The sequence below is a fragment of the Vulpes lagopus genome, chromosome 12, assembly GCF_018345385.1.
Source record: "Vulpes lagopus strain Blue_001 chromosome 12, ASM1834538v1, whole genome shotgun sequence".
In the NCBI taxonomy this organism is placed as follows: Eukaryota; Metazoa; Chordata; class Mammalia; order Carnivora; family Canidae; genus Vulpes; species Vulpes lagopus.
This window is the reverse complement of record NC_054835.1, coordinates 39,704,945-39,777,033: the sequence shown is the minus strand read 5'-3', so window position 1 is coordinate 39,777,033 and position 72,089 is coordinate 39,704,945. Positions and strand designations below refer to the sequence as shown.

The following is a 72,089-nucleotide window of genomic DNA, read 5'->3' as shown; positions in this document are numbered from 1 at the left end:
AATGAGCAGACTGTTTTGTTTCTTTACTTTAAGTAAATTGAATTTCAAGAATAAATAAATCACTTTATAATATAAACAAAAATAACTATGTGAATACATTTTGAAGCTTATAATCCAGAGCAAAAATTATATTCAACAAAGACAATAAAAAGCACATATTTTTGTCATGATCTGTCATTAGAAAAACTATCAACAAATTTTACCAATACCATTTTCTCAACTATCTTAGCCTATAATTAGCACGATGCTAACACTGTTAAATGTTTTATTTTAAAGATTATTTATTTATTTATTCATGAGAGACAGACAGAGAGAGAGAGAGAGGCAGAGACATAGGCAGAAGGAGAAGCAGGCTCCATGCAGGGAGTGCAATGTGGGACTCGATCCCAGGTCTCCAGGATCACACCCCAGGCTGAAGGTAGCACTAAACCACCGAGCCACCCAGGCTGCCCTGTTAAATGTTTTCTATAGTAATCCTTAAATGCTTTAAATTTCATTTTAATTCAGAAGAATAATATTATTTTATAAAGAGAGAGAAATTTAAGAAAAACAAAGTATTTCCAGAAATAAAACCTTTCATTTATGCAATAGCATGTAATAACCACTTTAGAAAGTTTTCTTGTAATTTTACTTTTTGATAATCTTAAGCAAAACAATGATTTTTATCACCACTTTATTTTGTAGCTCCTGTGCATTTACCCTAATGATACTTTTATCCACTGAAATAGATTGGCTTGGATTATAAAATGTTATCCCTATGATGTGGGAAACACTAAAGGAAGTCCTTTTGGCTTAAAACAGCAATTTTACCAGATGGAATCTCAGACCACAAGAAGCATGAAAGAACATTAGAAATGGTAAATTTATAGGGACAGTAGAGAATGTGTTGCCAAGGGGCATATACTTTCTCTTGGATAAAAAGACCAAGAAAAATAGGCAAAAGACTTGAATAGTTGCTTTACAAAAGAAGATATTGAAATGGCTAATAAATGCATGAAAAGTTGCTCAACATCAGTCACCAGAGAGATGTAAAAAACTATGAGAGAACACTTTACACTGACTAAACTGTTTATATTAAAATATCTGACAACACCAAATGTTGGTGAGTTAAATCTCAAATGTAGAAGTTAAATCTCTCCTACATTATTGGTACGATATAAGGTAAGGTATAGTCACTTCAGGAAAAGGTCTGGTGATTTCTTATAAAAGGAAACATATACCTACTCTATGACACAATCATTCTACTCCTAAATATTTACCTAAAAGAAATTAAATACATATCCACAAAAATATTTGTACAAGAATATCTATGGGAATTTTATTCATAACAGCCTCAAATAAGAAATACTCCAAGTGTTCATTCAAAGGAGAATGGACACACTGTAGTATATTCATACAATGAAATACTCTTCAGAGAAAGAAAGAAGAAAGAAAGAAAGAAAGAAAGAAAGAAAAAGAAAGAAAGAAAGAAAGAGAGGAAAGGAAAGAAGGAAAGGAGAAGGAAGGGAAGGAGAGAAAGAAAGAGAGTGGGAGGGAGAAAAGGAAAGAAGGAGAAAAAGAAAAAGAAAGAAAGAAAGAAAGAAGAAAGAAAGAAAGAGAAAAAGAAAAAAAGAAAAAGAAAAAGGAAGGAGGGAAGAAAGAGAAGGAGAGAAGGAAGAAAGAAAGGAGGGGGGAAGGAAGGAAAGAGAGAGGGAGGGCGAGGAGGAAGGAAGGAGAAAGAAAGAAAAAAGAAAGAAAGAGGAAGTAAGAAAGAAAATGCTACTGGTACAATTGACAACATGGATGAAATAAAAACTATGATGTTGAGTCAAATCAGATACAAAAGTATGTATACTGTGTGATTTTACTTATGAAACTCATAGATAGGGAATATCAATCTCTGGTAACCAGAATCAGAGTAGTGCTTACCTTTGGGAGGTGGGGGCTGAGTGAAAAAGGGTACACAGGAACATTCTAGTATCATGGAAATGTTAGATATCTTGACTGGGGTAAGGGTTACATAGGTAATGCAGTCAAAACTGCATTTCAATATATGTAAATTTCATCTCAAACTTTTTAAGTTTGGAAGAAAAAAAAAGAATATGTACCTGGCAATAAGGGAGTTATTGGGAAGCAAGATGAGAGCTATCCATATTGTTTATGCCTTGACAACTTGATGTAGAAGTGACAGGTTATTATTTTTCCCTACAGCAAGGACTATTTAAGTCCCAAAGGAGTTGCATGACTAGATGAAGACAATATAGTGAGTTAGTAACAGCACTGGAATGAAAACGTAAACATTATGACATGAGGACATTGCTCTTTGTCCTCTGCCAATCTTCCTTGTCCGGCAATGTTCAATTTCTTTCATTGGCAATTATATGTCATATGTCGACTAAGCCAAGCAGTTATATTTTTAGCAAGCATTTATTAAGGGCCTATGTCCCAAGTGCTAAGGATAAGAAAAATATGTCCATCTTAAAAGAGACATTTTCCAAACAAGAAAAAGACCAATAAAGATAAAAATACTAAAAATTTAAAGAGCTGTGACAACCGCTGTAGTGGAGGTGTATGCAGAGTGCAAGGAAAAGCCTCCATCTCAGCATGAGGCTGCTGAATGCCATTCTAGCTGTCTTAACAAGTAGGATCATGCCGGGTGGCAGAAGAGCAATGGATCAAGGCAACGCCACCTACAAAGCTTGAAGGATGACTACAGTCAAGGATGTACAGTCAAGGATGACTACAGGGTTTGTGAGACAAAGTATCAGGAAATTAGCCTAGAAAAGTAAACTGGCACCAGATTGGAAAAGGTTGTATTTGCCAAGCCAGAAAGTCTGGATTTCATAGGTGGAAAGTGACCAAAAAATAGATTTGTATTTTACTAAAGTGAGTCTAGCAGCGGTAAGTGGATTTTCTGAGGTAAGGGCATATTACAAGAAGAAACTATGATGGCATCTTCTCATGACCTTTAATGGCATCTATTCATTTTCTTTATTCCCAGTGTTCCCTCCTTTTGAGGATAATATGTGATAAAAAGGAATTCTGGACAATTTCAATATTCTTTTCTTTGTTGTTTTTATAAAGTAGGCTCCACACCCAGCATGGAGCCCAACATGGACCTGAACTCACAACCCTGTGAGTTCAAGACCTGAGTTGAGATTAAGAGTCAGAACACTTAACCAGTTGAGCTACTCAGGTGCCCCAGTAATTTCAATATTCTAAGATGAGAACTAAAGCTATATATTGTCATACAATACTATCTAATTAATCAAGCCCAAAATAAATAGTCCTGTGTGTTTGTTCTCTCACTACTTTTCTCTCTCTTTCTTTCTCTCTCTCCATATGTCAACATTTTACAAATAGAAATTAGCTCAAGATAAAAGAAAATATTTCTTATTTTTACCTGCAGTTACTTTAAAATAATAACACAATGCTTCATTTTAATTAGCTGGAACCTATGACAGACAACCAAGACATGGATTCTCATTCAGTTACTGTAGAAATTAGATTTTTTTTCAGAGATTTGTAACTTTCCATTTTCAAATATGTTTTTGATTCCTTGAACTCCCGTCTATTGCAGAACAGCATTAATATACCATCAGTACTCCAAGAATGTGAAATGGGCAGAAGACATGAACAGGCATTTCTCTAAAGAAGACATACAAATGGCTAACAGACACATTAAAAAATCTTCAACATCCAGCAGCCCGATGGCTCAGCACCTTAGCGCCACCTTCAGCCCAGGGCATGATCCTGGAGACCTGGGATGGAGTTGTCGGGCTCCGTGCATGGAGCCTGCTTCTCCCTCTGCCTGTGTCTCTGCCTCTCTCTCTCTCTCTCTCTCTCTCTCTCTCTCTCTCTCTCCTCTGTGTGTGTGTGTGTGTGTGTCTCATGAATAAATAGATAAAATCTTTAAAAAAAATCTTCAACATCATGCATCATCAGGGAGCTACAAATCAAAACCACAATGAGAAAATAAAATTATATTAAAAAAACCCACAATGACATACCAGCTCACACTGGTCAGAATGGCTAAAATTAACAACTTGGAAACAACAGATGTTGGTGAGGATGCAGAGAAAGGGAAACCCTCACACACTGTTGGTGGATATGCAAGCTGGTGCAGCCACTCTGGGAAACAGTATAGAGGTTCCTCAAAAAGTTAAAAATAGAACTGCCTTACTACCCAACAGTTGCACTACTAGATATTTACCCAAAGGATACAAAAATAGTGATTCGAAGGGGCACATGCACCCCAATGTTTACAGCAGCACAATCCACAATAGCTAAAACATAGAAAGAGCCCCAATGTCCAACAACTGATGAATGGATAAAGAAGATGTGATATATATATCACATATATATATATATATTACATTATATGTAATGGAATATTAATCAGCCATCAGAAAGAATGAAATCTTGCCATTTGCAACAATGGCATGGGTGGTGTTATGCTAAGCAAAGTAAGTCAGTCAGAGAAAGACAAATACCATATGATTTCACTCTTATATGGAATTTAAGAGACAAAACAGATGAACATAGGGGAAGGGAGAGGGAAAATAAAATAAGACAAAGACATAGAGGGAGGCAAGAGACTCTTAAACATAGGGAACAAACTGGGGGTTGCTGGAGGGGAAGTGGGTGGGGGGATGAGGTAACTGGGTGATGGGTATTAAGGAGGGCAAGTGATGGTATGAGCACTGGTTTTTGTATGCAACTGATGAATCACTAAATTCTAAATTCTACCCCTGAAACTAATACTACACTATATGTAAACTAACTTGAATTTAAATAAAATCTTGAAAGATAAAAAAAGAACATTTAGCATTAAGTGTTGAAATGTAAAGAGAATCACTAAAATCAAACCCAAGAGTCTACAACCATACCACCCTGAAAGTGTTCCAATCCTATCTGATCTTGGAAGCTAAGCAAGGTCAGGCCCGGTTAGTATTTAGATGGGAGAGTAATACATACTAAGAGACTATTTAAGTCCATCTATTTAAGACCTCTTGGTTTGTTTTTGGTTGGTTTTTCCATCATCAGCTACCTAGGAAGTAGTGTTCAGAGTTAGAAAAAATTTTTTAGTTTTTTCTGGATCATGAAAATTTTAACTTTGTCAGAATAGTGGGCCTTTTTCCAGTAAAAATCTTAAAGATTCTAGAGGCAATCTGTTCTGCCCACCTTTGAAAATGAAATACATACCACAATTATAGAGATGAAATTCAAAACAAAATCCAAAAAAGTTATGTCTCAAATCGCTATCCATTTGGTACTGCACCAGGGATTTCATCCAATGGAACTGCTGGTCTGGAACTCACATTATAAAATTTTATTCCCCAACCCCAGTATTTCACATTTTTATGAAATTGTGACCTTAAAAAAATAAGTAAATAAGAGAAAACAGATTCTATCTCAGAAAAAAAGTCTTTTATAGCTTCCTTGCCCCTATTCTGAACTGTATCCAATGAGGGTTTAGTTTCCCAAGAAACTAAAAGATTGTAACTTGGAAATTGTATTTCACTCTTATTATTAATACAGGTGAAAATAGTATACATAATCTAAAAATGAGGTATAGGTAACATGGAGAAAGCAAGTTTCAGGAAATCAAAGATCACAACTCCAGATCTTGATAACCAATTTGTATTTTGGCCTGGAGGCAACAGATTATGCCCATCAGTTATTTGTAAAGTGACTTTTCAATTTGCACACAGGTAGACATAGTTCATACACACACACACACACATACATGTGCATGTGCACACACACTTTAAACCCAGTACACACCTCACTCCTCTACCATGTGAGCACAACAAGACCATAAAAAGCATTGCAAAGATGGTTAACTACATGGAACATTTTATGATGGTACACAAACAAATAAATGGCATTTAATGAGATGTAATATGAATTTTAAAAGGATAGATAAACAATTTCCAATACAGGAGCAAAATCTGTGATAATATTATTTTTATTATTTGTAATCAGTTGTATCTGCAATTACTGAGTGGCCAAATGTCCTCTGCCTTTCCGTATTCTACCAAAAAGATAATGCGTCTTATGAAGATTTTCTGAACCAAGCGTCTTATCCTACTGGCAGATGGAAATATTGCCCTTACTTAGTAACCTGAAGCTATGCCTCTTTTATGAGACATAAAACTTCCTCAGAAAACAAACAACACTAATGAATGTTCATATGAAAACTGGCACCAACAGTGATAAACAGAACATCCGGTATGTTCTGTAAATACCCATTTGCAGGCTGTATAAAAGTCTCAGGAGGAATGGAGACTCTGGGAACCAGTCAATTGGAGTTTTGCAGCTAGTCTTTGTTCTTCACTTCTAATAGGATGACTTCTGACTGTTTCCCCACGTGCTGCTCCTCTGAATCCTGTGCCCAGGCTTCCGACTGTGCTCTTGCTTCAACCAGTTCCATGGAGGCCACCTGCCTCCCCAGTGCCCCTGCTACATCCAGATGCCAGACCCCTAGCTTCCTATCCAGGTCTCGCTTGCCAACTAGTTGCCTCACACCATGCTACTTTGCTGGGAATTATAATATTCCTTGCTTGGTGGGGAACTGTGCTTGGTGTGAGGATGGGGTGTTCAACAGCAATGAGAAGGAGACGATGCAGTTCCTGAATGACAGACTTGCCAACTATCTAGAGAAGGTGCGTGGCCTGGAAGAGATGAACGCAGAGCTCGAACGCAGAATTCGAGAGCAATGTGAAGAGGATATCCCACTGGTGTGCCCTGATTATCAGTGTTACTTTGACACCATTGAAGAGCTTCAGCAAAAGGTCTGGTGTTTCATTGCCCTAATGCTTCACCCTCCCAATCTGTGATTTGCTTTATCTTTATACTAAAAAAAGGCTGTTCTATGGAAGTTCTCCCCCTCCTCAGGGAAAGGGGTTCCCCAGGAGGAAAGGGTGGTGGGCTGAAATTCAGCAAAAATCAGCATGAGCCGTGGGGCTGCCAGTAATCATTGAATGGCCAAAATAAACTCACTCACAACTACCTATGGAGAAAAGTCCAAGTTCAACTGCCAAGGAATATTGCAAAATGTTTTAGGCCACTGAAAAACGGGCCCTTTTTATTTCTATATTTATTTTATGAATGGTCCTGCTTTTTTCTTCATTGAAGCAACATGCTTAATAAGAAAAATAGGCTTCAAGCTATTTTATACTTTCTTATAAAGACTTTTAAAAGATAGATAATGGTATAGTTGTTAAATGAATAAATATTTAAGTTTCTTTCAAAGAGCCCTCTATTATATATAACTAACTTACTTAGCAGATCTTATGCACGAAGGCAGAGAATTCCAGACTTGCTGTGCAACTTGACAACTGCAAACTGGCTGCTGATGACTTTAGGTCAAAGTAAGTTAAATTTGAATTTGAAAATAATTCATGGCTCTCTCTCTCTCTCTCTCTCTCTCTCTCTCACACACACACACACACACACACACACACATACACACACATGCACACTACAAATATTCTCTACATAAGCTTTTTTTAAGCTAAGAATGCTCACAAAGCTCACATTATTTGGGATATGGCTTCCTTGAGTAGTGTCATTCATCAGCATGCCCAGCATCTTGCACAGTGTCTAGCAAAATAAGCACTATCTGTATCTCTTTTGCTGTGAAAGGTATGAGTCTGAACTGTCTCTTCGCCAGCTGGTAGAGACGGACATTGGTGGCCTGCGTGGGATCCTGGATGAGCTGACTCTGTGCAAAGCTGATCTGGAGGCCCATGTGGAGTCTCTGAAGGAAGATCTCCTTTGCCTTAAGAAAAACCACAAAAAGGTAAGGAAAGTGTAAAATTGCTGAATGAATGTGGAGGTGACAAAGTCAAACTGATAGATTTCGTTTTGTGTATATAAATCAAACTCGGGCAGATATTGCTAAAGCTGGAACAAAATTACTCGAGGCACTAATGTCCAGCCTGATGACTCTGGCATAGCTCTGGGTGTATATGTGAAATGGGCCCTGGCCAGTACCACTTGAAAGACCAAATTGTTCACCTGCCATTGCTTTTGTGAAGGAGGTAACTTTACAAATGGCTTTCCTTGGAGGCTTTATGCCACATAACTCTAATCCATAAGGTACAAAAATCAGGCTGATAAACACAGGGCATGAAGGCCACTTCAGAAAGGGGATAACATCTTATGCAATATTTGGACCAATATTTTAAAATATTCTACATCTATAAACTTTTTAAATCATAATATATGAAGTATATGACTATCTCATGTTGATAAAGCTAAAAAGTGAAAAACTTAATGATGTAACATGGTATATTTTCCCTTTGAGCATATGTTGATGATAACAGCATTTACTGAGACCTTCCTATGTGACAAGGACTTTCATAAGTGCTTTATATGAACATCAACTCATATCTCTCACAATAACTCTCTAGGAAAGGTAAAATTATTATACACATTTTGTGGATGCAGAAACTGAATGATGAAAAGAGAGTCAACCTAAGCAATCTGAATCTAAATCCCATACTTTTACTTACTTCCCCAGAAATGGGATGCCCTTGGGATGTCAAGGTGAATTCTTCTTCCCCACCACTCTGTGACTTTCTTTACTCCATTTCCTCTTTCAGGAGGTTGACTTGCTTCGTGAACAGCTGGGTGACCGACTCAGTGTAGAGCTGGACACTGCCCCCACCATCGACCTCAACAGGGTCCTGGATGAGATGCGTTGTCAGTATGAAACCGTGCTGGCCAACAACCGTAGAGACGTGGAAGAATGGTTCACTGTTCAGGTCAGTACCCGGAGCAAGAAAATGACAAGCTTCCAGACTTCTACCTTATTTGCATCCTCTAATCATACCTGGTTTACAGACAGAGGAGCTGAATCAGCAGCAGCTGTGCAGCGCAGAGCAGCTGCAGGACTGCCAGACAGAGATCCTGGAACTGAAACGCACAGCCAATGCTCTGGAAATTGAGCTCCAAGCACAGCAAAGCCTGGTATGTAAGGGAAAGACAGCTCTGTTTTTGTCACTGAAGAATTAAGCCCTGAGATGCTATTCCCTCTTCCATGACCCCAAGGACCCACAGTTCATGTGGCAGAAAGTCTGAATTTCCAATATTCAAGGAATGTATTCCTTGACTTACCCAACCAAATACTGCTGTTTACTGAGCTAGAAGCAGAAGTGATAGGTCAACAGTCTGTACTGTCCCAACAGGATTCCCTGACCTTCCCTCCTGGGCTTAAGCATGATCCTGCAGCACTTCCAGAGACAGAAAAAGAACAGGAGGGCAGGAGCAGAATGAGAGTGGAACCTCTGAGCTGAAGGCACTGAAGCATTCCAGTGGGTTTTAACTGGCCTTTGATTTGGGCCAACTTCTCAAACTCAGCATCATATAAAAGAATAATATTCAAACTTTGCATTCTTCCACTACCCTAAGCTTTTCCAGGATCCAGACCTCAACTGGACCCTTCACTCCACCCCATTTCACCCAGCAATGAAAATACTATGCACTGGGGAGCCTGGCTGGCTCAGTCAGAGGAGCATGTGACTCTTGATCTCAGGATCATGAGTTCAAGCCCCATGCTGGGCATAGAGGTTATTTATTTTTTTTAAAGGATACCATGCATTGAAGATCACACTAGCGAGTTCCAGTCAGACACCACTGTCTGTGCCACACTGGGGCCTATAGAGACTATCTGGGTGAATAATAGCTACATATTTATCTTGTGAGAGGCTTAAAAGCTTCATAATAACTTTATGGGATAAATCCTTTTACTAAACCCATTATCAGATGAGGAAGACTGAGACTCAGATTAAGTAGCAGGGGTCATGCAGTTGTTAAGAGGCAAAAGTGGAAGCTAGATCCAGCTGGTTCAATTCCAGAGCCTCTTCTCTGAACCACTCTATATGGCTCTTTCCTGCCTCAAGCCCATACTCAACTTCTCCCCTCATATGCTGTTGATCTTCTTTAATATATATTGCAGGTTGTGATGGGCAAGTGGTGATAGTAATAACTAACCCTTGCACAGTTTTGAAATTTTTTCCAGGCACTGTTCACAGTGTTTTACACATATTAATTCATTCAATCCACACAACCATCCTATGAAATAGGTACTTTGCATCGGTCATTTTTTATAAAATAAAACAGCCTCAGAGAAGCTAAGTAATTTTCCCAAAGTCACATAGATGCGCTAGGGTAGATCAAGGATTTGAAAACCAGCACTCTGGCCCCAAGGACTATGCTACACAGCCCTTCTGAATATACTCTTTTCCTTCTACAGACAGAGTCTCTGGAATGCACTGTGGCAGAGACGGAGGCCCAGTATAGCACCCAGCTGGCCCAGATGCAGTGCCTGATTGATAACGTGGAGAACCAGCTGGCTGAGATCCGCTGTGACCTGGAGCGGCAGAACCAGGAGTATGAGGTGCTGCTGGACACAAAGGCTCGGCTGGAGGGTGAGATCAACACATACCGAGGTCTCCTTGAGAGTGAAGACAGCAGGCAAGTTCCACACGATTATTCTCAAAATCCCCCAAGTCACAAAGAAGCTCATGCAAGAGAATCTTGCCTCCTCAAGATCTGCCCAAGGTGAAACCTCCCTCATGTGTTAAAGGATCTCCTTACAAGAGTAAAAAGACAAACAAAACAAAACAAAACAATAACAACAACAAAAAACAGCTGAGGCTAATCACATGACAGTAGAAGTATTCAAAAGTATTCCAAAGTTCTAAAGCAGAATAAGTATCACATGCAAAATTTCATGCTGGGGGTCCCCCTTTGTTCCTGACTTCCACCAAAGAGAAATCAGGAACATGCATAAGATGACATTTGCAAAGTGAAATAAATACACAAAACTGTGTATTCAACTGACACAGGGGCAGTGAGCATTCCTAGTGGCAATGCTGGATCTAGGCCTGAAATAGGCTTAGGTCAAATGCTAAGAGTGTTCAGAACATCATTTGCAGGGCAAATTTTGGCACGATCTTTTCTAAGTTGAAATTTTACCCAGCTTTCCCTTGTTAATCTTACTTCAAAATTTCCACAGGCTTCCCTGTAACCCGTGTTCTACAATAAGCACATCAAGCAACACTTGTGAGGCATGCTCAGCGTATCTGATTTGCACGGTCGAAAACTACTGTGCATGAATGTTCAACCCTCGGCGCAGTGGATAGAGGAGTCAAAGCCAGCAGTGTCCTGGAAAGGAGATGGGACTTCAATCAGATGCATCCAAACCTAAAAGTCAAGAAGGGGTTTCTACCCTAAATTTGTCCTCTAAACATCCTCATTATATTTCTGCTTTGTCATTTCCTCTCCTGCCTGCTTATTTGTGATATTCTAGGAGTCTATAAAGCTTTCTTGCTAATCTCCAAATAAAATATGTCTCATTCCTTTAGCATGGTAAATATAGCTTTGTGGCTTATAACTGTGGATATAAGAACCATGTGATGCCTAAACCCATGTCAATAGTTTGATTTTGCACAAACCGAGGTTGAAAATAGTTTTTAACTCCTCAAATACAAAAGTTAACTAATCCATGCAAAATGTCATACATCTTGGAAGACAGTTGTATGTATCTTTCTGAGAGGAAATTTAAGAATAAATGTCTTATTTGTAATTATAAAAGTACAGGATTCCATTTTTTTCTCAATTTGGCACATGAAAGGGGAAAAAATTAGTTACAATTCCACCCCTAAACACCCGTTATCAGTATTTTGGGAGCTTCCAGCTTTCTTTCATATAATAGGTTTTTCCACATAATGGAAATCATATTTACATATGCACATAGTTGAGTAAACTACCTTTTTCACTATGTCATGTAAGCATTTTCAATCCAAATAAACCTATGATTGTCCTGTGACTGTTATTTTAGTGGCTACATAAAATACCATAAGGTTATTGGCCTGTTATTGGACATTTGGGGTATAAGAATAATTATTCATACACATTTAAAAAGCAAAGTGGAGAACTCCACCACCAAAAAAATGAAATGGATGTACATTTCCTCATTCCTCTTCCTAAGTCTGGCTGAAAACCCGGGAAATTACATATAAAAGAAATATAAGCAGATTCTGAAAGGTGGAAGAAGCCAAACCAACTAGAATCATATTCAAGGAACAGCAAGTGAGTTCCTTGGGTTTTCTTTTGGCCTCATATATCCCATGTTGGGAGCTGAAGAAACCAACAACCCATAAATACCAGCAGGGGCAGACAGAAAAACAAAATCTCCAAGAGGAGAGTCAAGGGACATGAAGAGAGGTAAGGTTTCTATACTTCATCTGCAGTGATAAGATGTCAACACAAATAAGCATAATAAGGTTTATGTATATATACAAAACCTTGAGCAACTACTTAAGAAACTATGCAAAGAAATACACTTAGAACTTTGATTTATCTATAACTCATAGAATGAGTTTGGAAGTTTTCTTTCCCTTTTCATTTTTTAAAACAGCTTCAGAAGAACAGGTATTAGATCTTATTTAAATGTTTTGTAGAATTCTCTTGGGAGGCCATCTGACCCTGGACTCTTGTTGGGAAATTTTTGATTACTGCTTTAATTTCATTGCTGGTTATGGGTCTGTTTAGATTTTCTATTTCTTTCCGTTTCAGTTTTCGTAGTTTATAAGTTTCCAGGAATGCAACCATTTCTTCCAGATTGCCTCATTTGTTGGCATAATATTGCTCATAATATGTTCCTCTTTAAAAAGAAAAAAGATTTTATTTATTTATTTGATGAGAGAGAGAGCACAAGCAGGCAGAGCTGCATGCAGACTGAGAGGGAGAAGCAGGCTCCCCGATGAGCAGAGAACCTGATGCAGGGCTCTATCCCAGGACCCTGGGATCATAACCTGAGCCGAAGGCAGACACTCAACAATTTGTCCTTTCTCTTTTCTTTTTGATAAGACTGGCTAGGGGTTTATCAATCTTATTAAGTCTTTCAAAGAACCAGTTCTAGAATCATTGACCTGTTCTCCTGTTCTTTTGGTTTCTATTTTACTGATTTATGCTCTAATCTTTATTATTTCTCTTCTTTTGCTTGTTTTAGGCTCTATTCACTGTTCTTTCTCCAGCTCCTTTAGGTACAAGGTTAGCTTATATATTTGAGACTATGCTACCTAGAGCAATCTACACTTTCAATTCAATCCCCATCAAAATACCATTGATATTTTACACAGAGCTGGAACAAACAATCCTAAAATGTGTGGAACCAAAAGACTCTGAATAGCCAGAGGAATGTTGAAAAAGAAAACCAAAGCTGGGGGCATCACAATGCCAGACTTCAAGCTATATCACAAAGCTGTAATCATCAAGGCAGTATGGTACTTGCACAAAAACAGATGCACAGATCAATGGAACAGAACAGAGAACCCAGAAATGGACCCTCAACTCTGAGGCCAACTAATCTTCAACAAAGCAGGGAAGAATATCCAATGGAAAAAGGACAGTCTCTTCAATAAATGGTGCTGAGAAAATTGGACAGCCACATGCAGAAGAATGAAACTGGACCACTTTCTTACACCATTCGCAAAATGGATGAGAGACCTAAACATGAGATAGAAATGTAACAAAATCCTAGAGGAGAAAACAGGCAGCAACCTGTTTGACCTTGGCCACAGCAACTAGATAGATCTCCAAAGGCCAGGGAAACAAAAGCAAACTTGGGACTTATCACGATTAAAAGCTTTTGCATAGTGGAGGAAACAGTCAACTAAACTAAAAGGCAACCTACAGAATGGGAGAAGATATTTGCAAATGACATATCAGATAGAGGGCTAGTATCCAAAATCTATAAAGAGCTTATCAAACTCAACACCAATAAAACAAATAAGCCAGTCAAGAAATGGGAAGATGACATGAGCAGGTATTTCTCCAGAGAAGACATGCAAATGGGCAATAGACAAATAAAAAAATGCTCACATCACTCGGCATCAGGGAAATACAAATCAAAACCACAATGAGATACCACCTCACACCAGTCAGAATAGCTAAAATTAACAACTCAGGATACAATAAATGTTGGCGAGGATCCAAAGAAAGGGGAACCCTCGTACACTGTTGATGGAAATGCAAGCTGGTGCACCCACTCTGGAAAACAGTTGGGAGGTTTTTCAAGAAGTTAAAAATATATAGAATATCATGTCATCGGTGAAGAGGGAGAGTTTGACTTCTTCTTTGCTAATTTGAATGCCTTTTATTTCCTTTTGTTGTCTGATTGCTGAGGCTAGAACTTCTAGTACTATGTTGAATAGCAGTGGTGAGAGTGGCATCCCTGTCTTGTTCCTGATCTTAGGGGAAAGGCTCCCAGTGCTTCCCCATTGAGAATGATATTGGCTGTGGGCTTTTCGTAGATGGCTTTTAAGATGTTGAGGAAAGTTCCCTCTATCCCTACACTCTGAAGAGTTTTGATCAGGAATGGATGCTGTATTTTGTCAAATGCTTTCTCTGCATCTATTGAGAGGATAATATGGTTCTTGTTTTTTCTCTTGCTGATATGATGAATCACATTGATTGTTTTACAAGTGTTGAACCAGCCTTGCATCCCGGGGATAAATCCTACTTGGTCATGGTGAATAATCTTCTTAATGTGCTGTTGTATCCTATTGGCTAGTATCTTGTTGAGAATTTTTACATCCATGTTCATCAGAGGTATTGGTCTATAATTCTCCTTTTTGGTGGGGTCTTTGCCTGGTTTTGGAATTAAGGTGATGCTGGCCTCCTAGAATGAGTTTGGAAATATTCCATCTCTTTTTATCTTTTGGAACAGCTTTAGTAGAATAGGTATGGTTTCTTCTTTAAACGTTTGATAGAATTCCCCAAGGAAGCCATCTGGCCCTGGACTTTTACCCCAAAGATACAGATGCAATGAAACACCAGAACACCTGCACCCCGATGTTTATAGCAGCAATGTCCACAATAGCCAAACTGTGGAAGGAGCCTCGGTGTCCATCGAAAGATGGATGGATAAAGAAGATGTGGTCTATGTATACAATGGAATATTACTCAGCCATTAGAAATGACAAATACCCACCATTTGCTTCGACATGGATGGAACTGGAGGGTATTATGCTGAGTGAAATAAGTCAATCGGAGAAGGACAAACATTATATGGTCTTATTCATTTGGGGAATATAAAAAATAGTGAAAGGGAATAAAAGGGAAAGGAGAAAAAATGAGTGGGAAATATCAGAAAGGGAGACAGAACATGAGAGACTCCTAACTCTGGCATGAGGGTTGGCAAATAGATCAGTGAAAAAGAATATGAAAAAAAGAATATGGATTCTAGAAATAGACTCATGTACATGTGGTCAGTTGATTTTTTAAAATTTAGATTCAATTAGCCAACACATATGTCATTATTAGTTTTAGATGTAGTGTTCAATAATTCACCAGTTGCATATAACACCCAGTGCTTATCACATCATGTGGCTTCCTTAATGCCCATCACCAGATTGCCCCATCCCACCACCCCTCCTCTCCAGCAACCCTGTTTGTTTCCTATAGTTAAGAGTGTCTCATGGTTTTTCTCCCTCTCTGATGACTCCCCATTCAGTTTTCCCTCCCTCCCTCTATGATCTTCTGAGCTGTCTCTTATATTCCAGATATGAGTGAAACCATATGATAATTGCCTCTCTGATTGACTTATTTTGCTTAGCATAATACCTTCCAGTTCCATCCATGTTGATGTAAATGGTAAGTATTCATCCTTTCTAGTGGCTGGTTATTTATATATAAATATAAATAAATATATATATTTTTTTAGCCTTTCATGTGTCAGCAGACATCTGGGATCTTTCCATAGTTTGGCTATTGTGGTCATTGCTGCTATGAACATTGGGGTACAGGTGCCCTTTCGGATCACTACATTTGTATCTTTATCTTTAGGGTAAATACTTAGTAATGCAATTGCTGGGTCATAGACTAGCTCTATTTTTAACTTCTTTTTTTATTCACATTCTATCTTCATCATTTTTTTATAAATTTATTTTTTATTGGTGTTCAATTTGCCAACATATACAATAACACCCAGTGCTCATCCTATCAAGTGCCCCCCTCAGTGCCCATCACCCAGTCACCCCACCCCCACCCACCTCCCCTTCCCCCACCCCTAGTTCGTTTCCCAGAGTTAGGAGTCTCTCATGTTCTCTCTCCCTTTCTGATATTTCCCACTCATTTTTCTCCTTTCCCCTTTATTCCCTTTCACTATTTTTTATATTCCCCAAATAAATGAGACCATATAATGTTTGGTTTCTTTATTTTGGTCCTTTTTAGAAAGGCCTTCTGACTTCAAATTTATAAAAGAACTCTCATATTTATTAGTACAATTATGATTTCCTTTTTTCATATTTGAATCTTTGATCAATTTGTAATTTGTCCTACTGTAAGGCATGAAGTATGATTCCAATATTCCCTGCCCCACCTTCTACCTCAAGTGAAATAGAATTGTCCTCAAATTATATATGATAGTCTATCTTTTCCCCACTGATTTTAAATGTCACACTTATCATATAATAAATCCCAATCTGTTTGGAAGACTATTTTAGATTTCTTATTCTTTTTTAAAGGTTTTACTTATTTATTCATGAGAGACACAGAGAGAGAGAGGCAGAGATTTAGGCAGAGGGAGAAGCAGGCTCCCTGCAGGGAACCCAATGCAGAACTCGATCCCAGGACCCCAGAATCATGCCCTAAGCCAAAGGCAGACGCTCAACTGCTGAGCCACCCAGGCGCCCCTAGACTTCTTATTCTATTCTATTCTATTCTATTCTATTCTATTCTATTCATCTGTCTGGTTATTCAGGCATGGACAGTACAGTATTTTAATTATTGAGGCTTTAAAGTAGGAAGGACTAATATCTCTGGTTTTTCTTTTTTAGAATTTTCCTGGCTATTCAAATTTGATTAATTTTTTCTCATAAAACTTCAGAATTATCTTGTCTGGTTGAAAAATATCACATTTTCGAAGGGTCTCAATAAATTTATTGGAATCTCAGTTAATGTCAAGATAATTGACATTTTTATAGTGATGAATACAGTATTTCAGCCCAAGACCATGATATATCTTTCTATTTATCCTAGTTTTCTGTTCTTCAGTGTATTTTAATATTTTATTCATGTAGTCCACCTTCCTAAATTTATTCCTGTGTATTTTATGTTTGTTGGTGCTATTATAAATTATTATGTTTTTCCTTATATTATGTGATGTACAGAATAATGGGACCAAAAGATGTTGATGTCCTAATCCTACAGCCTTTGAATACAGTAGGCTACTTGACAAAGGTGAAATAAGACACTAATCAGCTAACCTTAAAATAGGAAGGTTATCCTACATGATATGCGCGAGCCCAATATAATCATAAGGTCCTTTAGTGTGGAAAAGGGAAGCAGAAGACTCAGTGTCAGAGTGATGCCATGTGAAAAAGATTTGCCACTGCTGGTTTTGAAGATGGAAGAGACCACAGGCTAAGTAGCATAAACAGCCTCTAGAAGCTGCAAAAGGCAAGGAAATTATTCTCTCCTAGAACCTCCATAAAGGATCAGAAACAAATAACTTTCTTTAAAAATGCTGAGAAAGTATTCCTGAGAAAGTAAACACATGCCTTTCAATAGATCATGTTTAAACAATAAATATAAGCCAACACCGTAACACATTTTTAGCTAATGTAATTCCACAAGCAAACACTGAGTGCTAAAAATGTCATAAAATGTGGGCTTTAGAAAACCAAAAGGTAACCAGCCTCTTTCCCAAGAAATTTCTTGTTAGTAACTAGACCCTACCTGGCAAACTGAAACAGGAAACTAGCAACTATATTTAAAAAGAGTCTTACTTAAAACTAACATTTTAACCCATACAATGTCTGAACAATGAAAATGGGAAAATCGGTTGGGCAGAACAAAATAAAACACTGGTCTAAGTTCACCAATAATTATTAGATATTAATAGTTTCCCTTTTCTAGAGAAGAAAGGAAAAGAAGGATGAACTCATTCCTGATCAAGCTTAATGCCAGTTGGAGAGGTCAACAAGGATTTAATGAACTTAATATACTCACACCTACTTAATAATGGATGCTGTTAGAACTGTGACGACAGTTCCTTTTGAAGACTTCGTGTGAAGCTCTGGGTCCAATGACAAGCAGTAGTGGTGATGGGTAATAACTTAGTAACAGTTTAAATGCACATTTTTATGAGACAAGTAACTCTTCTCAGGCAAGTAAAAAGCAGACTAATGAGATGTTCCTATGGGATTTGATATAAACATTAGAAAGGAAAACATCCTGCCAGCTGTGACTCCACCTAGAGCAAAGGCTATATAAGCACTTCAAAGAGGAAATAACCAAGAAGCTTGGAATTCAAACACAGTCACAGCTGCTTGAGCTTTCCATCAGGACCACAGACTGAAATAAACCCAAACTGGGTGCGCACTATGGATACTAAAGGCTGTACAACGATTTCTTGTTCAACGCCACAGCAACGCTGCTTTCGGATTACAAATTTTCAGACCATTTCTTCTAACGCTAACTGCCAACACAGTGGTCTTGAAGCCAACAGCCGCCAACCAACTGGCCGTGTTCTGCGGGCTGCCAGACCCACTCCTTGTTTTTATTTCACACCCATCTGCTTAATAAACAACGTCAATGCCTGTCTACCTCTGGATGACTGCGGCTGGTGTGGTGAAGGCATCAACAGTAATGAGAAAGAGACCATGCAAATCTTGAATGAGCGCCTTGCTAACTACCTGGAGAAGGTACGGACCTTGGAAAAAGAGAATGCTGACCTGGAATGCAAAATCCTGGAGGAGTGTAACAAAGAGTTCTGTGTTGTATGTCCTGACTACATGTCCTACTACGCTACCATTGAGGAGCTCCAGCAGAAGGTAAGATTCTTAAGAATGTGTATATCAGGTTGTGTCATGATATTCTCCAAGCAATAGACATTTGCTAAAACTTAATATATTTAGTTCATTTTATTTTGGAAAAGATATTTTGTAGAATAAGAAAATCTCTTGAATGAAATTATCATCTTGAGGCAATATTCAGAGTTTTATACTTATTTGTCTTCCAGGGATACATTCTGCTATGTCAGAAGTGTGTCAACATGTGTCAGAATGTGTCACCTATTGCTGCCATTTCTTTAACAAAAATAAGAAAACAAGGATCTGAGAAAGAGCATTTTGCTCTAATAAGTCCCTTAACAGTTTCGGTTTTATCCATTTTGCAATCATCACCACTCTTTCCCCCTTTTATGCTCATTTCATCATCTCCAAATTGTTTCAATGGTTTTTTTTTCCAACACCAAGCCTATCTCCTAATCATAGTGATGTGCTGTTGCTACTGCACATGCCAGATTTATCCCATCTTACTTGTTCAACAACTATTTACTGAACACCACCGACAACACACTAGACATTACTCTAGGCTCTGGGAAAATAGTAGTGAACTAAAAAGCCCCTGCCCTCATGACGATTACATTCCAGAGGATGCAAATCAAATGCAGATTTTATATTTTAACAGTAATACACATACAGAAGTTTTTATTGGAGTGGCTTTTGCTGATTTTTTTAGGAAAATAACAAAAACTCTGACTTTCCAAAGCTTCCCAAGCTTCCTAAGCATAGCTATGAAAAGCCTAACTGGCCCTTCCCTGTTAACCGCAACACACACAAGCCCTTGGTTTTTAAAGAAGGATATCCTGGTGTTTGTCTCATTTGTGTGTACAATTTCTTAATTCTAGATCTTGTGTACCAAGGCTGAGAATTCCAGACTGGTCTCACAAATTGACAACACCAAACTGGCTGCTGATGACTTGAGAGCCAAGTAAGCCCACCCAGCACTGGCATTCACAACAGATTTCACCCTGCCTCTGACTCTGCACACTGCCATGAAGATTATCCCTAAATCTGCTAAACCTCCTGCTCCATCCCATATTAGCACTAGCCCAGAAAAAAACTTTCACATTTGATAAATGATAAAGCTTATAACCACTCACATGTAAACAATCCTTGTAGTTTCTAACATACGAACCCATCTGATTACCTGCACAGTAATTCAGGAAAATAGGTAGGGCCAATCTGTAGTTACCTTGTTTAAGGTGAGAAAACTCTGGTTTAATGGGATTCAGCTATATCCAAAGACATACAACTAGGACAAGACACAGCTAAAACTTGGATGCAAATTTTCTAACTCCTAATCCACTGCTCTTTCTACTTCCACTGCATTGCCTTTGAGGGCAGGAGAAAGAGCATAAATTCCCTTATCTCAAAGACCAGCAATGTGGCCTCATGCTGGCAAACTGATTAAGGAATAAAAATTAAGTGGTTATTTTTATCAAATGATCTCACGTCTAAAGAGAATAAAACCCACAACAGAAATATAATAAATGAGAGGCCCAAAAGAAAATGTGGAAAGGAGTTCTGCTTGGCTTGATTTACACCATCTATATTTTTGTTTTGTTTAATTTAAATTCAATTAGCCAACATATAGTACATCGTTAGTTTCAGATGAAGTGTTCAACAATTCATCAGTTGCATATAACACCCAGTGCACCATTTACATTTTAATGCCTTCTTTTTATGTCTCATTTTTAAAGGTATGAAGCTGAGGTGTCTGTACGCCAGCTGGTGGAGGCTGATGCCAAAGGCCTACAGCAGATCCTGAATGCACTGACCCTGGCCAAGGCTGACCTGGAGGCACAAGTCCAGTCTCTGAGGGAGGAGCTCCTATTCCTCAAAAACAAGCATGAAGAGGTTAGAGAACCAAGAGTCATTACAAGCCTCTAAAAATAGCAACTATTCCTTTGGGTTGAATTTGGCAAAAGGTGTCTCCAAAAAGTTTTTCAGCCCTGACAGTACCTACTGCTATCACCACTGGCTCAATGTGTTTCAAATCCATCACCAAAACACAATATCTGAAGCCTCCTTTGCCCTCTCCAGCTTTTACAAAAGGAAACAACCCAATTTTCCTGTCCTCACAAATGTCCCATCTTTTTGTAGGCATCCCTACCCAGACTTCTACCACTATTGTTCTAAGTCCATATTGGCAAAAGCCCATATTTGTATCTTAGAGACTATGGTCTCTTACTATAAATTCCACTTCTCTGCTGCTTCACCATTACCCATCCCTGGAAATGGTCTAAATTCCTTACGACTCTGATCTTGCTAATTAATTCCTTTTAATGTTTCACGTATTTGAATAGAGTCATATCTGAAATAGCCTTAAGTCATTTTATAGCATCTCAATGGCACCTATAAATCATCTATTCCTTTATTGTGAGCTATATTTCAGATACGATTAAGCTAAATTATTGCTATTAGACAAACAAGAATACAAGAGTGTCATCTGTCCACTAAGTGACTTCACATTCTTTTTTTTTCAATAGGAAATCAACTCCTTACAGAGCCAGCTTGGGGACAGACTCAACATTGAAGTGACTGCTGCCCCTTCTGTTGATCTAAACAGGGTTCTACAAGAAATGAGATGTCAGTATGAGTCCATCATGGAGACAAATCGCAGAGAAGTGGAACAGTGGTTCAACACACAGGTGGGGAGGGTAAAAAAGCCCAAAACAAAAAGTTGACATTGCATTTCCAGGTGATCTTTAATCAAAGTCGTGTTTTCTTTCATAATATTCATGGTCTTTAACCATGTTTCAGATGGAGGCACTGAACCAGCAGGTGGTGACCAGCTCTCAACAGCAGCAGTGCTGCCTGAAGGAGATCACTGAACTGAGACGTACCATGAATGCTCTGGAGATTGAACTGCAGGCCCAGCACCGAATGGTACCCAGAATGCCAACACAGCTGTGATGTGTTGTGTCAATAGCCTTTGACAACTGCATGTTGCAATGCTTCCCAAATTGTGTGCCTCCGAAGTTCCTCTGTTTGCTGAAAGGTCTATGCCCAAAAAAGGCCCGTGGTCAAATAAGCCTGGGAAATGCTGGACTAAACATAGGTTAAATGGGGTACCTTCCAATAGGCCTTTAATAAGCTAATATACACTATGGATCTCCAAGAAGGAGATATATGGTATTCAGCATTCCAAACTTATTTGACTGTGGATCCCTTCCTTTAAAAGTATCTCATGGCAATAATGATCCATGGAGTACACTTTGGGAAACAGTAAGAGAGCTTTTTATTACATGCATAATAGTTTTACAAACTATCAAATTTATAAAAATAATCTTATAAAGGAGGTGGCATAATTATTAAGCAAATTTTACAGATGAGGCTCAGGGAGCAAATGTGACTTTCCTACACTAAATCCCAGGTGAGTTCCATCTTGCCTATTTTATAGCAATGGAGACACTGAGGTCCTGAGGCATTAAGTAACTTGTTAAAAGTCACAAAAGAAATGAATCTGAGCCAGAATTCAGGTTCCAAAGTTGGAACCACTTCTGCCTCATTGTACTGTCTCTATAAAGTAGGGAATTATTTAAATGCTCTGATATGAAGGGCATTTGGAAGACCCTGCCCCAAAGCTAGCTGTGTCACCAATTAGTCATATGACCATGGACAACTCATTTAACCCCTTGAACATCAGTTTTCTCCTCTCTAAATGTTGGGAAAACCATGCAAATAATAGATTATTCAAACCAAAGATTCCATTATCCCTAGGCTTATAGAATGATGGAGCAGGAAAGAACTCTAATCATCAAAATTTCAACACTTGTGCCTTAGATATAAAGGAATGGATTGAGTAAGAGAATTGTTTATGGCTAAATGCTGCTAACTTCTTTGCTAAGGTACAAATACTCATAGAATGAGATGCTATACTAACAGGTTCTTAAAACCCAGGTGTAAAATAAGTTGGAATATTTTTTTTGTCTCACAGATAGAAGTGTGGTAGCATATTATCAAGTGAATAAGAAAGAGAAGTAAATACTTAAAGGGAGGCAAAAATAAATAAGGAGGATAAAAGGAAGTGAGCTTTAGCATAGTAGATAATTTTTGTTTTGGATTTATTTGGTTAGGAAGTAATAAGAAGGTTTGGAGACTCATTAGTACCTGTCACAAAGAAACCATTGTTTAAAATGATTCATTTCACACATGACCTAGGCTCCAAGGAGTCATCATTGTAAGTCATACTTTCCTCCTCCATGGTAGAGAGATTCCCAAGAATGCATCTTGGTGGAGACAGAGGCCCGCTACACAGCTTTACTGGCCCAGATCCAGTGTCTGGTCGATAACATAGAGGCTCAGCTGGCAGAGATACGGTGTGCCCTGGAAAGACAGAACCAAGAATATGAGATTCTGCTGGACGTTAAGTCCCGGCTGGAGTGTGAGATTGCCATATACCACAGCCTTCTGGAGAGTTCAGAAGTCAAGTAAGTAAAATAAAAACAGCTTCTATGAGAAAATATGTTCACATACATGTATTACTACTGTCACTGGCAACAAGGGGCATGCACTTTGCTCTTCCTGCCAGTGATGGGAACTTGTGATATATAGTCTTAAGCTGTGCTGTTTGGAGATCACTTGTAACCTACTCCAAATTTGAGGTCTTAGCTAAGCTGAGTCATTCTGAAGAGCCAGGGTACCAGGCTAACCCCTTATATGTTGAGTTTTTTTAAGTAGAAGAGGAAAAATGGTTTCCCCAAATATTCAAATATTCCTGGCAACTTATAGATTCTCCCCCACTGAGATGTACTTTTATGAGATCCAATAGACTGACCCTGTTCCCTTTGGAGGAACATTCTGCTCAGGCTGAAATGCCCACACCTATTCAGCCACTTGTCCTTGATGCCAATAGCAGCATGTAGATATGTGTGTTTTAACACCGTTTTTTAGAAAAAGAAATTACAGTGTTTTTTCAATGCTAAGAAGCCAACCAAATCATAAGTAACTGACCTAGAGAGACCATAAGTTGTTTAGAGGAAAGCAACTCAGTCCAAACTAACACCCTAGGTGCAGACTTAGTTACAGTTGTTACAGAGACCTTTTTCCTCAAAATAAGCAGTGAATTCTGTTCATAGGATTCTTTTAACTGGCACATTTTAGCTGCCACATTATACCAGCACAAGATTCACCCCTGCTAGTCACTTTGAGGAGCTACAATATACCAAAGTGCCTTGAATCATCAAAGAAAGATGATGCTTTCTAAAAAGAGTTCTGTTAACTGCTTCCAACTCCAATTCCGTAAAGTTTCATTTAAATACGCCCAGAAGGCACTTTGAAGCTTCCTGAAAAAGCCTCGAGGACTCTTCCATAAATGAGGTTCAAGCCATCAGTAGTATTGTGGCTCTCTGATAAGAAAAATATCTGATTAACTTGCTTTCCTCAGATAATAAGCCCCTTAACTTGTCCCTTATCACTGTTGACCATGTATGTTTAGTTCTCACTATACTTATTCTGCAGGTGAAAAACTAAAGCTCAGGAGGACTCACTGATTTATCTTAGGTCACCAGCTGGTGAAGGACAAAGCTGGACTACACCCCGGTCTTTAACTCCTGGCAGGACGTCCTTCCACTGTGTGTGGTAGCATTCTCCATAATAGCAGCTTACATAACCTAACGCCTCTAAACCTAACATGCTGCTTTCCCATGGATCTGGTCTCATTCTTTTTCTTCCACTAATGATAGAATAAAATGAATGAATAAGCATTTGGGAGTACTTGTTTCAAGTGATGCATGAAAAACTGCCCACCGCTATTGTTTTCTATCACCACATTACCTTCCCTCAGTCACAGGTAAAATTCTGGTTTTTTTCTAGGCTTCTCTGTAACCCGTGTGACACCAAATGTGAGCCTTCCAGTAAGGCCAGCGCCATGGAATGCACAGCTCTGGCTTACAATACACCATCCTCAGCGTCCCACAGCACACAGGAGCCTTGCTGTGCCTACAGAGTCCTGCCTCGAATACTGGTTAAAATCTGCACCATCACTCAGGAGATTCAGGATGGCAAAATCATTTCTTCCCATGAGCATGTGCAGCCTTGCTTCCTTATCAGAATTGCCAGAGTTTGACATCCCAAGGTGAAGAAAATATCCCTCGTTCATGAAAGAGAGGTCAATACTTGTTCCTACCAGAAAGGCTTAAAAGTCCCCAGCCCCTTTAAGGTACTTAGCTTCTTATACCACAGTGGGTGTGCATTGCTAAACAGAATACCTTGTATTCTGATCCCTCCCTAAGTTGCAGCTGTCAACGTGATAATACATGAAATTTCTCTAGGAGCACATTACCCATTTCTCTGAGAGACAGGCAGTGATTTGTAGGTGCCCAGGAAGGTTCCCTACATTACTTGACTTCACAAGTGATATGCAGGTTTCTCTTTTGTTTACTCAGGTCTTGTGTACTTATATTCCTCACTAGAGCCAGTCAGACAAGTTCTAGGATTGCTTTTCGCCATGGTACATGATGTCAAAAGCTGCAACCTTCCCCCTTCTAAAATCCTTCCTTGGCCATGGAAAGAAGCCTCTATTCGAATAACATGAATAGGGGAAAAGATCATTAATGTTCAGTTTCCTTGAAAAGTCATGAGTCTGTCTCCTGTTGAACTCCGCTGTCTGTTATCCATACTGACATACTTCATGTTCCCCAAGATATTTCTGAAGATGTCTGTTCTCCAAAACGTTGAAATGATTGGGCTCTCCAAATATTTTCATCATCAAGAATCAGGAAGAGTTATGGAGTGAATCTAGAGCATTTTGAAGGAATAACATGGATCCTTTCACTAAATGTTTGCTATTTCTCTTTCCACTCTTTAGGGAATGCGAGTTGTTTCTGACTATTTAACAAAGAACATGGAGCTGGAATTCTCACACGCTGTTCCTCCATCTCCCTGGGACTGATGACCATGAAAACATAGCTTAGCTTCCTCCTTCAATCTATCCATCAGAGAGAAATGGATTTGATATCACAAACTTTGCAGAAAAGTAATCATTGAGTAATTGCTGCTTGCAAGCACAAGACAGTCCCAAGTGAGAATGGTATGTACATGGTACTGGCCATCATCAGAGCTTCTCACAGCAAGGTCACAAAGAGATTCAGTCAATCCCTACAAAAATTATTCAGTATTTCCAGAAGTTTTAGTAAACAATTACAAATTAAATATAGAATGTGGAGTCAAAGACCTGAAGTCCTAAACTAGTTTCTTGAGACCTTAGACAAAACATCTAGCCTTCATCAAATTTAATTTCCTTTTTTGTTAAATGAGAACCTTGGCTACTTGACAGGTTTGTTGTGCAGATCAAATGAAATTGTTCATATCATGCTACTTAGTACACTGAAGAACATGGTGCAAATGTTATTTTTACATAAGCTTTACTTTTAATTACAGCCCTAGACCTGTGTTATTATCTCATGTCAAAATTCTTTCCCCATAAATTTAGTTATCCACTCATGATTTGGGGAGTTTTAATAGTGCTTAGCTTTGAGGGGTGAAAAAAGAACAGAACAAGATCTTCTTGTCATCAAGCCTGCAATTTTACTCAGTAAAGTGTTTCTGAAGTTAGGATCTATATCAGATATCAGTTGATGGCTGGTGCCCACAGCAAAGACAAAAGCGTCCTTTAACTCATGCTCAGCAGCCACTTCCTCCAGACTAGTAGCAACTTGCACTGAGGGAGTGGAATGCAGAACTCCCAGAGTTATCTCTTTCTTGTCAATAACTTCCTTCCCATCCAAATTCCCAGATTACCCCTGGTAGCACATCACTGCATACCATCTCAGACTGAATGATGGAAATGTGGGAAGAGCAGGGGGCTTGCACTCAGAAGCCATAGGAGAGAGTCTCACCCCATTCTATGTGTATGACCTTGAGTAAAAGGGACATAAAGATGTAGGCCCTAACACACTAGAGAGATTAAATGGAATAATAATAGTGAAAGGGTCCTTTAAGTTATACAAGGCCAGGCAGAAGGGAGGTTTTGTCCCCTGACTGGAAACCAGGCATTTGTCATTTCCTTACATACTTCTTCCTTTGTGCCTGGTTAAGCGATGGTCCCCAGTGGATCACATATGTACTATCAACACTAACTGGAAAACCAATTGAGGAGAGGCTGGAGTTCTCAGTCTGCCCTAAGTTTTGATTCCAACAGGATTCAGGGTTTAGGAACCTTTCTGGACTCAGGCTAAGCTTGGGCTGCTATGGCAATGTCATTCTCAATTTATCCACAAAACAAGATCTCTTCTTCCCACTCCAGGCATGTGCCACACTCGGCCAAATTATAGGTATTTGAAACCAAAAAGACAGGATCCTAGTCCTGTAGGGCAGTTATAACACCAGGTTTCTTTCTCTGAAAGTCTATATAAAGTCCCAGTAAGACACAATCATAAAAAAGGATTGACTCCATGGAGCAATCTTGCTTTTTGTTTGCTAGAGCCTGTCTCAGAGAGGGAAAGAATATCAAAACCCATTTGGTGGTCCATAATTTTATTTCTAAACAAAGGAGGTTTAGGGATATATTTTCTCTAGATTTCATCTTTTTTCATGTTGACTCCACCTTAATATGACAGCTGGTTTAAACACTTCCAAATGCTTCTCTCTTCCCCTTCATCTCTCAATCATTAATTGCCTTCCCAATCCCTATACATGACTCACAATCTCTCCATCTTCAGCCTCTAGGATCAATTCCAGCAATTTCTGCTTAGAAGAAGTGGTCTGAAAATTTTCCCTCAAGAGTTCAGTTAGTGGTAACCCCTTACATTACTTGTCACGAGGATTTCTCTAGTTAACCTAGAAACCACGTCTATCCAAGTCTCCTGAGGAACCTATAAAATTCAGATTCTTGGGCCCTACCCTAGACCTCCTACATTAGCATCTCCAGGTGTGGGACCTGGGCATCCAAATTTTACAAAATTTTCAGCCAAAGCATGTATGCCAAATTATAAAAGCCACTGCTTGCTAACTCACAAATGTTTTTTGGTTTAAAGATCTGGATGACTTGCTGCCTTCGGGGATTATCTTTTAAGGCTCTGACACTAGCTTGATAGATGACCACACTCACAGACAATTCCTCCTCTACATATCTATCCATGTGTTTATGAAGGAGGATTAATACAAAAGCTAAGAAGTAACTCATTTAATAACTAATTCATTTAATCCTTACTACCACGGAAGAGCTACCACTAATATTCCCATTTAACAGATAAAGCAATTAATGGGTAATGTATTCATGTAGCAATTCAATGTTTTCCCCAGTGTCACACAATAATAAGATTGAATTTTAAGTACTCTGATTTCCTTAAGAAAGTTAAAATAGCATGGGATACATTTCACAGTCTCCAAGAATAGAAGCAATTCACAGTAGCAACAGATTATTTTTCCAACTCTTCAAGGAACTATTCTATAGCCTGCTTGTCAATGATTCCAGTGAGAGACCATCCAAGGAATCTATGATATTAGCCTTCGTCATTCTTTTTGTCCAGAAATTCATAGACTGAGTTTTATATTTAACTTCATGTTATTATGGTAAGAATGCTTAACATGAGATGTACTCTTTCAACAGATTTTTAAGTAAACAAGATAGAATTGTTAGCTATAGGCACAATGTTGTCCAGCAAATCTTTAGAACTTATTTTATACCTTTTGATTAGCAACTCTCCCTTTCCCCTTCTCCCCAGGCAATCCCCTTCCCTGGTAACCACCTTTCTATCCTTTGCTTCTATGAGTTTGACTATTTTAGCTATATCTCATGTCTCATATAAGTGGAATCATATATCTCATATAAATGGAATCATGCATTATTTGTCTTTCTGTGACTGACTTATTTCACTAGTGTAATGTCCTCAAGGTTCATTCATGTTGTCACATACTGCAAGATTTCCTTATTTTTAAAGGCTGAATAATATTCCATTGCATTTGTATGTATGTGTGTTGCATAAACATACATACATATATACCTCATGTTCTTTTTTATCCATTCATCATCAAACAATCCATTTTGATTGTTTCTATCTCTTGGCTATTGTGAATAATGACTCGATGAGCACAGGAATGCTAATATCTCTTTGAAAATTAGAAAGATTTCTGATGACATCTAATAGCTTTTTTTTGTATCAGAGGTGAAGAAATGGGGTCCACAGACAAAGGAGATTGGTCCATGACTCATAGTCAGTAAGAGAATCCAGTGCCCTTTCTTCTACTTCTCATTCCCCACCACATCTGGAGTAGACAGCACTGGAACTGGGTTTGATGGAAACGAATTGAACCAAAATTGAACCTTCCATTCTAGTTCTTAAAAGCATCATTGACTTCTCTGCGCTTAGACCTGGAGATTTTTCTGATCTATTATCTAAATCCCGGATGGTCCTCACCTTATTGTGTCTTGCCTTCTGCAACTGTAAATAGAAAATAGCATCAAAGATAACATCCTCCAATTCTGTCTCTCTGAAGTCTTTTTTAAAAAGGCAATCAGACGCTATTGATAAGATCTTTAAGTTTTTTAGAAGCTAATTATTGTATGTTCTTATTAATTTTGATGTATCAAACAATGGATAAAAGTGGATTGCTCATTGCAGGAGTAGGTCTACCCTAATTCTGTCCATTTTGATTTAAAATGCAAGTTCTGATGATAAAGAGCATTTTATTTATTTATTTATTTTTGCCTTTTAGGTTTTTTTAAATAATAAATTTATTTTTTATTGGTGCTCAATTTGCCAACATACAGAATAACACCCAGTGCTCATTCCATCAAGTGCCCCCCTCAGTGCCCGCCACCCAGTCACTCCCACCCCCGCCCTCCTCCCCTTCCACCACCCCTAGTTCGTTTCCCAGAGTTAGGAGTCTTCCATGTTCTGTCTCCCTTTCTGATATTTCCCACTTATTTTTTCTCCTTTCCCCTTTATTCCCTTTCACTATTTTTTATATTCCCCAAATGAATGAGACCATATAATGTTTGTCCTTCTCCAATTGACTTATTTCACTCAGCATAATACCCTCCAGTTCCATCCACATCGAAGCAAATGGTGGGTATTTGTCATTTCTAATGGCTGAGTAATATTCCATTGTATACATAGACCACATCTTTTTTATCCATTCATCTTTCGATGGACACCGAGGCTCCTTCCACAGTTTGGCTATTGTGGACATTGCTGCTATAAACATCGGGGTGCAGGTGTCCCAATGTTTCACTGCATCTGTATCTTTGGGGTAAATCCCCAGCAGTGCAATTGCTGGATCATAGGGCAGGTCTATTTTTAACACTTTTAGGAACCTCAGTTCCTCAGTTTTCCAGAGTGACTGCACCAGTTCACATTCCCACCAACAGTGCAAGAGGGTTCCCCTTTCTCCATATCCTCTCCAACATTTGTTGTTTCCTGCCTTGTTAATTTTCCCCATTCTCACTGGTGTGAGGTGGTATCTCATTGTGGTTTTGATTTGTATTTCCCTGATGGCCAGTGATGTGGAGCATTTTCTCATGGGCATGTTGGCCATGTCTATGTCTTCCTCTGTGAGATTTCTGTTCATGTCTTTTGCCCATTTCACGATTGGATTGTTTGTTTCTTTGCTGTTGAGTTTAATAAGTTCTTTATAGATCTTGGAAACTAGCCCTTTATCTGATACGTCATTTGCAAATATCTTCTCCCATTTGTAGGTTGTCTTTTAGTTTTGTTGACTGTATCCTTTGCTGTGCAAAAGCTTCTTATCTTGATGAAGTCCCAATAGTTCATTTTTGCTTTTGTTTCTTTTGCCTTCGTGGATGTATCTTGCAAGAAGTTACTGTGGCCAAGTTCAAAAAGGGTGTTGCCTGTGTTCTCCTCTAGAACTTTGATGGAATCTTGTCCCACATTTAGATCTTTCATCCACTTTGAGTTTATCTTTGTGTATGGTGCAAGAGAGTGGTCTAGTTTCATTCTTCTGCATGTGGATGTCCAATTTTCCCAGCACCATTTATTGAAGAGACTGTCTTTCTTCCAATGGATAGTCTTTCCTCCTTTATCATATATTAGTTGACCATAGAGTTAGGGTCCACTTCTGGATTCTCTATTCTGTTCCATTGATGTATGTGTCTGTTTTTGTGCCAGTACCACACTGTCTTGATGACCACAGCTTTGTAGTACAACCTGAAATCTGGCATTGTGATGCCCCCAGCTATGGTTTTCTTTTTTAAAATTCCCCTGGCTAAAAAAAAAAAAAAAAAAAAAAAAATTCCCCTGGCTATTCGGGGTCTTTTCTGATTCCACACAAATCTTTTTTTTTTTTTAATTTTTATTTATTTATGATAGGCACACAGTGAGAGAGAGAGAGGCAGAGACACAGGCAGAGGGAGAAGCAGGCTCCATGCACCGGGAGCCTGACGTGGGATTCGATCCCGGGTCTCCAGGATCGCGCCCTGGGCCAAAGGCAGGCGCTAAACCACTGCGCCACCCAGGGATCCCGATTCCACACAAATCTTAAAATAATTTGTTCCAACTCTCTGAAGAAAGTCCATGGTATTTTGATAGGGATTGCTTTAAACGTGTAAATTGGATAAAGAGCATTTTAAAAGCAAATGTCCTCTCCCAATGAGAGAGAAAGAGAAAGAGATTAAAATTCAAGAGAAACAGAAAGTGTCCCAGAAGAGAAAGAAAGAGCACCATCCATGTTAGAAAGAATTTGTAGGCTGAGGCAACCAGCGTCCATGACACAACACCATGCTTAGTATCAGTGCAAGCAAACCTGGAATGCACTGTTTCAACACTGTAATCAAATGTCTTTATAGGAAATGAATCTTTTGGCTGGTTGGCTAGCTAGAAATATCTGGCGTGTTCCTGAATGATTCACAAGCTTCATGGGAACAACCCACGCACCTAGTTCAAATGCGAACAACGAATCCTATTTGGCAACATTGGAAAGGTTTATGTAGTCAAATGATCATTTCAGGTTGAGCATTATATTTGGAGGGTTTTCTTAGATGATGGTTTTAAGCCACAGGCCACCACTTATATGAACATAAGAAAATATATAATATGCCAATGTTTCTAAATATTCCAGTTCAGGTGTCACCAGTAGCAAAGTTTCTAAACACACTTTCTTGCTGTTCCCACCACCCCCCTCCCCTCTCCTCTCCCTTCTTCTCTCCTTCCTCTCTGTCTGGGACAACATAAGTGGTAGATATCAAGGTGGACATATTGGTGGCACCTGAAGTAAATATCTGAGATTAAAGTTTATCTTACTATTTCCTAGAAATAAAGCAGGTTTGTGGCTCTCTTCTTTGTGTCTTTCTATAAAGAAAAAAGTCAAAAGTCCTTCTTCTAAGCCAGGGGTGAACCCTCTGCTTTATAGCTCATTGTGGTAGCCCATTGGGCCCAGCAAGTGCTTGAGAGTTACCCTGCAGAGGACAGTACTTACCTACTTAATACCAACTCTACTAAACCAGAAGACCTAGAAAGACCACATTTGGGACTGAATTTCTCCAAATCCATATAGTTGATTGTAGAGAACTGCCTATCCCCAACTTGTTTGTCAGGATAGAAAGGTCTTCTCTTTGCACCATAAATGTTTTTCAGCTCATCTGCCACTGACCCATCAGAAAAAAACAAAAAAACAAAAAACCATAACTGTGCCCTCCTCCATCACTGCCACTCTCTGAGAGACCACCTTCCCCAACACTCAGTATAGCTTTTGTGGGTGCAGAGAGAAGTCTCACAAGGAAAGGCAAATAAAAATCATAGCCCATTTAAGAGAACTCTGTAACTTGAGGGAGAAAAGGAGACTAGGGTGAAAATTCAAGACAAGTGGTGCCTACTAAGGCATTAGAGCCACAAGAGAACACTGGCCACTTGGGGTCAAGAAGTACAACCACATGCTGGTTTGGAACAGATTCATGAAGCCAGACCAGCTGGGTCTGATTCTCAGCCCTGCCACCTACTGTGAGATCTTGGGAAAGTTACTAAACCTCTGTATCTCCACTTCCTCATCTTTAGAATGAGGCTATTGATAATATCTACTTCATAGGGTTGGCATGATTACATTAATGAATGTATGCAGAGCTCTTAGGCATGCCTGGCACCTAGGAACATTGTGAGTATGATTTCATTGTGCTGCTCTAAAACACTTACCTCCAAACAGTCACACTCAAGCTAGTGAAGTACTTCACTGGAACTGATAATGACATTGTCAAGCAAAAGCCATCCCAACAACTTAATAAAAGCACCAGATTAAAGATGGGACCTTTCTTTTTTTTTTTTTAAATTTTTTTGTTTTTATTATTTATTTATGATAGTCATACAGAGAGAGAGAGGCAGAGACAAGGCAGAGATAAAGGCAGAGGGAGAAGCAGGCTCCATGCACTGGGAGCCCGACGTGGAATTCGATCCCGGGTCTCCAGGATCGCGCCCTGGGCCAAAGGCAGGCGCCAAACCACTGCGCCACCCAGGGATCCCCGGACCTTTCTTTTTTTATTTTACTATTTATTTTTTAAGGAAAATTTGTATCTATTTAAGATGTTTTGATATATGTGTGTGTGTATGCGCATAGGGAAATGATTATCACATGTAGGCCCAATTTTTCTATTTTCTGGAATGTGACAGAACTCAGTTGAAAAGGACCTCCCCATAATATATCAACCTCATACTCTTTGTCAGCCAATAGTAAGAAGACGGTCCCAGGAAGAGGAGGGAAAACAGTGTGAAGTCAGCCCTATGAACAGGATCACTTTTGTGGAGATTGAACATGACAGAGCAGCCCAGATAGGACTGGGGGCACTTCTCCAAGAACAGATTCTGCTGCCCTTATCTCTCCCAGCCCCAATGTTCCCTGGAGTCAGGTTATGGGCTCAACAGAGAAAGTAGCACGAAAGTAGCAGTAGTAGGAGGAAGTCTCAAAAAAAAAAAAAACCTGTCCCAATTAACACAGAACAATCAACACATAATCGAAGCCATGAGACAGAAGCCACACTGCCTCCTATGGTCAACAAGTAGAAAGAGTAATGCTTCTTCTAGCCAACTAAAAATCAGTTGAATATTATGCCTCAGACGCTGTGCTCAGTGCTGTACCTGAGTTAGCTTGCTCAATCATCACTACAACCTTACAATGATATTATTATCCCCACTTCACCAATAAGTGAACTAAGGCTTACAGAAGTTAACTACCTTGCTCAGCATCACACAGTAAACAGTCAAGTAAAAATTTGAACAAATTCGTGTCTTCCATTTTCCAAATGCCCTGGTTCTAATCACTCAAATTTGGCAGTATTATATATTTGTAGCCCAATCAAAGGCACAAATAGTTAAAGACGTGTGTTTGTCATGGAGTTCTGAAGAAGGTGAGCCCTAAAAGCAACTCAACAGTATTTATATCCAGCCCAATCTGGAAAGATGGGACATTGTACCCAAACACATTAGCACATGGAGAGTCAGGGCAGTTCCTCCTGCCACATTCCTTAAGACCCCACATCTCTCTTCTGGTTCCATTTTTACCAACCAACTTCCATATCACAGTCTGGTTTCTCTGATACTCAGACACAACACAGATGGGAATATTGTGGTTGCAGAATAGATCATCTCTCTATGTTAAATTAATAAGTTTGCATTCTGGCTAGTTCATCTGGTACCTAAGAATTAGGTTACTGTGAGTCGGCTCCTGAGAATCCCTTTGTTTCTGGTGCACTAATAAAATGGTACTTTTGAACTCACCAGCCTAAGAAGACGCTCAGACCACAGTGACTGCATAAGGGAGTGTCACCCTGTGAAGCTCTTTCTCAGAGACCAGACAGTCCAACTAGATAGCACCTCCGTCTCATTTCATCCTAAATACAGGAGTTAGGTGGTTCAGTTCATGTGAAGTTTACTATTTCAGGGCTGGCATGGAATGGCACAGCTCTATACTAGACCAAGAGGCCTTATTTGGAGGCGCATTAGGAAAGCATAGATCTCATTTTAACCCTGTTCATAGTCATAATGAGCACAAGGTCAAAACAATGGCTGCCAGCCATCCATGTTTCCAACAGATAATCTGTAGCTTCAATATCAGTCATGGGCTGCTATTCTGGAAAAATGTGTGGAGGTTCCTCAAAGAGTTAAAAATAGATCTGCCCTATGACCCAGCAATTGCACTGCTGGGGATTTACCCCAAAGATACAGATGCAGTGAAACGTCGGGACACCTGCACCCCAATGTTTATAGAAGCAATGTCCACTATAGCCAAACTGTGGAAGGAGCCTCGGTGTCCATCGAAAGATGAATGGATAAAGAAGATGTGGTCTATGTATACAATGGAATATTACTCAGCCATTAGAAACGACAAATACCCACCATTTGCTTCAATGTGGATGGAACTGGAGGGTATTATGCTGAGTGAAATAAGTCAATCGGAGAAGGACAAACATTATATGTTCTCATTCATTTGGGAAATATAAATAAGTGTAAGGGAATAAAGGGGAAAGGAGAAAAAAATGAGTGGGAAATATCAGAAAGGGAGACAGAACATGAGAGACTCCTAACTCTGGGAAACTAACAAGGGGTGGTGGAAGGGGAGGTGGGCGGGGGTGGGGGTGACTGGGTGGCGGGCACTGAGGGGGGCACTTGATGGGATGAGCACTGGGTGTTATGCTATATGTTGCCAAATTGAACATAAATAAATAAATAAATAAATAAATAAATAAATAAATAAATAAATATCATGGGCTGCTGAAGCTGCAGGGGACTTTCTGGTTGTGACCTTAAGATTAACAGGATATAGGAAGAGGGTGATAGGATAGGATGTCAAATGCCCACTGTCGTCCCACACACACACACCAGAATCCCTTTTACTATAGGCTACAAATTATTGGAGGGTAGCAATCAGAAGTGGAATGAAATGTACTAGGTTTAGATGATAAAAGTGGAAGGTATCAAGTTTGGCAAATTCAGGGGAGATACTGGGAGATGCAGACAAAATATGACAAAAGAAGAGTGAAAACAGATATTCTCTTATGGCCACAGAGGGAGATAAGACAAGGTCATTTACAACTCACCCAAACAGAACAGAATGTTTGGGGGCAGTGGACTGCAGGCATCATGTTCAGCACCCCAGTTATAGCACCACCTCTTCATAGTAATGATATGAAGCCTATGCAGTAAACAGCAGTTAGTGATAAACAAACCTGTGGTTCAGGTAGCTCTGAAAGGAAGGTCCACAGAGGTGTTCAGGAGCTGTGGCCAGAGGTAGGAGATGAGATGACAGGGGAGATACCCTTGGGTTATAATTAAAAAACAAATATTCACATCCACCCTAATGATGGTACCCACATATGCCCTGGATCTTCAAAAAAAGCCCTGGTTTTTTGTAATTGTATACCTTTCAATAAAAATCATTTATGAACTGTTTAAGTAAATATGGTTTAAATTATTTAATTTTGTAAGATATATAATATATTCTAAATTGCAAATTTAAAAATCTGCCTGTAATTTGGATAGTTTAGAGTTTATGAAATAGTTACTACAACCATCTTTGCTATTACGCTAACAACTAAAAATCCATGATATATGTGAAAATACATGTTTTATAAATGACATAGAAAATATTCTATTCACCTTAATTTTATCTTTAGCAAAAATCCATCACTAGAGTTCCTATTTGTATCTCTCTCTCTCTCTCACACACACACACACACACACACACACACACGCGTGTACTGTATTAATCTGCCATTGCCACTGTAACAAATAGCGCAGAGTGGCTCAGAACAACACAAATTTGTTATCTTATTTCAGAAGTCTGCCAAAGGTCCCACTGAGCTAAAACAAGTTATTGGCTGACCTATGTTCCTTCCTGGAGGTCCCAGAGGAGAACCTGTTTCCTTGCCCATTCCAGCCTCCCACATTCTTTGGCTTAGGTTCCAAAGAATTTAAGCCAGCAACCTCATCACTCCAAATCTGCCTTTACCACATTCATTCCCTGATGGGGACTCTCTTCTACCTCTCTCTTCCACTTCTTTATTTTTTTTCAAGATTTTATTTATTTATTCATGAGAGACACAGAGAGAGAGGCAGAGACATAGGCAGAGGGAGAAGGAGGCTCCCTGTGTGGAGCCCAGTGTAGGACTTGATTCCAGGACCCCGGGATCACAACATTAGCCGAAGGCAGACGCTCAACCACTGAGCTGCCCAGGTGTCCCCTCCCTCTTCCACTTCTAAAGACACAGCCCCACCTGAATCATTCAAGATAATCTCCCCAATTTAAGGCCAGCTTATTAGCAACCTTAACTCTGCACCATTAACTCCCCCATTGCCATGTGCCACAACATATTCACAGGGTTCCAGATATTAGGGGACAGACATGGTGAGGGGAGGGCGTGATTCTGCCTGTTACACTCTCCGACAACTAAACCAAAAGAAAAATAAGAGAGAGAGAGAGAGATTTCATGTATTATCTCCATAAAACACCAAGACCCAAACTGGAGCTTGATGCATACAGTAACAAAGTCATGTGTGTTTAAATCTACCAACCAATCACGTTTTCATATTGTACTTCAAGCCTCAGGGAACACAGGTGATGTAAAGATAGTATATACTTAGGCTTATACCTTAACTAATAGTTTGAAGATGTAAACACACTCCATAACCTTCTGGGGGTCACCTTTTTATAGCAACAATAACAGCAATTAACATTTACTGAGCACTTCCAATGTACCAAACAAAGTGTTCAGTGTTCTGATGTGCATTTCCTACACACCCACTCATCTCTGAGGAGCCTCAGGCAAGAGACATTCATAACTTACCAGAGTCTCATGGAGAGTTAGTGTCAGAGCCAGTATTCAAACCCAGGACTGTGTGACTTCAGATCCTGCACTTTTAACCATCATGCAAAACTGCCTCTTCTTTTTTTTTAATCAACATACATTTTGCAATAATTTATTCACTAATTGACTTTTATGGTTTCAGTATTAAGGAAAAAGGACAACTAGTTGGAATGTTCCTGCCCCTCCAGCCAATCTGGCCACTCTCCCCTGACCTCTCCTCTCACTCTGGGAGAGAGTGGAGAGAACAAAGGAGAGAGAAAAGAGTCATGGTCCATGGGAGAAATGAGGGAGACAGAGATGGAAAGAAAGAATGGGAGTAAGATCCAATAAAAGGTGTTTGGGAATGGCTTTCACTTGCTCAAAAGAAACAGGATGCATTCAAGCCATCCTAGGGAGGAACAGTAAGACTGGTTCACTGTGCTTCATGCTACCTTAAACCCCAGTTATTATAACACAACATAACATACAGAATTCTCTGGTAATTTTGTCAGAGTGGAAAATATAAAGTGTCCATCCTAAAGTATAAATAATTTTAAACAGACAATATAGTAGGAGTAAGAATGAAATATACCAAAGAAATTGAGATATAATTAATTGAAAAGTGAGAATTTAAAAGATACCAAGGATACTGAAATAATGTATAAGTTTAGAGCATTCTTTAAAAAATAAATAATTTCCCAGCATACTGTATCTGAAGCCAGAAAACAGAGTGATGTGGGCTTATTTTGTCTGACCAGAATAGACAACCATTCTAACACAGAAACACACACATGTGTTTTAATAAGCATCACTGAGCACTTTTATGTGCAGTGCATCAATTATCTAATTTAATTCCTACAATAACCCCTATCCATCAAAGTGAGTATTAAGCTCAGTTCACATTTGAGGAAATTGAAACCTGTAGAGTTGGGCAGCAGATGGCAGGGTCAAAAATCTGAACTTGAGGATGGTCACTAGAACATTCATCAGCATAAATGTATACTAACCTTCACATGGACTGCACCTATAAAATGTAAACTCTTGCAATTAATGTTTATTTCTGGGTTCATTTGGGGACAGAAGTATGCTTGTAAGGCGAGGCTTTTTTATCAAGCCCTTGTGATCTCCTGACTACTTCATCAGTCTCCTCTTTCTCAAGACCTGTGGGATCGTGGCTACAGGGCAGACAAGGAGTGTATAACAATCGTCACTATCCTCCTCTCTCAACTGTGCACTGAAGCTTACAAATTACAAAGTTCATATGAATACATTATATGCCAATTACACAGCTCATGTATGTACACTGTACATAGACGACTACATAATTTGTCTCTACACATAGCATGCAGATTACATAGTTCGTGTATATACACTACATACAGATTATAGAGCTCACATATGTACGTTAACTCATTCACTCCCAACAACAGCCCTATTAATTACAGGGAAGACTGTTAGTCTCATTTCAATGATAAGAAAATTGAAACCAAGAGGTTAAGATTACCCAGTGTGTTAATAGCAGAGCAGGGTCTTTAACCCCCAGGCCAAAGTCCCTTCCGCTAATCCACACTGTAACAAAGATATGGAAAAAGTACAGCAGCATCAGGGTGATTTTTTAAAGGGGCAGGAAATTCTTTGAAGCTAGAAGGGTAGAAAAGGCAATAATTCTGAACCAAAAGAAAGGAGAGAATGGAGAAAGAATAAATCCAATTTTCCCAAACCAAAAGCCAAGCCATGAATAGTAATAAGGAAATAGGTAAGGAGAATATCACTCACAAATATTAAAAGGAGCAACCAAGAAATAAATCTGCAAAGATACTGTAAACACATATGAAGTCATGGTAAATACATGGATGAAATTTGAAGCCAGTGGTCAAGTAAGGGATGGGCTCCAAGGCTCCTGTGCCATTGACACTGGACAACTTCAGGCAAATCTAAAATCTTTTTACTATGTAAATTATTTTATCTGTAACAGAGAGTAAACTCCATCATAGTAGTTAATTATTCATAAAACAGGTTAAGAGCCTTGAACAAAAGAATACTTTAGCCAACTATCTGATTAGCCTACTTCCTGCCTAAAAGCAGACTGATTAGGACATGTATCAAACATGTATAGTCTAAAATAGCATACTCAACACTGTGCTTACGATATAAGTCTGTAGAAAAGGTCAACACAGCTACATACTGTGGATACCGTAAGAGTCAGTAATAAGTCTAATTTTATGACATCTTCTTTTTCATGGTAGAAAACTAACGTGCTACTCCTCAAATATCCTTGCATATTTCACCAAATCATTCTCCTACAAAAAAATAATGAGTAAACCACCATCATCTCTCTTCTGAGTAGGTGCAGTAGCCTCCCAGCTGACCCACACACATTTACACTTGCTCTCATGCATTTTCCACAAGACAGCCAGGGTTACCTTTTCAGAACACAAATGTGGTCCATGGCATGGCACTCTCCCACTTAAAACCTTTCCGTAGAAAACTCTTACGTTTAAGATCAAAATACTCAGAGCTAGGAAAGCATGGAAAGCTAGGAAAGCACTTGTGTGCATCCAGCTTCTCCCTCCTTGCTGTCTCCGCTCCAATCACTTAAAGTATTCAATAAATATTTGTTGAAGGAATGGATGAATGAATAAAAAGGAGAACAATACATTAAGGTTTTTTTTTTTTTAGTAGGAAGCATTATTTTGGTGAACCAAACAAATAAATGGTTGGATTTCAGGCACCAACAACTGTCAAGTGGGAAAGAATCCTGGAGTGCAAAGGCCTTCCCACAGTCCTCCATACACTGACCCTGCCACAACATGAACCACACTGGACTAGAGGTAAAAGCTACCAGGACAGACTTCAGCAAACTGCATGACAGGATGTCTCAGCAAACCAACACCACAGATATTTCAAATGTCTCCTTAAATGGCACAAGAAAGTAACGCCCTACGAGCACTGAAGCTAATGTGCAGGTTAATTCAAGGATTATCAATGACAACAACCTTTGTATAAGGGATTTATTTGATTACCTATCATGTTCATCAGATTAAGACGATGAAAAGGAAGAAAAAATGAAATCATTTCAGTCTTGCGCTAGCACTCCCCACCCACCATCTGTTTGTCTTCTGCAGCCTCAAATGAACAAAATCACCTCCACAGACCTGGTGGCATGCCAAAGGTAGTGCAAAAGGACACAGGGATCTTTCTAAAGCCAGGCTTAACCCAGATTGTCCTGGCACTCCTTTCAAAGAAGCTATCTGGCTAGAATATCTCTTACCTTCTCAGAAAGGTTCGGTGGCAAGTGGATAAGGAAACTAGGAAAAGGGAGGGGATGAGCCTCCTTTTTTGAAAGTGATAGTAATGAATAAGACTAAATTCCCAGTATCATGGGATAGGCCAATCCATTCTCCTCAAGCTCCACAATGACAGAGTGAATGACAAATGTGTCACTCAAATGAGGATGACTTCATTGCTACCAAGTGAAAAGATCCCAACAACCAGGAAAATGTGACTTTTCTGTTGGTGAAAATGCTAAACTGTCATGTCTCCCTGAGATCTGGCAACTCTGAACTCAAGGTACAAATGGGTAAGATCAGTAACTGCTCCTAAGCACCCCCAGCAAAGACCCTCACATAATAGGTTGGATCACTTGCAAAGTAGTGACTACAAAACACAAAACAAAACGAAACCATAGACTGAAGGCTGCTTGAAAGCAGGAACTGTGCCTTATCAGTCTAGTCCCAAGCACCTCTAAAGGAAACTCTCAATAAATAAATAATGAAGTTATTTAAATTAGATGATTTTAACCCTAATTATGTGTGATTATGGAGTTTAAGTAGCAATAGAATCAGAGACAAAATGCATAGTTTAAGGGTGGGAGGAAAAAAAGGAATAGAAACATTTTAAACACAGCTGGCTATTTGTAAATGAACAAATGCACGAATTGACATCCTGCAAGTACAAAAATTTTGGTGAATCTGAAACATCAGCTTTATGGTTTTAAAAAATAGTAATAAAATAGAGAGGATAAGGAGGTGTACAACAATGTCATGGAATCCTTCTGTTAGTCCTAGCTCTGCTATTAACTGTCCAAGGGCCCTTGATCAAAGTACTTCCCTTCTTTATTTCCCTGTCTATAAAGTGATGGGTATGAGACAGGTGACAAACATGGTTCATTTTGAAGTCCAGTGTTGCATTCCTACAGAACATGAAAATCTTACACCTCTCACTGCTAACTAAAGGCCAATGAGAGAAAGGCCACCTTTAAAAGTTTTACATCTTTGGATTGTAATTTTTTTCAATTTATATGCTCCTTCAACAAGCTGACAAAAGCTTGGCTTCCTCTCAGAAGAGTGAACATATGAATATGCAGAGACAATCTTGCACACACTTTCAGAGATGTTATTACCTTCCTAAGTCTATCTATTGAATTCCAAGTAAAAAATCTCAGTTTAGAATAAGGCACTGTCTTGTTTTTTCACCTGGGAAATGTTCCTCTGGGATACAGAAGCTACAAGAGTCTAAGCACTGACGGTCAAGCAAGGCAAACATAAGGCATTTTTTATAGCATGAATAAGAAAAACACAACACTTCCCAGAAAGCATTCTTCCCAAAAATGTCACACATGAATCTAATAAAGCCTACAGATCAAACTACTACCTTACAAGAAACACAGGGGTCAAGGGAATGTGTTAAAAAAGCACCATGGGGATGTGATCAGCAAAATCTAGAATTTGGGAACTTCTAGGGAGTTTGTCTTTCCTTTCCAGCCAATCTTTTTTTGAGATTTTATTTATTTATTCGTGAGAGACACAAAGAGAGAGGCAGAGACATAGGCAGAGGAAGAAGCAGGCTCCCTGTAGGGAGCCCGATATGGAACTCGATCCCAGTACCTTGGGATCATAACCTGAGCCAAAGGCAGATGCTCAACCACTGAGCCACCCAGATGCCCCTCCACCCATTCTTTCTGATTCCATTACCTGGGACCTCTTGCTCCCTCTCAACCATGAGAGTCCCTCAAGTATCCACTCCACTGGAGTTTTTTTTAACTACACTCAGCCACCATCATCTTCCTTTTTCTTCTCATCTGTATCTCGTGTAATCTATTCCATGCAATCTATAGAGCAGTAGTGGAACTTCCCAAACCAAGGTTAACAAACTATATATGGAGGGCCCACCACAGCCCTCTATAAAGTGAAAATAGTATTGAACACTTAAAGGTGAGCAGGCCAGAGCCTGGCCTTTCAGCTTCCTTACTATTAAGTGCTGGGATAACCAGGCAGTTGCTTGACTTACAGTAAATTCAGCAAACATGTCTTTTGCTTCTTATATGTTCCAAATTGCTCAGAAGTATGTTAATATGGAATGAGACCCTAATAAATACTTATGGCCAGATTTTATTGAATTGAAATCTGCTTTCTCTTTCTTTATTCTGCTATCTTCTCTTTAAATTTCCTAACTCTGCTTGCCCATAAGGCCCCAAATGCTCTTTGTTTGAGTTCACTTACAAGGATCTGTCTACATCTGCATCCTCATCTAATTCTTTCTTGTTTTTCAAAATCAGATAAAGAAGAATTTCCAACACAATTGTCTCATCACCTACCATTTGAGAAAATTTCCTTCTATGATCTTGCAATTCCTTTTGTCTGTACATGTTTTCATTATTTTTCCTTGTATGTCATTCAATATATATACATATTATTTGGAAGCAACTTTAGGTTGACTTGCCTTCCCGTTCTAGTCTAGAATACTATATTGAATATTTCATTTAAATCTTCTATCTGTAGGCCCCCTTTTCCTAGAAAAATCAAAATATGAAAAAATGTTTTTATTTGGCCACAGTTTGATAAACTTAGGTACCTACAGAATGTCTGACCTGGCTGCATGGCAGGTGCTGTATTTTACTTCTATAAATGTCTAATCTTTTAATGTAGCTCCCCAAATCCAAATCATAGTAATTTTGCCTGAAGATCTATTACTCATCTGTTCTGAAATATCATGCAGAGTAAAAATCTATTTGGGGATTGCTCTGGCCGTTCTTTTCTCACTCTAAAGAAAAGAGTGCCTAGGGAATGTCTCAGTGATGGAATGATTTTTAAAAGGCATGATTGTCTTTAAAAGGCATACAACACTGTATGCCCAGTAAATGACAGTCAATGGCCACCAGGGCTCTCTTCTGATCCCTGATACACCCACATGCAAACCCCTTTATTCACTCATTGTGCAAGGTCTCCTGCAAAATACTCATCCCCTGTAGCGACTACATCTCAATTTATCAGAAAGATGAACCAAATGTGAAAATTATGAAACTTCTAGCTGTAAAGTCATGCAAAGAAGAATAATTTAGAAACAATTTGAACTCCATAAAGATACAAAACAAATTCATGAAATCAGATCATAGGTGAAATGCTCATTGACCAAAAAGATGAGTAAATGTTGGGTATCTATTAAGAAGGCAATTGAGCCTTTATCCCTTGAGTTCTTAAAAAAAAAAAAAAAAAACTTAAAAATAAGCTCAACAATTTGTAGTTGACCTACCTAGAAGCAGAAAGCTGCAACAAATGACGTGTTGTTGCCCTTCTTTCCAGCTCTGTGATTCCACAAATGTACAGGTCATGTTTTTTCTCCTTAAAAAGTATAAAATTAAAAGAATGTGATTAAAGTTGAAAAGTCCTATACAAAACATGTAACTAAAGTGAAGTCATTTCAGCTTCTTATTTATCAACCAAATTTTTAAAAATCAATTCTTCTAAACTAGAATAAACTGTATGAGCTCATTTTTCTAAAACTATTCTAGTCATCCATATGCCTACCAATATATACAGGTAGAGAGTGTCTGAAACAATGTTCACCGATTTACCAATGGTTGTCTGTGAGATAGAATCTTTTTTCTTATACTTTCATGTATTATTTGAGTATTTTTTATAATAAGCATGGATAATTTTACCAACCAACCAACAAAAAGAAACAAAAATCCACCATTTCTTTTATAATCCAATGGAGCTCTACAGATTGGGAGCTACGAGGAAAATCTTTGCATAATAGTTCTAGAAGAAGTGACTTCTCTTCTGTCTTCTCAGATGGCACCACCAATTTTTCCCTGCCCTGGTGCTGCTATAATACAAGAAGTATTTTGCTCGAGGTTAACTCCTATAAATCCAAACTCCCACACACTGATATAAAATGACGCATGGGCCAAATTCACAGGGCTAATAGGTCACTGCCACTTCAGACATGCCTGCAAAGCACAGGGAAATGATCATTCCCATCGCCAGTCATTGAGAGGGAGTTTCAGGAGACAGGGCACAGACTGGCCCTTGCACAACCTACGGATGGATGTTGTCATTTGTGAGTCTGAGTCCATGTGAACACAGAGCTGACCCTAACCTTGAGTCAAAACAAATGATCAGACACCATCGATGTCTAGCAGAGCACTGCTTGCCACCACACATTCAAACAAGTCTCTATGCTTCCCTCATTTGCCCTCTTTTTATCTTGTCTCCCTTTTGTCTCTTTCTCATGTTCAAAGGTGTAAGTGACCATAGAACACTTTAAACACCCCCTCTAAGCGCCCCCAAAGTTTCCTTTAGTCTTGACTAAATCATTCCATCCTGCCCACAGTGAGATGAAGAAATCCCAGAGGACTTTTGCATGGTTTTGATGCCAGGGTGGACAAGCAGAGCTGATGTGCTTTAGGTAATTTTATTTGTAATTAGGAATGAGGTTGCCTTTATGGCTGGCTAGTTCGCACCTGGAAGAGGCTTTTTCCTACTACCTGGTTTTACAACTCACAATCCCAAAAGGGGCAGGAGGTGATGCTATCAGAGGACCAGAGTTAAAATCCTAATTCTAGAAAGTTCATTACTGAGTTAACACACATTTACGAAATGCCTATTAGAAGCCAGACTCTGGCACTTGATAGATGGAAGACATAATCCTGGTTTTCAAGATGCCTGCAGTCCCAGAGAAGTGTGACAGATACAGAATTATGAGTTACATGATGAGTGAAAGAATGGGGGTGGAGTCAAGAACAGAAGGTAGCTGGGCCCAGTTGGGGCCTCCCAGCTTCCACAGTGGGGTGAGGATACTAAACTGTCTGCCCCTCCAGAGGGTCCAAGGATCCAGAACAGGTGGTTTCTTCATAGAAAGGGCACCCAGCTTGTACAGGAAAATTCAGCAAATGATCGTGGAAAGAGATAGCCCTTGAACTATGTCTGGAAGCCAAGGGAGCTGGTGTGGGCAGTCAGGCAGTGAGAATCCAAGCAGTGGAAAGAGTAGACCAAGGCAGTGACACCTACAAATTCATGTGCTGAATTACATTGCACATGCAAATCAGCTTTAAGTCAGTCACCTCCATGAGCCCTTGATTCTTTATCTGTAAAATGGGGACAATAACCCTTGCATGAATACATCAAGAGTGGTCATACACATTTAATAAAGACCATCAAAGGGCTGTGTAAACTGGGAAGTCCCATTATCCCATGATGGAAGAGAATCTTCCATCTTGACTCTGTCAAGATTCAGTGACACTACTGTGTGGTGGCAAGAATCCCACCGTGGCTTTGCCTCTAGTTCACAATCTGTCCTCTGCCACACCTCGCCACCCCTCCGCACGGGTCAGTTCTCCACATCTGTAAAATAATTGATTTGGATGGAGGTACACTAAAGTCCCTTCCAATGTTGCCACTTTATTTCAAAGTCCCCTTTAAATCTAATTGCTATAACCAGCACGTGGCTCCCCACCCCCAGACTATTTCTTTATTCATTTCTAACCTTTACCTTGGCAGACGAAGCGTAAGATTCATCAAGCACATTCGACAACCCATGGCACACTTCCTGTTTTTCTCCATCACCTTACAGGTCACAGACACACAGAAGCCAGCCTTTTCAGGGCTCAGCCAGGACAGGGCTGCTGGCCAGTTACCAAAGGCTGCATTCCTCCCAGGGGCCAAGGAAGTCCTGGTGCAGGCGGGTTGTTTGGTTTTGAGGTGTGCTGGGGATGAAAGGCACCCTGGAAGTGGAAGGCTCGGTCATTCATTAATTAATTATAATTGAGGGTTTGTTCTGAAGAATGATCCTTTGAAATTACTTTCCATCAAACAGTAACTGCCACAAAGGCATCAGATATTCAGAACATTCTCCATTTCCTCAGTGTGAGTATTTTTATTCTAGGACCTGAGATTCTGATCTGGTTCTCCCTTGGGAGTCTCTCGCACCCTAGCTTTAGAGCTAGGGTTTGTTTATTTCGGTGGGGGGGAGGGTGTGTGTGTCTGTGTTGTTAACGTCTACTTTTTCAAGACAAATCTATACTACACCAAATAGCCTTTTTGTAAACTTCAGTCTGATCCTTTTCAAATAAATAGTCAAAGGAAAATTTCCACAGAAAGATTAGAAAGGCACCTGAGACTAATACCTACCTCATGTTGTGGGCCACACCTCCCGGTTACAACTAGAAGGGAGCAGCAAACTGGTATATTGATGTGGTTCTAAACAACAACAATGTGTGTGAAGGCCCAGGGGCACTTCAAGATTGGCCAAGAGGAAACACCTGTTGCACAATGATACGATCTTGTTGGTACAGTTGTCAGAGAAGGAAACTCCCACAGCAAAGGGCATAAAACCATCCAGGGCAGTCTGGGGCGGCTCAGTTCTGCAGTGCCAGGGAGCAGAGCAGAGCCCAGCCCTGCACCAAACACAGATGGGACCATGAACTCCAGCCACAAATTTAGCCAGACCCCCTCAGGCTCCCTCCGTGGCACAGGAGGCAGCTGGGGCCAGCTGGGGAGCTTCCCTCGGGCTCCCAGTGTCCATGGGGGGGCTGGGGGTGTCCGCATCTCCCTTTCCTTCAGCTCATCAAGCTGTCTGCCTCCTGGAGGGCCTTGGGGATCTAGAAGAGGCAATTCTCTCCCGGGCGCAAATGGGAAGGAAGTGATGCAGAACCTCAATGACCGCCTGGCTTCCTACCTGGACAAGGTACGTGCCCTGGAGGAGGCCAACGAGAAGCTCGAAAGTCGCATCTTGAAGTGGCACAAGCAGAGAGATCCTGGGAGTAAGCAAAATTACTCCCAGTATGAGGAAAACATCAGCCACCTGCAAGAGCAGGTAAGATCGTGGGTGTCCCTGGAACTCAAGAGGGGGCTGCATTTCCAGAGAGCCATGGGAGGAGAAATCAGTACAAAAGACAATTTCCAGGAAAATGTCAAAAGAGCTGAAAGTAATTGTGAACAAAGGTGTTTGAGGATATTTTCCTGTTATACCTTTTGGACTTAGGAAAGCCTGGTTTGTGTATTTCATCTTCTAAACATAAATTATACAGAGAATCCAAAAAATGTAGGGCAACCAGCTGCTGTCCGGTATCAGTTATGACCCAGTAATGTCATAGTAATGATAAGGGCCGGTATTCATGGTATTCATTCCTCATGCTCAGTGCACAAGACACAAGAGGTCATTTACTTTCTCATTACATCAGTTCTGCTCCACCTCAAAAGTCCTGGCGACAGCATGATTACCCACAGAAAGAAAGGCTGAGTTAACTCTTGGAGATCGTACCTAAAAGCTGTCACTCTAGCTTTGGCAGATACATCATTCTGACACCCCCGGATATTTCCTTTTGAGGGCTGCTAGAAGCTCTGAGTTCTTCCTGCACCAAGTTCTGAAAGGGCATATTGCTAGAAAAAATAATAATAAAATGAGCATAATTTTTGGAATCTTATAGTTAAGATGGGTTATGGAGACTTCTTTAAAACATTAAAAAAAAAAAATTCACCCAAAAGTTTAAAAAAAAAAAGCTGAGCTCCTATCTTCCGAGACATCTCACATTACTGGAAGTGGAGGGAATCCAGTTATCTCACAAGTTATTTTTTAAAGCTATGTAACTTTCCTCTTATGTAAAGTGGTCCCAGAAAATTCCCCATAAGATCATGATTTTACCCATCCTAGAAAGGGTTTCCAATATTTATACGGTATTATTTCTCAACCCTCAGTTGTCCTTGCTTGAATGTAGAAAAGACCAATCAAGATAACATAAATCTGTCCTCATAATGAACCCTAATTATTGAATAATCAACCTAATAACTGACTGTGTAATTACCCTAACTATACAGTACATGGTTGTCTTTATGGAAAAAACAAGGTGACTCAACAAACCTCATTATAATTTTTTTCATAACTAAAGTTACTTTTGTTTTAGAATGAAGAGAACAGAAGTTTTTTTTGCAAATGGACAGCTGAGAACCTAACTTCCAGAATAAACATGAGGTCAAACCTAGTCAAATAATTCACTAACTGACAGGAGAGAGGAGGGAACAGGGAAGAGGGAGGAAAGTATTAATTGGGCTCTTCCTGTATACCATCCTTGATGTTGGATGTTTTAATGCACATACTGACACCATCCAAGAGCTTTTTGCACTGATGGAAACATTCGATTTTACCTGATTCAATTCTTACAATGACCCTGTAAACACCCTGGAGCTCAGAGGTGTGACGTTGCCACCAAAAGCCACCAGCAAGAGGCAGACATGAGATTCTTTTTATGAATTTATTTTTTTATTGGTGTTCAATTTGCCAACATACAGAATAACACCCAGTGCTCATCCCATCAAGTACCCACCTCAATGCCTGTCACCCACTAACTCAGATCTGCTTCTAATGGTCTCACAGTTTCCACACTGCATGGTGCTCACTAGCCTACCTTCTACAAAAACAGTGCTGCTTGTTAGTAGAAATAATGCACTGCTAATCCTATGACATACATTTCATACACATTATCTCATTTCTTACCCCCAATTTATAGATAAGGAGACTGAGACTGATTGGTGGCCTAAATTCTTTGGAACAGAATTGAGAAAAGTGAGTGGGGGCTTGCCCACTCTCTAAGTGGCCCAGGATTCTGGGTTCTGACTTTAAATTCTGGGTTATCAATTAAATTCAGGTTTGAATTCCACTCTTCTCTAGATTTATTTTAGTTGCATTTTTTCATGGTTGAAGAAAACAGTTCTTTGAAATTGAGGTTATTCTATCTGTCCTGACCTCCTTGACTCACAGGCAAGAAAACAGAGGCCCAAAGAATATGATAACCCACTACAATATAGGGGTCGACCCCTTCCCAGGCCTGATGAAATGCTATCTTCAGATATAGTATCCTTTTGTCCCACCATAGGGATCCTAAATATTACTCAAAAGATCTATAAGAAAATTAGTTCAAAATTAATCCAATCCTTTTGAAATATCGAATTAGACATGGTCATAAGGATACATGTATTTTAGAATGCTCTCAATAGTACTATATTTGGCACTGTGGTTTATTGTTTTAAAAACCCTATTTTCTTCTTCTTGGAACAAGATTATACACCCTGGAGCAACAATGCTATACTAATACACCAACTCCATTTTTTTTATTTTTTTTTTATTTTTTTTTTTTTTTTAATTTTTATTTATTTATGATAGTCACAGAGAGAGAGAGAGAGAGAGGCAGAGACACAGGCAGAGGGAGAAGCAGGCTCCATGCACCGGGAACCCGACGTGGGATTCGATCCCGGGTCTCCAGGATCACGCCCTGGGCCAAAGGCAGGCGCCAAACCGCTGCGCCACCCAGGGATCCCCAACTCCATTTTTTTTAAAAGAATGAACTCAGAGCCTTAGGGGAGAATCCTCGTGATTAATGACAACACAATGCAAAACCTATGCTTCACAAATTATGTCTCAATCCATCCTCATAATACATTCATTACTGTGAAGGATGTCCCAGAAAAAGTGACTATATCATAATATTATACCAAGTAAGCCTGAACAGAGGAAATAATTTTGGTTTTTTAAACGTGTTCTAGGGTGCCTGGGTGGCTCAGTCAATTAAGCATCTGCCTTCGGCTAAGGTCATGATCCCAGGGTCCAGGGATCGAGCCCCACATTGGGCTCCCTTCTTGGCGGGGAGCCTGCTTCTCCTTCTCCCCCCATTCGTGCTTTTTCTCTCAAATAAATAAAATCTTTTTTAAATAAATAAATAAGTGTGCTCTCTATAGAGTACATTTCAGAACTCACCATTCACGTACACTGAGAAGAATGCTGACTGGGGGGAGTCAGATTCTTGGTGGGTTTTGCAACAGATAAATTATCAGTTTAACTCAAAAAAAGCCAAATAAGCCCACAGATTGTATTTTTTATTTTCTGATCCCGTGTTGGGAATACTGTTTGGTTTCCCTGGATGTCAATCAACACCTAAGTGCACAGGGCCCCTGGGCTTTCCTGGATGGAGCTACATATCCTATGAGTTTAGACAATGGAAGAATAAAGAGCCTGGAAGGAAAAGCATTGGTATGAAAATCCCTAAGCAGCACTGCAACAGGGAGACAAGGAAATATCTACAGAATCCTTTTTTAGAGCAAAGGAAGTAGTCATAGTACCATTTGGAATACACCAAGAGAAGAAAGGAGTTGGGCAGGGCAGCAGCCTGGTTATCTTCCACTATGAACAGCAGAAGTTTGAGGGACGCATCTCAACATACAGAACCTGGACTTTATCCTATTGGCTCACATTACAAAAAGTGCAAGCTTTTTCCTTTTTCCTTTTTCTTATATTCCCTATACTATACTTTTCTTCCCCATGCTTTATGATATAACTGGAAGTTTGCATCTCTTAATCCCATTTACCTATTTCACCCACTCTTCTCTCCTCCTCCTCTGGCAACCACCAGTTTGTTCCCTGCATTTATGACTTTATTTCTATTTGTCCATTTCTTTTGTTTTTAGATTCCACATACAAGTGAAATCATATAGTATTTGTCTTTCTGACTTATTTATTATTTCTATAGCATTTTACTGTCTAACTTATTTCACCTAGCATATACCCTCTAGGTCCATCCATGTGGTTGCAAAAAGTAAGATTTCATTTTTGTACACAGCTCAGTAGTATTCCATTTGATATATATATAGCACATCTTCTGTATCCATTCAGCTATCGATGGACACTTAAGTTGGCTCCATATCCTGGGTCCTACAAATAATGCTGCAATGAACATAAGGGTGCATACATCTTTTCAAACTGTTGAGTTTTTCTTCAGGTAAATATCCAGAAGCGGAATTACTGTATCATATGACAGTTCTATTTCTAATTTTTTGAGGAACCTCCATACTGTTTTCCACAGTGGCTGCACCATTTTACATTCCCACCAATGGTGCACAGGGGTTCCCTTTTCTCCACATCCTCTCCAACACTTACTATATCTTGTCTTTCTGATACTAGCCAATTCTGACTGGTGTGAGGTATTACCTTACCATGCTCATGGATTGGCAGAATTAATATTGTGAAAATGTCAATGTTACCCAGGGCAATTTACATTTCTAATGCAATCCCTATCAAAATAGCATGGACTTTCTTCAGAGAGTTAGAACAAATTATTTGAAGATTTGTTTGGAATCAGAAAAGACCCCGAATAGCCAGGGGAATTTTAAAAAGAAAACTATAGCTGGGGGCATCACAATGCCAGATTTCAGGTTGTACTACAAAGCTATGGTCATCAAGACAGTGTGGTACTGGCACAAAAACAGACACATACATCAATGGAACAGAATAGAGAATCCAGAAGTGGACCTTCAACTCTATGGTCAACTAATATATGATAAAGAAGGAAAGACTATTCACTGGAAGAAAGACAGTCTCTTCAATAAATGGTGCTAGGAAAATTGGACATCCACATGCAGAAGAATGAAACTAGACCACTCTCTTGCACCATACACAAAGATAATCTCAAAATGGATGAAAGATCTAAATGTGAGACAAGATTCCATCAAAATCTTATTATGGTTTTCATTTGCATTTCCCTGATGATGAGTGATATTGAGCATCTTTTTGTGTGTCTTTTGGCCATCTGTAGGTCCTCTCAAAAGTTCTTTTATAAAAGAAAATTAAACATTTTACATTTTTCTAAATTAATATATAGTTTCAACTAATTCTTCAGTGTCTACAGTATGCCCAGATTATACTATGTTACAACATTATTTTATTTAATCTCTTCTAATCTAACTCTCATTAACTCTTTGATAAAGTGGCTACTATTATTATCACTATTGCCATTTTATGGATGAAGAAACTGAGATTCAGTAAGGTCACTCAGCTAGTAGGTGGGAGAACAGGACCCCTATCTCTGCCCTTTGAGTTCCAGACACAGTGTTATTACCACCTCTGAATCCTGCTATTGTGCATTCATGATACCAAATTCCAAGTAATCAGTGGAGCTTTGAATAAGAGTGGATCCTTAGGGACGCGTGGATGGCTCAGTGGTTGGGCGTCTGCCTTTGGCTCAGGGCGTGATCTCCGTGTCTGGGATCGAGTCCCTGCGAGGAGCCCGCTTCTCCCTCTGCCTCTCTCTCTCTCTCTGTCTGTCTCTCATGAATAAATAAATAAAATCTTAAAATAAAAAAAAAAGAGTGGATCCTTAAAAGATGTCTTTGTATTGAGGTATAACTTTGTCCTGAGATCTTTTCTGGGCAGCCCGGGTGGCTCGGCGATTTAACGCCGCCTTGGGTCCAGGGCCTGATCCTGGAGACCCGGGATCGAGTCCCTTGTCAAGCTCCCTGCACAGAGCCTGCTTCTCCCTCTGCCTGTGTCTGTGCCTTCTCTCTCTCTCTCTCTCAAATAAATAAATAAAATCTTTTTTTAAAAAAAAGGAAATCCTTTCTAAATAAAAGAATTATCTCTTCAAATATGATGGGAATGTCACAGGATTCTCTGCCTCCAGCTAAATCACAGAAGTTTAGAGCTAAGATTTTTAGTAGTTTCTACTACAAACTCCTTATTTAACAGATGATGAAATTGAAACCCAGGGAACAGGGTGACTGGCCCAAGTTCACACTAATGGTCAGTAAAGCAAGTAAAAAAGAAAATCTCCAGTTCCTAGTTCAGCACAATATGTGGTACAAAAGTAAGTAGTATTACACTTTTGATGTTCAGACATCTTCCACTCAATTTTCTGAAGACAGTGACATATATCAAATGTGCACTACTTGTTACAATTGCCTAGAAGAATTTACAAATCATATACATAAACACAGTTACCCAAGTAGAAACTTTCAACAGTATTTTTCATTTTAAGGTCAAAAAGTATATAAACACCCAGTACAAGTCTTTACCAAAGTCTTTACCCAGTACCAAAGGCTTTACCACAGTTAAAGTTTATTAAGCTGCCAAAAAATTATTTCAGTTAATATTTTAATAGCTACAATTAGGGCATTCTCATCATGGAATATTTTATGAACATGTACACCTATCTACAAGCTTTGTGAATGGTTATAGTCACTTTGAACAAAAAAATAATTATGGCATGTGATGACTATTATAAAATTCACTCAAAATTAGTTTGACAAGTTAATATCAGTGATATTTTGATACTTTGCTCAGTGTCACTGATCAGAAACATGAATGCTACTGCAACATGAATGCTACTGCAAAGAAGAATTATGTTCATCTAAAATAACTACTGCACTTTAAGGGAGCCAGACTTATAGTCACAATAAAAACAGGATTATAACTTAAAACTCTTTTAACATCGTCAGATGTGGATAAGCTGAAACAAAACACTAAGATGTTCGCAGCACTGGAGAGTCAGAAGGCACTTTGAACAATGTCTTTCCCCCTTCCAATGTCATTCTTCTTAGAATGCACCAATCCCAGTCTGTTAAACTTAGGGTAAAAAAAGACAGTGAAGTGGCTGCAGACCATGTTCGTACTTTAAAAATCATTCTGATGGTTTGTACCTAGTAAGTGCTCAATATTTGTTGATTGCATTACTTGTTGTTCCACTGCCAGAAAAGAACAGCATCTATGCTAACAAGTGTGTACCCAGAAACTACAGAGCAGAAATCCAGTTCTCCCATGGAAGTGTGTCTGATTTAAATGACTCTTGATGTGTGTTTTACAGATCATGGATGGCAGGCTGACCAACGCTCAGATCATTCTTCTCATTGACAATGCCAGGATGGCAGTGGATGACTTCAGCCTCAAGTAAGTTCCTTCTTCATCATATTGTGGGGAGTTTTCATTTGCTGTTTTTGTTTTGCTTTATTTGGGGGGTTTCTCTTGTTTTTGTTTTGCTAAAGGAAAACTTATCTCACTGTTAGCCACATGTAACATCTTAATAAAATATAATTAAAAGCATAATAGGAACGAATACTTGACTGAACTCTAAACAACCTAGATATAAAATACACCTTGTAGCATGGGAAAGTTTGAATATGAACCAAGATGATATTAAAGAGTTATTATTAGCTCTTTAGGTGTGATAATGTTATTATGCTTATTTAGAAAACTCCTGGGTTTTTTTTCTTATTTTAATTCTAGTATAGTTAACATACAGTGTCATATTCCTTTCAGGTGTAGAATATACTGATTCAACACTTCTATACATCACCCAGTGCTCATCATCACAAGTGCATTCCTTAACTCCCATCACCTGTTTCCCCATTCCCCTACCCATTGCCCCTCAGGTAACCATCAGTTTGTTCTCCATAATTAAGAGTATGCCCATCACTTAGATTTAACAGCTGTTAACATTTGCTTCATTCTTTTTTATTTTTTAAGATTTATTTATTTATTTGAGAGAAATGGAGAGTGTGTGGTAGGGAGGTACAGAGGAAGAGGAAGAGAGAGAATCCCAAGCAGACTCTGCACTGAGCACAGACCCCAACTCAGGGCTCAATCTCACAACGCTGATATCATGACTGAGGCCAAAACCAAGAGTTAGACACTTAACCAACTGAGCTCTGGGTGCCCCCCTTTTGCTTCATTCTTAATGAAAATTCTTGTTTTTTTTATTAAATTTTTTTTTTATTTATGATAGTCACAGAGAGAGAGAGAGAGGCAGAGACACAGGCAGAGGGAGAAGCAGGCTCCATGCACCAGGAGCCTGATGTGGGATTCGATCCCGGGTCTCCAGGATCGTGCCCTGGGCCAAAGGCAGGCGCTAAACCGCTGCGCCACCCAGGGATCCCTGAAAATTCTTGTTTTTAAAAGATATATTCCTAAGTACTTAGGGGTTAAGTGTTGTAATGTCTATAATTCAGTTTAAAATACAAAATAGGAAAAAAAAAAAAAGAAAAAAAAAGAAAAAAAATTAAAAAAAAATACAAAATAGGGGATCTCTGGGTGGCTCAGTGGTTTATTGCCTGCCTTCAGCCCAGGGCATGATCCTGGAGTCCTGGGACTGAGTCCTGCATCAGGCTCCCTGCATGGATCCTGCTTCTCTCTCTCTCTCTCTCTCTCTCTCTCTCTCTCTCTCTCTCTCTCTCATAAATAAATAAAATTTTAAAAATAAAATAAAATACAAAATAGAGTATAGATGAAGCAAAATGTTAACAGTTACTAAGTGATGGGCACAGGACTGTTTATTATTTCATCCTCTCTAATTTAAAAAAAACATAACAACATTGTTATTAACAAGTCTTCATCACAGAAAAACCTGCATGAAACAGACATATGAAAGATGTGCAGCATATGTTCATTTGCTCTTATTAAACCTAAAAAGTAAGAGATTCACCTCCAGACTGAAGTGAATCCTTACAAGGCCATAGTCTTCCAACAATAGGTGTATTCTTCTCTTCCTTCCAACCAAAGGTATGAAAATGAACACTCCTTCAAGAAAGATCTGGAAATTGAAGTTGAAGGTCTCCGAAAGACCTTGGATGATCTGACCATTGTCACAACAGATTTGGAACAGGAGGTTGAGGGGATGAGGAAAGAGCTTATCCTCATGAAGAAGAGACATGAGCAGGTAGGACTACCCAGGACCTCCTGGTAACTAGCACAGCTTTTAACAGGCACTTTCAGATGATTCAATAGCCCAGAAGCCCAGAAGAAACCATCACCTGAATGCCGGTCCTAGTGTCCTTCAACCTAAGTAATTATAAGGAACCATATAAACATCTAATTTTTCCAGCTTCAAGCTTATCTATTCAGTGTCAAATCCAATAGCCAAAATATAATCATAATTAATGACAAATCAGTCAACAATTTTGCTAATACACAATGTTTACCTCGACTTATTTGTTAATATAGTACTGTAAGAATAAATGCATGAGCTTGAACTTCCTTCATTGACCCAATGTGCAAAAAACTGGAGGACAGTAGAATAAAGAGAACTTGCCACTAACCAAGGTAAATAAAACTAGTGGCAAAACTGAAGAATCTTAATTTCCATAAGCATTTAAATGACTTTGAAAAAGTTACCATCCATCTGAAGTCCCTGAGACTCTGATGCAATAAGAAAAGCAATCCCCATTTTAGGCAAACAAAATTGCTAATGAACATCAAAGAACCTCAATTCTGAACAGTTGGTTAGACAATGATTGTAAATTAAACCTGTCCTACGGTTTCTTGATTTTCGTGATATTCTATGGGTGCCAACCCTACAGAGTCATAATGCATTGACAAGATATTAAAAGGCTTTATACCTTTTGGCTTTGGGTTGCTGAAATGCCTCCTGAAAGCCTTAGCCTATAATCTGAAATGTTAAACTGTTGAATTGTGCCATCACTTCACCCATGAACATGTGATGAAGAGTGCTTTACATGCTATGTAAGTATAATTCTTTGTGAAACATTTCTAAACAGGGATTAATTCAATAATCACAGAAGCCATTCGACTACCTATCTAATCTAGTGCTATTTTTTATTTTCTAAAGTTATAATAGAAAAATATACAATGTTTTGCCATTAATGAATAATAACTAAGAAATCAAACCATACCAGTAAAAGAATAAAAAACCACAAGAGCTGAATTTTTAAAAGACCTGTTAACTGCTGCCAGTCAACACACTTCTGGCCTTCCGATTACCAAAGCCAGTTCATTTTCTTTCTCTATTACTAAACAGGAAATGAAGGAACATCATATGCCAAATGACTTCAAGGTCAATGTGAAGGTGAATACAATTCCAGGAGAAGATCTGATTAAGGTCCTGGAGGATATGAGGCAGGAATATGAATTTATAATAAAGAAGAAGCATCAAGACTTGGACACTTGGTATAAAGAGCAGGTAAAGGAAAGGTGCTCAAACTTCCCAAAGGTTCCATTTCCATATGGTCCCAATGCCAATGCCTCTGCCCTTTGCTTGTCTCATAGGCAGCAGCCATGGCCCAGGAGGTGGCCAGTCCAGCAACTGTGCAGAGTAGCCAAAGTGACATCCATGAACTGAAGCGTACTTTCCAGGCCCTGGAGATTGACCTGCAAGCACAGCGCAACAGAGTGAGTCTGAGCTAGGGTCAGGTACCACCTCCTCCTTGACTTCTCTTGACTCTCTTGATTTCTCGCCTGGGCCTCTCTCTCCAACTCCCTTGGGACATTTCTTACTTCCCACTTTCCATCCAGATTGTTCAAAATGATAATGGTAATAAGAGCTATCATTTATTGTGGCACAAGGTAAAAACCTTGTGCCACATTGTATGCCAGGGAGTTCATTATGTTAACTGTCATAAATCCTCACATTAACCTTTCCAGGCAGGTCTTTGTGTTCTCGTTTTATAGATGAGGAAACCAAAGCTCCAGATAAATTGTCCAAAGTCATACAAATAGTAAGTGGCCAGTGGTATAACCACCTGGTGTTTGAGGAGAAGTGTGGGGGGTCTAGTACGTCCTCATAATCTCTACCAGTACTCTCCCCACTTACAACCAGGATGCCCTCTGAAGCCCTAATACAAAGAAATTCTGGTGTCAACATGAATTGGTGGCAAATCCAGCCCTGTCTAACTCCAAAGTAGTGCTCTGTCCATTATATAGATGTCTTATCATCCAGTAAACTATAAATTCTTATTTCTAAGTCATTTCTATAATTTTCATGGTTTTTAGTAAAATGCTTTGTATGAGTGTCACAAGCACTCAAAATCATTAAATGAAATCTGTCATTTGATTCCCATTTGAATCTTCTAATCATTTGTCAATATCATTTCCAAGTGCCCTTGATCTTGAGGAGAATAATTGGTTCATTCTATTGGAGATACACATGGTAAATTACTGTTATGTTTTAGGAATAAGTGATGGTAAACAGACATTTAAAAGGTACATTGTCAAGGTGATAATAATGAGCACAGAAATAATTACAGTGTTTAATGGCTTTCAAAGCATTTGGACATGCAGTATTTCACAACAACCATGTGAGGTCAGCAAGACATTTACCTTCATTTTTATGCATTCTACTATCTGATACTATTCTAAATACTAAGGATTCTATAATAAGGGAGTTTACATTCTAGTATGGATGACCGATCATAATATATATGGAAGGAATTTGGAACAGCAGATACAGAGAAGCTGTACACTTGGAGGAGCTTTGCTCCTCCATACCTGCTTGAGACCCTTCTCTGAAGATACAAAGAGACAGCTGTCCCAGTTTCTGTTTCTCCCAGGAGTTTTCTATATGGTCACAGATAAAATATAAGTATGAGGAGGTAAAGGATAAATCAGAGCAAGGCAGCGTATGCCCAACCCCAAATGAGTAGCATACTCAATAAACACTGCCGGAACATAGCAAAGCTGCCAAGAGCTCCCCAACACAAAGAAATGCCCAGAAACTGGGCTTCAAAAATTCTGACTCTCGTGCACTCCTCACTGCCCAAGCCTCAAACCTGTGAGTCAGTCAGCTGCCCACTTTTGCATCCCAGAAGCCACCAGAGTGATCAGTATAATCCAACTACTCAATAAGCCTATATTATTGAAGCAGTCAAGCTATCAGCCAATTAATGGAAGAAACATCATTTCCTCTTTCAGAAATCTGCTTTAGAGAACATGTTATCAGAGACCCAGTCTCGGTACTCCTGCCAGCTCCAGGACATGCAACAGATCATCTCCCACTATGAGGATGAATTGAGGCAGCTACGCCATGACCTGGAGCGTCAGCACAATGAATACAAGGTCCTCCTGGGCATCAAGACCCACCTAGAGAAGGAAATCGCCACCTACCAGCAGCTTCTGGAGGGAGAGAGTGAGGGGTAAGGCAAAGGCTGGCAGGGGATGAGGACAAAAAGAACATTGAGTTTTTGTGCATGCCTTCATATACCTCAGGGTTCTGTTAGCAATCATCACTCCAGAGAAAGAAAAGTTTATGTTGAATTTCTTCTGGATATTTAAATCAGGTTGTATCTCATTAAATAGCAAGTATGAATTAATCAGCTATTATTCCCAGGGTACTAAGATTTGAAGTCAATTGTTAAAATTAATGTTAAAATCTCCAAAAAGAAACAACTAGGAAGGCTTGGCTATAGTATTTCCCACTGGGAATGCATACAATTTTGGCTCCAAAAACAAAACAAAACAAAAAGCCCAGAAGGTTGGAAGGATATTTTAGTCTGACAGGATAAGAAGATTCCTAAGAGGTTGAGAAGTCTAGATTCTTCAATGTGGCATTTCTGACCAACTTGGGAAATGACAATAGTTGTCTGGGTGGAAAAAAGGACACATGCATTCTATGACCCAAGAAAAAAGTTTTAGAATTTTTTTAAAAAAATACATAGAGGCACTTGGCTGGCTTAGTTAATAGGGCATGAGGCTCTTGATTGTGAGGTTGTGACTTGGAGCCCCACATTGGGTGTAGATATTGCTTAAATAAATAAACTTTAAAAAATAAAATTAAATAAAAATACATAAATAAAAGACTATCAGACCAAACTTTGAACAGTCTGAAAAGCCCAAGGGCTCCAGGCTTCAAACCCAGACCCTGAAAAAGATCCCAGTGGAGGCAAAGCCTGCAGCCAGCTGAAAGAATGGAGGTAGTTTGGTAGACTTCCCTTGGTCCTAAGATCAGTGGGAGGCAGTACTCACTTCCTTCTGGATCCAGGAAGGTTTTCCCATGAACTCATGAACTTGAGACTACAGAACTCAGCCAATTATCCTCATTAAAGAGCTATGAATTTACAAGCAAGCAAAGGAAGTTAGTTCACCTTGAGGAATTTTTATGATTGTTGCTAACACTAGAATGAGCTGTAATTCTTATCATTTTTATAGGACAATGGAGGAATCGAAGTCAAGTGTTAAAGGTAAAAATTTCTTTCATTGTTTGAATCTACTTTTTAAAAATGAATCAACATGTTTATTCATTCTATAGTACACATAATCCTTAGTGTACTCCCAAATATCCTGTGTTCGATTTTTATTTTACCCCAGATGGCAAGGAATTTTGAATTAACTCAAATTAGATAAAAAAGAAAAAAGTGAGCTCTCAGTATTGTCTTCAATAATACACATGCAAGTCCTCTGCCAGCAATAAAATAGATAGCAATGATCATTCATATTATTACATCTCTGTTAAGTTATGGGGTCTGTTTAATAAACTGCTAGATTACAAGAAAATTATTTCACGTAATTTCCCAAACTACATTCTGTTAAACATTAGTGTTCTGTGAGACTTTAATTGTGTATTACAAAAAATGTGTCCCATGACCAGAAATGGTTGAAATGTTAGGTACCACTATCCTCCTCATGAACAGTCATGCGTTTCAGTAAGTTAAAGATAGACCAGGCACTCCTGTGAGGGAGAAAAGAAACAGAAAAGAGAAAGAAATATCAAATGTTTTACTTGCTTAACTTGGTGTTACCAAAAATCCTTGACCTGGGAACCCTACGTTCTCAGATTGCCTTTAACATCTCATGGAAAAGTTCTAAGAAACCATAGTTTGGTACAAGTGGCACTTTTCTGATTCGTTTGTGATAAAAATGTTCTAAGGCATTAGATTCAGAGAATCAGGGTTTCAGGCACCATCATGGGCAGCTGGTCTAACTGCTACTTCTCTGCAAGATATTGACAAATGGTCTGTTAACCTACTTACACATGTCCAGAAACAGGGAACCCATTACTTGATGGAGTGGCCTACTCTACTGTTGGAGAGGTTTGATTTAACAAAGTTCTCCCTGTATCTCTATTAATGTTAGATCTTCCCTTTGGTCTATAATCAGTTTCCTGGTGTCTCAACAAAGCTCATATTCAAGTAAATCATAACTTTGAAAACAGTGACCATGATAAGCATCTCTGGCTTCTCAGCCATCTTTCATGCTTTCTAGATCTTTAAATGAGGTGTCCAGAATGGTATTTGGTGCTCTGTTAGCTCATAGAACCTGTGATACAAGTACAACAAAGCATGCAGAAGCCAGAAGGCCTCCCAAAAAGCATATAGTCAGAGCCTATATTCTGTATCAGACAAACCTAGGATGCAGGTCTTGGCCTCTAGACGATGACACTATTCACACATTCTTGTTTCCTGGAGGGTGGGAAGAAAAAACCTTCTTTGGTGAGATCTCTTTAACCCCAGCAGAATCTGCCATATTGCTGAGTGATCATTTTGGAAGGGACAGAGAAGCTTCAGGTACTGAGAACAGGGAACTACAAATGAGTATTTCAGATGGTAAGAGGAGCAAGGCAGTCATCTCTTCATTGCTTTTTTCCCTCAGCTCCAAAGATCAAGGCCATCACACAGGAGAGCGTCAATGGAAGAATAATTCTTTCTCAAGTGAATGAGATCGAAAAGTATGCATAAGGCCAATAAAAGTTTTGGCCTATTATAAGAACTACTTTTCCCCAATGGAAATTCTTGCCCAGAAAAAGGGGTGAGTCCTAAGAGGTATCCTTGAAGTTAACAAACTCAGAATCTTATTTTTTCCTCTGTAAGACAATCTCACCAGACATTCCATAATGATCTTAATATATTGCTATACTTTTTGAATCAAAGTATGAGTTTATGAGCTTTTTAAAGCTCTACTTTCCTACTACAATCTTCAGATTGCCATTGCTACATATCTGTTTTGTAGTCAATAAAACTCTATACCAGCTGCATCATGTCTTTGTTTATACCACATCATATTCATGTCATTTTTATATCAAGGTCTCATCCTAAGAAAAGATTCTTAGGGCACTGTCCATGAAAGAAAGGGACCTTAATGCTTTGACCATGTCTGCGGCAGCCAAACACTGGGCAGAATTGTTACATTGCAGCCATTCAACCTAGGGACAAGATGCGGCTCATGAGGCTTTCCAGACCTCTGCCAACAGGAAGGGGAAAAACAGAGAAGGAAGGCCTAGAAAGTCTCGCTGGGAATGTGAGATGACCAAAAATTATTCTAGCTCACATACATACAAACATACAATTAGAGAAGGGAATTCAGGGTCAGAAAACCCTTATTGCAAACAGACACTAAGACCCTAAAGGGGGAAGTGACTTGTCCAAGATCTAAAATACAAATATTAGGACCCGAGTATTATGGGAGGTGGAGTAGGGGCTGAAGCACAGAGACTTTGCACCTCTGTCCTCTCAAGAAGATGCCTTTCTCTCAAACTATAGCAGCATAAGCCACTGTTCCAAGACTGGTACAAAGGAGCAATGTTGGAGAAAGGAAGATGGAAATCCATATATCTGCTAAGGCATCATCAGAATGCTGTACATGGAATTATAGGATATTCACAATTTTAAGGGACCACAAGCATAGGCTAGTCAAACTCTCCCATTTTACAGACAAATAAACTGAGGCCCAGAATAAGAAATGCATTTAATCAAAGACTCACTGGATTGTTGTTAGGCTACATCCAGCTCTCTCAACTCTGTTAACAGTTGTTAAACTACAAGTGGTAGGATGTAGTTAGTGCCATTATTATCTAACACATTGGCAATGTCCCATGTGTTTTTTGTCTCTATGTTTTAATACTTTCTTGGAAAGGATAGCTTTTGATATTTTCTGAACTCGGCATTTGTCAAAACTGAATTGGTCTTCCCTTTAAGGAATTTAAATAGTGTTTCTGACTCCTCATTCCCAAAGAATGGAAAACCATCCCCTAACATCTGAAATTAGGCAAAAGGAACCCGAGATAATCATGTCATTATCACATTTCAAAAATGTGTTACTGGTTTAACTAAATACACTAATCATCTGGAGTAAATTTACAAACTTATCATTTAAGATAACCTCAAAAAATAACCATTACACCAATACTTTCAGTGAATTTTCTTTGTGCAGTATTTGTGGAGACTTTTGATGTTTTGGGGAGCAAGAGTGGATCCATATTAGATTTTCTTTTTTCAATTTTTTTTCTTTTCTATTGGAGCTCAATTTGCCAACATATAGCATAACACCCACTGCTCATCCCATCAAGTGCCCCCCTCAGTGCCCGTCACCCATTCACCCCCGCCCACCTCCTTTTCCACCACCCCTTGTTCGTTTCCCAGAGTTAAGAGTCTCTCAGTTCTGTCTTCCTCTCTGATATTTCCCACTCATTTTCTCTCCTTTCCCCTTTAATCCCTTTCACTATTTTTTATATTCCCCGAATGAATGAGACCATATGTTTGTCCTCTGATTGACTTACTTCATTCAGCATAATATCCTCCAGTTCTATCCATGTTGAAACAAATGGTGGGTATTTGTCATTTCTAATGGCTGAGTAATATTCCATTGTATACATAGACCACATCTTCTTTATCCATTCATCTTTCAATGGACACCAAGGTTCTTTCCACAGTTTGGCTATTGTGGACATTGCTGCTATAAACATTGGGGTGCAGGTGTCTCGTCTTTCACTGCATCTGTATCTTTGGGGTAAATCACCAATAGTTCAATTGCTGGGTGGTAGGGCAGTTCTATTTTTAACTCTTTGAGGAACCTCAGTTCCTCAGTTTTCCAGAGTGGCTGCACCAGTTCACATTCCCACCAACAGTGCAAAAGGGTTCCCCTTTCTCCACATCCTCTCCAACATTTGTTGTTTCCTGCCTTGTTAATTTTCCCCATTGTCACTGGTGTGAGGTGGTTTCTCATTGTGGTTTTGATTTCTATTTCCCTGATGGCAAATGATGCAGAGCATTTCCTCATGTGCTTGTTGGCCATGTGTATGTCTTCTTTGGTGAAATTTCTGTTCATGTTTTTTGCACATTTCATGATTGGATTGTTTGTTTCTTTGCTGTTGAGTTTAATAAGTTCTTTATAGATCTTGGATACTAGCCCTTTATCTGATATATCATTTGCAAATATCTTTTCCCATTAATAGGTTGTCTTTTAGTTTTGTGGACTATTTCTTTTGCTGTGCAGAAGCTTTTTATCCTGATTAAGTCCCAATAGTTCATTTTTGCTTTTGTTTCCCTTGCCATGATAGATGTATCTTGCAAGAAGTTGGTGTGGCAAAGTTCAAAAAGGGTGTTGCCTGTGATTTCCTCTAGGATTTTGATGGATTCTTGTCTCACATTTAGATCCATTTTGAGTTTATCTTTGTGTATGGTGTAAGAGAATGGTCCAGTTTCCTTCTTCTGCATGTGGCTGTACAATATTCCCAAAACCATGTATTGAAGAGACTGTGCTTTTTACAGCAGATAGTCTTTCCTGCTTTGTCGAATATTAGTTGGCCATAGAGTTGAGAGCCCATTTCTGGGTTCTCTATTCTGTTCCATTAATCTATGTGTCTGTTTTTATGCCAGTACCACACTGTCTTGATGATCACAGCATTGTAGTACAACTTGAAATCTGGCATTGTGATGCCCCCAGCTCTGGTTTTCTTTTTTAATATTCCCCTGGCTATTTGGGGCCTTTTCTTACCCCCACACAAATCTTAAGATGATTTGTTCCAACTCTCTAAAGAAAGTCCATGGTATTTTAATAGGGATTGCATTGAATGTGTAAATTGCCCTGGGTAACATTGACATTTTCACAATATTAATTCTTCCAATCCATAAGCATGGAATTTTTTTCCATCTCTTTGTGTCTTCCTCGATTTCTTTAGAAAGTGTTCTATAGTTTTTAGGGTATAGATCCTTTACCTCTTTGGTTAGGTTTATTCCTAGGTATCTTACGCTTTCGGGTGCAATTGTAAATGGGACTGACTCCTTAATTTCTCTTTCTTCAGTTTCATTGTTAGTGTAGAGAAATGCCACTGATTTCTTTCTGTGCATTGATTTTGTATCCTACCATACTGCCAAATTGCTGTATGAGTTCTAGCAATCTTGGGGTGGAGTCTTTTGGGTTTTCTATGTACAGTATCATGTCATCTCTGAAGAGGGAGAGTTTGAATTTTTCTTTGCCAATTTGAATGCCTTTTATTTCTTTTTGTTGTCTGATTGCTGAGGCTAGGACTTCTAGTACTATGTTGAATAGCAGTGGTGAGAGTGGACATCCCTGTCTTGTTCCTGATCTTAGGGGAAAGGCTCCCAGTGCTTCCCCATTGAGAATGAGATTTGCTGTGGGCTTTTCGTAGATGGCTTTTAAGATGTTGAGGAATGTTCCCTCTATCCCTACGCTCTGAAGAGTTTTGATCAGGAATGGATGCTGTATTTTGTCACATGCTTTCTCTGCGTTTATTGAGAGGATTGTATGGTTCTTGTTTTTTCTCTTGTTGATATCATCTATCACATTGATTGTTTTATGAGTGTTAAACAACCCTTGCATCCCAGGGATAAATCTCACTTGGTCATGGTGAATAATCTTCTTAATGTACTATTGGATCCTATTGGCTAGTATCTTCTTGAGAATTTTTGCATCTGTGTTCATCAGGGATATTGGTTTATAATTCTCCTTTTTGGTGGGGTCTTTGTCTGATTTTGGAATTAAGATGATGCTGGCCTCATAAAAGGAGTTTGGAAGTATTCTGTCCCTTTCTATCTTTTGGAGCAGCTTTAGTAGAATAGGTATTGTTTCTTCTTTAAACGTTTGATGGAACTCCCCTGGGAAGCCATCTGGCTTTGGACTTTTGTGTCTTGGGAGGTTTTTGATGACTGCTTCAATTTCCTCCCTGATTATCAGCCTGTTCAGGTTTTCTATTTCTTCCTGTTCCAGTTTTGGTAGTTTGTGGTTTTCTAGAAATGCATCCATTTCTTCTAGATTGCCAAATTTATTGGTGTATAGCTGCTCATAATAAGTTTTTAAAATCGATTGATTTTCCTTGGTATTGGTGGTGACCTCTCCTTTCTCATCCATGATTTTATTAATTTGAGTCTTTTCTCTCTTCTTTTTAATAAGGCTGGCTAATGGTTTATCTATCTTTTTAATTCTTTCAAAGAACCAGCTCCTGGTTTCGTTGATCTGTTCCACAGTTCTTCTGGTCTCTACTTCATTGAGTTCTGCTTGAATCTTTAATTCTCTTCTTCTGCTTGGTGTAGGATCTATTTGCTGTTTTTTCTCCAGCTCCTTTAGGTGCAAGGTTAGCTTTTTTATTTGAGTTCTTTCCAGTTGTTGGATGGATGCTGGTATTGCGACGTTTTTTCCCTCTAGGTACTGACTGCTTTTGCTGTATCCCAAAGATTTTGAATGGTTGTATCTTCATTTTCATTAGTTTCCATGAATCTTTTTAATTTTCTCTAATTTCCTGGTTGACCCTTTCATCTTTTAGCAGGATGCTCTTTAACCTCCACGTGTTTGAAATTCTTCCAAATTTCTTCTTGTGATTGAGTTCTAGTTTCAAAGCATTATGGTCAGAAAATATGGAGGGGACAATCCCAATCTTTTGGTATGCATTGAGACCTGATTTGTGACCCAGTATGTGGTCTATTCTGGAGAAAGTTCCAAGTGCACCTGATAAGAATGTGTCTTAAGTTGCGTTCGGATGTAAAGTTCTGTAAATATCTGTGAAATCCATCTGGCCCAGTGTATCATTTAAAGTTCTTATTTCTGGACACCTGCACCCCAATGTTTCTAGCAGCAATGTCGACAATAGCCAAATAGGAGCCTTGGTCTCCATCGAAAGATGGATGGATAAAGAAGATGTGGTTTATGTATACAATGGAATATTACTCAGCCATTAGAAATGACAAATACCCACCATTTGCTTTGACGTGGATGGAACTGGAGGGTATTATGCTGAGTGAAATAAGTCAATCTGAGACGGACAAACATTATATGGTCTCATTCATTTGGGGAATATAAAAAATAGTGAAAGGGAATAGAGGGGAAAGGAGAGGAAATGGGTAGGAAATATCAGAAAGGGAGACAGAACATGGAAGACCCCTAACTCTGGGAAACGAACTAGGGGTGGTGGAAGGGGAGGAGGGCGGGGGGGTGAGGGTGACTGGTTGGCGGGCACTAATGGGGGCACTTGACGGGATGAGCACTGGGTGTTATTCTGTATGTTGGCAAATTGAACACCAATAAAAAATAAATTTATTATTTAAAAAAATAAAGTTCTTGTTTCTTTGGAGATGTTGTGGTTAGAATATCTGTCATTTGCAGAAAGTGCCATGTTGAAGTCTCCCAATATTAGTACATTATTATCTAAGTATGTCTTTACTTTGCTTATTAATTGATTAATCTTTAAAAAAAAAAAAAGAGTGGATCCTTAAAAGATGCCTTTGCATTGAGGTATAACTTTGTCCTAAGGAAATCCTTTCTAAATAAAAGAATTATCTGTTCAAATATGATGGGAATGTCACAGGATTCTCTGCCTCCAGCTAAATCACAGAAGTTTAGAGCTAGAATTTTTAGTAGTTTCTACTACAAACTCCTTATTTACCAGATGATGAAATTGAAACCCAGGGAACAGATGATGCAATTGATTGATATACTTGGCAGCTCCCACATTAGGGGCATAAATATTCATGACTGTTAGGTCCTCTTGTTAGATAGATCCTTTAAGTATGATATAGTGTCCCTATTCATCTCTTACTACAGTCTTTGGGATAAACTTTAATTTATCTGATATGAGTGAGGATTGCTACCCCAACTTTCTTTTGAGGACCATTTGAATGGTAAATGGTTCTCCAACCTTTCATTTTCAGGCTGGCAGTGTCCTTAGGTCTAAAATGAGTATGAGTCTCTTGTAGACAGCAAATAGATCGGTCTTGTTTTTTTATCCAGTCTGAAACCCTGCATCTTTCAATGGGATCATGTAGCCCATTCGCATTCAGAGTAACTACTGAAAGATATGAATTTAGTGTCATTGTAATATCTATTCAGTCCCTGTTTTGTGGATTATTTCTTTGGGCTTCCCCTTTCTTTTACAGAGTCCCTCTTAGTATTTCTTGCAGAGCTGGTTTGGTGGTCACATATCCTTTCAGTTTCTGCCTATCTTGGAAGCTCTTTATCTCTCCTTCTATTCTGAATGAGAGCCTTGTTGGATAGAGTATTCTTGGTTGCCTATTCTTCTCATTTAGGACCCTGAATATATCCTGCCACCCCTTTCTGGCCTGCCAGGTCTCTGTGGAGAGGTCTGCTGTTAATCTAATATTTCTCCCCATATAAGTTAGGGATCTCTTGTCTCTTGCTGCTTTAAGGATTTTCTCTTTATCTTTGGAATTTGCAAGTTTCCCTATTAAATATCAGGGTGTTGAATGGTTTTTATCAATTTTTTTGGGGGGGGACACTCTATCTCCTGAATCTGAATGCCTGTTTCCCTCCACAAATTAGAGAAGCTCTCAGCTATTATTTGTTTAAATATGCTTTCTGGAACTCTGGCCCTCTGGGTGCTCTCTGGAACCCCAATTATATGTAGTTTTTTCCTTTTGAGGCTATCATTTATTTCCCTTAACTTTTTCTCATGGTCTTTTAATTGTTTTTCTCTTTTTTCCTCAGCTTCCTTCCTTGCCATCAACTTGTCTTCTATGTCACTCACTCTTTATTCTACCTCATTAACCCTCGTAGTTAGCCCTCCTCCCCCAGTTTAGATTGTATCTCATTTAATTGATTTTTAATTTCGGGCTGATTAGATCTAAATTCTGCAGTCATGAAGTCTCTTGATTCCTTTATGCTTTTTTCCAGAGCCACCAGTAGCTTTATAATTGTGCTTCTGAATCAGCTTTCTGACATCAAATTGTAATCCAAATTCTGTAACTCTGTGGCAAAGAGTACTGTTTCTGATTATTTCTTTTGTGGTGAGTTCCTCTTTCTAGTCATTTTGCTCAGTGAAGAGTGGTTGTATGAGCAGGCTGAGTCAAGAATATCAGCCACAACCTACATAAATTTCACCCTAGATGATTCTGCCAAGGTCAGAGACCAAAAATTGAAAAGATCAGAACGAAATAAAACAAAAGGACCACTAAGGTGAAAAACATATTTTAAAACAAAGTAGTAAAAAATAAAAGGCCAAGAAACCCAAAGAAGAAGAGAAAAAAAAAGAAAAAAGAAAAAAAGGAGAAGAAAAAAGGGGGAGGGCTGGGAGATGGTGGTGTTGAAGAAGTTGTAGTGGAGGGAGAATGTAGTCTACCTGCAGGTTCTAGAGGGTGATCCTCTTGGTTCTGAGTATATTAAGTTCTGTATGTTGATGCTCTTCTTCTGTATGAAGATGCTCAGTCCCAAATTTATATAAACCAGAAATACTGTAGAAGGCCCCAACCTTGACCACCAAACATAAATGAGATAAAGGAGGGGGGAAGAATGGGAATGAGGAATCTCACAAAACAAACCAGCATGATATACCACTTGGTTCTGGGTGCATACTGGTCATGTTTTTGAAGGTATTAACTTCCACCATTGTAGAACAAAATGAGGCAGAGAAAACAAAACACACACACACACACACACACACACACACATATCTTGTATATCTCCCAAAATTAAGTTGAGTATGCCGAAGGGAATCTAGAAGTGGAAAAAATATCTAGGACCTGTCATTGTAGAAATACAAAAGTCAAAAAGGAAGAATCTTAAAAATGAAGAGGTGGTAAAATATTGTAGTTAAGGTGGGAAAAGAGAAAAAAATTGGAAATTTACAGTCTGATATAAAAACGAGTTATACTGGAAAAAGGAAGAAAAAGAAATAGGAGGGGTACCCTCTGGTTCTATATACTGTAAATCCCTCGACTTCCCCTGGTGCTTTCCAGCGCTGCTTGGTCCAGAAACTTGCTCTTCCCCTGTCCTTCCAGCTGGTCTTCTGGGGCAGGGGCTGCTGTGCTGATTCTCAGGTGTGTGCACCTGAGGGCGCTGCCCCGCCCCCTGTTGACGCCATGTGGCCCCTGTTCCTTGGCGGCCCCGCCCCTACCAGGCACAGGGTGACACAAGGAGGAGCACCACCACTGGCGGCGGCCAGGTCTCCAGCCCTGGAGTCGGCTCCCCGTAGTTACTACTGCATCTCCCAGTCCGCACTGGCCCAGGTGCTTCTGGGGCGGAGGTGCTGATCTGCATAGCTTGGGGGCACCTGGCAGCAGGAGAGTCCTTGCTGTCCTGTGCCCTCCCCGCCTCCACCTGTCCCAGGGGGAGCGCAGGATCCTGGGCTGTGTCTGCTAAGCACCCTGGGATCTGGATCTGGAACCTGTGCTGCTGGAATTGCGTTCTGGGGGAGGTCGGGGTGGCAGCTTCCGAAGGCAGCAAGGCGCAGACCCTCCACGGGAGCCCCCGCCTACCCACCAGCTTCTCCCCGAGGCCCCGCCGAGCACGCGTTCCAGCCCTTTACCAAGATCAGCCGGCGATGGGTGGTGTGCCTTCCCCTGGGTGCACTTCCTCTGTTAGTGACCCCAGGAACCTGGAGGCTCCACTGCCCCTCTGGCAAATCTGCCCAATTTCCCTGCTAAGCACCTTTCCGTCCAGGAAGAATCCGGCGGGGATTTTTAAAGTTCCTGCTTCTTCGGGACTGGGCTCTCCTGGACCAGAGGCTTTTGCTGGCGGCCTTAGCCCGGCTCCTCTCAGGCCCCTTCCCCCCTTGATTCTTTTTTATTTTATTTTTTTCGGCCTTCCTACCTTGTTAGAAGCGAAAACCCTTCTCTCTGTGGCATTCCGGCTGTTCTCTCTTTAAATCTCAGGTTGAATTTGTAGGTTCTCAGGATGGTTTGAAAGTTAACTAGGTAAGTTGGTGGGGACAGGGGACTTGGGGACCCTACTCCTCCACCATCTTGCTCCGTCCCCCTCTCTTTTTCTATTTCATCTTACTATAAGAGCTTCCTTATGTTAATAGGGTACTAGAGTCTCAAGGTAGGTCTAAAAATTAAATTTTTTCCACTTTAGCACCAATTCATTCTGCAACTTTAGACATTACCTTTTTCTTAAAATCTAGAATGCATTAAATATTCATATTTTCTCAAGGTGAAGTTTGAGCATGGCTAGGAAAATTTTTTGAAGTATATTCAAAAAAATGTGATAAGCTGGAGGGAAAGTTATAATACTAATCCCAGAAAATAATCACTAATCTTCACTTACCATCATAATTTATATATGATTTAGTAATAGGAAATCATAACATATGAATAATTTTTCATTCAAGGGGCTAAAATATCCTTAAAGTCTTATTAATTTTCACCATATCAATTAAGGTAACCAATTCCCAGTGTGCCCAGGAAACCCCTCAGTCCCAGGCAAACTGAAGTAGTTGGTCACCCTATTAATAAAGAATTAATTTGCTCTTACCTTAATCCATATCACACACTGAGTGGCTTATAAGCAACAGAAACTTATTTCTCACAGCTCTGATGGCTGGGAACTTCAAAAAAAATCTAGGCACCAGCTTGGTATTCTGGTAAAGGCCCTTGTCCTGATTCATAGTTTGTGCACTCAAATGGCAGAAGAGGTCAGGGAGATCCTGGGGTCTCTTTTGTAAGAAAACTCATTCATAAGGGCTCTACCCTCATGACCTAAGCACCTCCCAAATGCCTCACCTACTAAAACCATCA

The 72,089-nt window shown here is 39.4% G+C and overlaps 3 protein-coding genes across 8 annotated transcripts; all 3 read left to right on the top strand.

The window, feature by feature from the left end:
- Positions 1 to 6,329: 6,329 nt before the first annotated feature.
- On the top strand, positions 6,330 to 11,303 carry KRT40 (keratin 40). Its single transcript, XM_041725106.1, has 7 exons — positions 6,330 to 6,776; positions 7,273 to 7,355; positions 7,630 to 7,786; positions 8,592 to 8,753; positions 8,833 to 8,958; positions 10,244 to 10,464; positions 11,009 to 11,303. The coding sequence occupies exons 1-7, from the start codon at positions 6,330 to 6,332 to the stop codon at positions 11,106 to 11,108; spliced, it is 1,296 nt and encodes a 431-aa protein (XP_041581040.1). The 3' UTR covers positions 11,109 to 11,303.
- Positions 11,304 to 18,337: 7,034 nt separating this feature from the next.
- Positions 18,338 to 28,646, top strand: KRT39 (keratin 39). 6 transcript variants are annotated; one of them, XR_005983099.1, is made up of 9 exons: positions 18,338 to 18,833; positions 19,691 to 19,773; positions 20,546 to 20,702; positions 21,335 to 21,496; positions 21,609 to 21,734; positions 23,058 to 23,278; positions 24,351 to 24,421; positions 24,663 to 25,008; positions 25,657 to 28,646. XR_005983099.1 is itself a non-coding variant. In XM_041725099.1 (9 exons), the coding sequence occupies exons 1-9, from the start codon at positions 18,384 to 18,386 to the stop codon at positions 25,682 to 25,684; spliced, it is 1,560 nt and encodes a 519-aa protein (XP_041581033.1). In that variant the 5' UTR covers positions 18,338 to 18,383; the 3' UTR covers positions 25,685 to 28,646. The 6 variants fall into 6 exon arrangements, 3 of the variants coding, with proteins under 3 accessions (XP_041581033.1, XP_041581034.1, XP_041581036.1); XM_041725099.1 differs by having other exon boundaries at positions 24,663 to 24,924; XR_005983100.1 differs by lacking the exon at positions 24,351 to 24,421.
- An 18,575-nt stretch (positions 28,647 to 47,221) lies between these two features.
- KRT23 (keratin 23) lies at positions 47,222 to 62,365 on the top strand. The gene is made up of 8 exons (XM_041725105.1): positions 47,222 to 47,667; positions 54,476 to 54,558; positions 56,167 to 56,323; positions 57,422 to 57,583; positions 57,670 to 57,792; positions 59,311 to 59,531; positions 60,544 to 60,575; positions 61,984 to 62,365. Exons 1-8 carry the CDS (start codon positions 47,272 to 47,274, stop codon positions 62,067 to 62,069), a joined length of 1,260 nt encoding a protein of 419 aa, XP_041581039.1. The 5' UTR covers positions 47,222 to 47,271; the 3' UTR covers positions 62,070 to 62,365.
- The last annotated feature ends 9,724 nt before the right edge of the window (positions 62,366 to 72,089 follow it).

Bases quoted from the DNA above. Each gene is read 5' to 3' on its own strand.
- KRT23 (XM_041725105.1), top strand. From the start codon at position 47,272: ATGAACTCCAGCCACAAATTTAGCCAGACCCCCTCAGGCTCCCTCCGT. The intron at 57,793-59,310 runs GTGAGTCTGAGC...TTCCTCTTTCAG, and splicing joins TGCAAGCACAGCGCAACAGA to AAATCTGCTTTAGAGAACAT. The intron at 60,576-61,983 runs GTAAAAATTTCT...TTTTTCCCTCAG, and splicing joins ATCGAAGTCAAGTGTTAAAG to CTCCAAAGATCAAGGCCATC.
- KRT40 (XM_041725106.1), top strand. From the start codon at position 6,330: ATGACTTCTGACTGTTTCCCCACGTGCTGCTCCTCTGAATCCTGTGCC. The intron at 7,356-7,629 runs GTAAGTTAAATT...TTGCTGTGAAAG, and splicing joins GCTGATGACTTTAGGTCAAA to GTATGAGTCTGAACTGTCTC. The intron at 10,465-11,008 runs GCAAGTTCCACA...AAATTTCCACAG, and splicing joins CTTGAGAGTGAAGACAGCAG to GCTTCCCTGTAACCCGTGTT.
- KRT39 (XM_041725099.1), top strand. From the start codon at position 18,384: ATGGATACTAAAGGCTGTACAACGATTTCTTGTTCAACGCCACAGCAA. The intron at 20,703-21,334 runs GTTAGAGAACCA...TTTTTTCAATAG, and splicing joins TCAAAAACAAGCATGAAGAG to GAAATCAACTCCTTACAGAG. The intron at 24,925-25,656 runs GTGAAGAAAATA...TCCACTCTTTAG, and splicing joins CCAGAGTTTGACATCCCAAG to GGAATGCGAGTTGTTTCTGA.